Source organism: Cryptomeria japonica, chromosome 6 (assembly GCF_030272615.1).
Source record: "Cryptomeria japonica chromosome 6, Sugi_1.0, whole genome shotgun sequence".
NCBI lineage: Eukaryota > Viridiplantae > Streptophyta > Pinopsida > Cupressales > Cupressaceae > Cryptomeria > Cryptomeria japonica.
The window spans coordinates 3,842,341-3,914,429 of NC_081410.1; the positions used below are offsets into that span (position 1 = coordinate 3,842,341).

General features: G+C 36.5%; 1 protein-coding gene across 4 annotated transcripts; it reads right to left on the minus strand.

Moving 5' to 3' along the window:
• Positions 1 to 16,872: 16,872 nt before the first annotated feature.
• On the minus strand, positions 16,873 to 56,686 carry LOC131077553 (peroxisomal membrane protein 13). 4 transcript variants are annotated; one of them, XM_058015071.2, is made up of 6 exons: positions 56,416 to 56,683; positions 55,148 to 55,263; positions 54,384 to 54,629; positions 53,835 to 54,181; positions 17,951 to 18,043; positions 16,873 to 17,845 (listed from the first exon to the last, which is right to left on the minus strand). In XM_058015071.2, exons 3-6 carry the CDS (start codon positions 54,622 to 54,624, stop codon positions 17,633 to 17,635), a joined length of 894 nt encoding a protein of 297 aa, XP_057871054.2. In that variant the 5' UTR covers positions 54,625 to 54,629; positions 55,148 to 55,263; positions 56,416 to 56,683; the 3' UTR covers positions 16,873 to 17,632. The 4 variants fall into 4 exon arrangements, with proteins under 4 accessions (XP_057871054.2, XP_057871053.2, XP_057871052.2 ...); XM_058015070.2 differs by having other exon boundaries at positions 54,802 to 55,263; XM_058015069.2 differs by lacking the exon at positions 55,148 to 55,263 and having other exon boundaries at positions 56,416 to 56,682.
• Between the last annotated feature and the right edge of the window lie 15,403 nt (positions 56,687 to 72,089).

Consider the following 72,089-nt stretch of genomic DNA (forward strand, 5'->3'; position numbering starts at 1 on the left):
ACTTGCAGATAGAACTAGAGCAACTAGAAGGAATGTAAACTATTATGAAAATGATGATGTTTCTTTGTTGTCCATGGTTGAACCTAAGTGTTTTGAAGAAGCAACTAAAGATAAAATTTGGATAGCAGCCATGAAAAAATAGCTTGATCAAATACAGAAAAGTAAAACATGGGAGCTTGTGCCTAGACCCAAGGATAAGAACGTAATAGGCACAAAATGGGTTTATAGGAACAAGTTGAATGAAGAGGGCAAGGTGGTAAGAAACAAAGCAAGGCTTGTTTGTAAAGGGTATGCACAAGTAGAAGGTATTGATTTCGATGAAATCTTTGCTCCGGTTGCATGTCTTGAAGCAATTAGAATGTTTTTAACTTTTTTTTCTTTCAAAGGTTTTAAAATATTTCAAATAGATGTAAAATTTGCCTTTCTTAATGGAGCTTTGAATGAAGAAGTGTATATCAAACAACCTGATGGGTTTGTTTTGTCACAGAATCATGATTATGTGTGTAAGCTAAAAAAGGCACTTTATGGACTTAAACAAGCTCCATGAGCTTGGTATGACAAGTTGGAGAAGTATTCAAAACAACAAGGCTTCAAAAAAGGAATGGCGAACAACGACCTTTATGTGAAAGAAGAAGGTAAACAGATTTTGGTTGTTGTGGTTTATGTAGATGATCTGGTTTTTGGAAGTGATTGTGTAGATATGTGCAAGGTTTTTGCTCCTAATATGAAGAAGGAATTCGAACTTTCTATGCTGGGTGATCTATCTTTCTTTCTAGGTCTATAAATTCTACAATATGAAAAAGGTATCTTTCTTTCTCAAACCAAGTATATCAGAGAGATGTTCAAAAGGTTCAGAATGGAAGACTACAATCCTGTAAGTACACCTATGGTAACAGGATGTAAACTCGGCAAAGATTATGAGTCTCCTAATGTAAATTAGACTTATTATAAGTCTATGGTAGGCATCTTGTTATATGTCATAACTACTAGACCTAACATTATGTAGGCAGTGGGTTATGTTGCTAGATTTTATGCTACACCAAAGGATACTTATGTTCAAGCTATAAAAAGGATCTTCAAATATCTTAAGGGTACATTGGATTTTGGTTAATGGTATCTTAGATGTAAATATTTTACGCTCACAACTTTTACTAATGCAGATTGGGGAGGTTCAGTTGATGATAGGAAAAGCACAACTGGTGGTGCTTTCTTTCTTGGCACCTATCTTGCTTCTTGGTTAAGTACAAAACAGTTGCCTATTTCCTTGTCTAAAATTGAAGCGGAATACATTGTAGCAGTGCCATGTTGTACATAGGTTCTATGGATGAAACAAACACTACAAGATATTAAGGTAGAATACAATCATCCTATCATTATTTTCTGTGATAATATGAGTGTTATCAATATTTCCAAAAATCCAGTTATGCACTCTAGGACTAAGCGTATTCCTATTAAATATCATTTTTTAAGAGAGCAAGTTACTAATTAGTAGATCAAGTTGGAATGTGTGTCTTATAAAGAACAAATTTCAAATGTGTTTACTAAGCCACAACCAAATGAGCTTTTTGAGTTTTTGTGGTAGAAGCTAGGAGTGATTTCACTTCCTCATTAATTTGCAGATTGGTCTCAGGGGGAGTGCTTATTGCTACATTTAATGCCCCAATTCAGGTCTTTCGATTTCAGCTATACAGACTTGATTCAATCATTGATGTCAAAGGGGGAGTAGTGAGACAAGGGGAGTTTCTTACTTCTTGGTTTAGATTGATTATGTTTGTTTCAGAATTTTTGGGTTGACATCAATGTCAAAAAGGGGGAGATTGTTGAATTAATTTTGTCCTTGATGTCTAGGTTATTTGAGTGTCAGCATTTGAGCAGGTTGCTTGTGTGTCGTTTTCAGCAGTACCACATCTTCAACTACAACTAGCTTGAAGGAGTTATGTGGACTTGCTACGTGTTTTAACTTCTCCCGTCTCATGCTAGATTTGTTTTTATTCACCACATCATAGGATAGACACTTCTATTGGAGTCATTTTTAAAATGTTTTGTTGTGCGTTTTTTTTAAACGTGTATGCTTGGAATGTTTTTCTTATGGCAGTGGTAGCATCTTTGTTCAGTGGGAGATTTTAATTTAACTATATTGTTTCATTCTAATTCGCATAGGAGGTATTTGTTGGATGGATGTGTGTAGGTTTCCGAGTGACCATGATGGATGAAGTGTCATTTTTTTTAAATATCGTAGAACTACAGAGCCATTTTCTTTGCAATAAGGTTGTTTCTTTTATCTCTGTGTGCAATGGTTTCAAGATTATACGGGTGGCATGAATCATTTTTTTAATTATATTTAATGAATCCTCTTTTTTGTCTCTATCAAGAAGCTACCAAAAAAACGACTATCTTTTAGTAAGAAAAAAACAAATCATTGAAGATTTATTTCTGAGGTTGGTGCCTCTATAAACTGAAGTTGTTGCTTCATCATTTTGAGAGTTGGTGCTCACTTTTTGTAACTTGGGTTGGTGCCCATGAATTATTATTGAAAGCTTTTGAGTTGTGGTTTTTTACCCAAAAGGCTTTTCCACATGATATCCTGAGTTCATGTGATTATGTGTATTCCCTGTTGTATGTTTTAGTAACTTCAAGTTTAAATTTGTTAAAATATTGATTAACCCCCCACCCTCCCTCTCAATATTTTTGTGTTCTTTTTTAGGGTGTGCATAGAGATATGCACAGTTGACACCCCCAATGCCTGATCTTTGAAAGGGGCATTTGGGGTTGGGGCTACTTGGCCCCCAAATTGAAACAAGCAACGCCCAACCTTGATCCTCAAAATCCCAAAAAGGGTAGGAGGAGACAAGGAAAAGGAAAGGGGTTCAAAAAAGGAAGAAAGAAAGGGAAGAAAACAAGGAAAAGGCAAGGCACAAAAGAAAAGAAGGTTGTCCTCAGTTTCTCAAGTGAGAAAATGGGGCTTGTGTTGTAAAGACGTGATAGTTCTACCAAGTGTCTATTTGCATTTGGGTCCTTCATTTTGGCTATCTTTTATTCAATCCAATCTAGTTGTTCATTGAGGTCAAAGAAGAAAATGATGGTTTAACTGAGGCAAGCCCCCAACATTTTTCATGTCTCTCTATGTGTAGCTTAAGAAGTTGTGTAATCTTAAAGCACATATTCTGGGAAATTTCTAGTGGATTAAATCAAGAGGACAATGTACACAGGTTGTAGTATGTTTGTGCTAATGACTAAGACCAAGAGTATCTCCAGTTGGTGTCAGGTTTCTCTCTATTTTTTCATTTCAATTTTCAAAATTTTACATTTTATCTCCCTAAAACTTAATTAACTTTTCTTTTTAAGTCTAGTGTTTATAAAAGCTTAGTTACAAATTCATCATAATAACATACAATTTACTATGTTACTTTTTAGTTATTTTCAATGCAATTTAATAATTAAATCTATGTTACTAGAGGTATTATAGGGCTATTTTATCTTGGTGGACATATTTCCTTAAGGATAGCCATTCCTCTCTCCTCTAGAAATGTGTCATCTTAGAAAATCTATCAAACACCACAAATATTGACTCATGTCCTCTTTGGGTCCTTGTTAAGCCAAAAGCAAAATCCATGTTGATATCTTCCCATGGTCTCTATGGTATAGGTAGTGGCTAATATAACCCAGTTGTTAGCAATAAAATGGGGGACCATAGATCGAATTACTAAACCCCAAGCATTTCTTATGTGGTGTGCTTATACTCAAGACTCAGTCGTGCAAGAGGAGTAAAGAGTTAGTTTGGACTATACATTAATTAGTCAACAAAATGAAATACATAGGAAAGTGATTCCATAAACCCATGTGCAATAGGTGTAACTTTAGATATATATAAATTATTTTTTTCATTCATGTACATATGTTTTCCATCTATCTTCCTACTATCTATGTTCCCCTGTGCATTCTTCCTTGTATCTCCTTATTATTGTAGACGTATAAATCTGACCATCTAGTTAAATAAATATTTAATATTTATTTAATTCTTCAAAACCACATTCCTCTATTAATTAAATTATATTTAATTAATTTCCCCACTTTCATCTATTTGGTTAAATAAACTATTCAATTTATTTAATTAAATTCATATAGCCAATTTCTAGCTTTTAATTAAATAAATCACTTTATTTAATTAAATCCCCTTCCCCTTTTAATAAAATTCTCATTTAATTAAAAATCCCTTTCCAATTTAAATAAATCAAAATTTTATTTAAATTAGGCAAGTTATCATCCACTTTTTGGAATAAATCACTTTATTTCAAAATTAAAATCCAAAATTATCTCCCACTTGCATTCTCCTAACAAATCCACTTGCATGATTAATCCTCTTCCAAATTTTTCTAGATTCTTCTAATCATCCTAATTAGCCTAATTCATCTCTTAAACATTTGCACATTCCTTAAGAGAAGTCACCTCTCAAAAATGCCTCAAAGTCTTTGAAATGCATTGAAAGCTTTGTGTCCTCAATAAGTTAACCTTCAAATTCTTCCTAGCCATTAATGGTTAATCCAACGTCAACTCATGGTTAGAGACTTTCTCTCTAACTTAACCCTCGTCTAACCCATGGGTCTCGTCAAGCACTCATTGCTTTGAACCTAGTTATCCTATTAACCCTTACACAAGAGTTTACCCTTTGGGTAAAACCTTTATCCACTAATTAACCCTAACCTAACCCTAACCACGCCCTCCTAGGGTGACCCTCATGTCTTCTCAGGTATTTAATGCCTCTTACATCTCCTCTCAAGCCACCTCTTGTTGACAATTGTCCCCATTGCATGGTGAAAATTGTAAACATGGATTGAGTAACTTTCAATCCTAGCCCTTCTTAAGATTATTGAATCTTAACCATCCATTTCCCTATTTTCTCTATAAATAGGACTCAATTTATTCAATCTCATTATCCAAGTCTTTTATGCATCTATACTATAGTCTAATTGTATCAAGCATTTTAGCCTCTCTTTGAAAATAGCATTTTAATCATTTAGGAGCATTTTTGATATAGCATTTTAATCATGAATCATGTTAGACTAGCTAATTAGTTTCATTATCATATTATCGTCTTTATCATAGCTTAAAATCATATCTTAGCAAGCATGGTTAGATCTAGAATGCATTGCATATAGATCATTATCATTTTATCACCCATTCTTGGAGTTGTCATTCCTAAGTCATTTGCTCAATGATCTAAGAGCAACCATTGACTTGAGGGATCCTGTGAGATAGAGAACAATGAGACACATCTTGGGAAGTTAACTTGTTTATATTAGTTTAAACTTAGTTAATCTTTGTACTCAAAAGTTTCATTGGTATGTTAGCTTTTGATCTCAATTTTAGTATTTTGATCACACTAAATCTTGCATACAATTACATGTAAATTGTTCTTATATCTCTATTCTCAAACCATACTTCATCTACTCTATTACATTGTATCTTTGTCTATACAAATATCTAGCCGGTGGGGCATGTCCCTTATATATAATTCCTAGTATTGATGATGTCTCTTTAATTAAAATCTTTGCAACCTCCTTGTGATGGTTTGTGGTATGATCTACATTATTGTCTTGGCTTTGCCTTTTCCTTGCCAACATCATCCCCACACTCAAAGTGTTGTCTTTTCCTCAAGACAACTCTATTTCTATTGCGATGAGAGAATAGCCTTGTAGATCTCCCTGAGATTAGCAAATGTGTTATCCCATTATGTCTCAACTTGCTACAATAGTTGGTTTTAGGCATTGATCTGCATTAAGAGGTACTCAACTTTTCAAAAGCGTGATGGGGACTTGAATCTACCATGACCTTTTGTGCATTTTTGAGGAGATTAGTCATGTGGGCCAATTGCAAGATAACCACTTCCTTCATTTGTTGAAACTTGTGCCTTGTTTGTTCTTGTCAATCCTACAATTGTTGAATTGTGCATGCAGGACTTCCATTTGTACTTAGGTTTATCCATCCATATCCCATAAAGAATCATATGAAGTGGATACTTGAAAGATATGCAACTCTGTCTGGTCCATTTGAGTATTAATCGATGTTGTAATAATGGAATACCGTAGACAAAATTGATATAAAGCATTCATGTAACCTTTTGTACTCTTCAATGTGTTTATATGAGTTTCCAAAGTGGAGTAGGTAGTGACACATTGTTCTGCATGTTGTAGCCTTCTATAGTATCATCTCTTGTAGGATCTCATCCACAAATGTCTTGACTTGTACCATAAGGGTTTGGGAGGAATGCCCTTGCAAATGAGGGTATTTGCTATGTAGGTCTTTCATCGTATCTTATAATTGCTCCAAACTATCTACATGTTGCTTAAAAATATCCTCCATTGTTTTTCAATGTAATAGGTTGCCTAATCGAAACTTTTGAATTTGAGAGATTTTGTTGATTTCAACATGCAAATCTACTAGTGGTCATTGGATTAACTATGCAGAAGCTAATGGTTGGATATGTTTTTGTCTAGCTAAGAAGTCTTTGATGGATTGCATTGGTGAGGTGGTAGACATCAAGGTGTATTAGAAGTGTGTAGAGGAGAGGGGATCCTATGTTCTATGGGCTTTGATTTGGAAAAAGTTACCTTTTTCATATTTTGTTTCTTCCTCATGTAGTTCCTTGTAGGCATAGGTGATAGCCTTCGTAATTTCAACTTGAATTTACTTGGTAATCTCTAGCTTCCCAAGCATCATTTAACCAATCTTTGCTTGGGTTGCAACTCACTTGTTTTTATTTTTGTTAGCTTTTCTTTCTTAGCTAGTGTGGTGGAAGGAACTATTTTTTCGATGGTTGTCTCTTACATCTTCTCCTCTTCTTGTGCAGCTTGCTCTCTTCCAATAGATAGATGAGACAAAAGTCTATCCATCAGGTCTTCTAACATGGTGTTATATGCGACTATATATCTTACTAATAATCATTTAGCAATTACCTTATTGGGTGTTACCATATAATCACAATTTTTAAAGGTCTTCTCTGGAACCTCCTTCTGGAAGAGTCCATTGTAGTGTTGATGTTCATTCACCATTGGCTATATTTTTTTCTTTGTTGGCAGTTCCTCTTGTGTGCTCTCTTCTTTCGTAGGAGAGACTTCTCTTCCCGCCTTTCTTTCTCTTTTTTCTTCTTCTCCACACTCATTTGCAAAATGACCTCTAAGGCCTCTTTCACTAATAGTTATCTTTGTGATGTAATGGGTAATTTTGTTTTAGCTTATTTGGAGCTTCCTTTCAAATTGTGTAGATACTACAAGTGATGTGCCTAGATGTAATCTTCCAAACTTTTTAATAGTGGTAGTGCTTTTCTCCTAGGATTTCTTCTTAGGAATTCCCCATTTCTCCTTGATTTTTTCCCTATTTTTGTCCATGTGTTTCATAAACTTTTTCTTGGCTACATTGTCCATGAAATCTCAAAAGGTTGTAAACCGTTATGCTTGTAGATCCTTGGGGAGGTTAAGTAGTGTTGCCACATATGAATATATCATGACAATTGTAACCTCATACAATAGTTTAGGGATCTAAGAGGTTCGAGGTTCGATTTCCTCCATTAATATGAAGTCTTTGTTGACTAGAGAGATAATGTTATACATGTACTTCGAAACCATGTCATACGATATCCATTCTCTATTTTGCAACTTTTGTTGAAGGGATTTGAAGAATCCCCAATTTGTGGTAGTGTAAGAAGTGGCATCTTAGAAGTGCTTGGTATGCTCCTAAATTTGTGCTACTATCAGTCGACTCATATCCCAGATCTTCCATTTACTCGTCGATAACTCATTCATAAAATAAAATGCTATGAAAATAATTAGATTGCCATACCAAAACTGGTAATGTGATTTTTTGGTGCATTGACACATTCTCCAACAACTCTTGCTACATAACCTCACATAAATGATCTAGTAGTTTGCACACTTTTGCTTGCTGAACCACTTGATTTGCCTCTACTTTCATCTTTTTTACTATCTAAAATTGGTTGTATTTAAAAATATCTATAGATAATTATTGATGTCACAAGGACATATGTTCTTCTATGTCAACCCTTAAAACACTTAGGTGAATGATTGAAGATAATAGATCATAGTTCTACAAATGCTCTGAAATGAATGTGTAGAATTATATTCATTTAGTGCACCAAACTGAATTTTTCTTCCTTGAAATGTGAATGACATTCGAAAGAGATGCTTGGATGTAAGATGATAATAAATGAATGTAATTGTATACCTTTTAAATACAAGGTCATAACAATAAATAGTGCAAAACATTTGTTAAGTCAATCCTTGGAAAGAAAAGGATGGATGAAATTTAAATTTGATTTTTGAAATTTGAGGGGTCAAATCCATATCTATAGGGGCAACCCCACATTTCATAAAAATAAACCAAGACATAGAGACAATCAAAACATAGTGCATAAGGATAGTTGGATAGAGCATGAAGAAATATAAGGGAATATGAGTGTATGGAGATAACGTTAGGAGAAGGAATCTAACTTTCTATAATTACATCATTTAACACTACGGAAAACTTATGCCAACAATATGTAAACCTATTAAAATATCTAAAGATAAATACAAAATTAAATGAAAAATGACATGAATACACTAATTTCACCATTACAATTATATAAAACATAACAAATAATTTTGGCCTATTAATAGGGCTTTTTAGGTTCATTCAGTTGACTCCCTTCATAAGTCTATCATGTGGCCTAAACTAGAAGGATGGGTAAAGATAAACTTTGATGGGGTGTCTAAAGCGAACCCTGGGCCTTCAAGTGCAGGATATATTGCACAGGATTGGTCAGGAAATATCATTTCTTTTGGAGCAAAGAGATTGATGTATGGGACAAATAGTGAAGTCAAGGCTCAAGCAGCTTTGTAGGCAATAAATATGGCCAGAAAATTGTCGATCTCAAAGCTTTATTGGTGCAATCAACGGTTAGGAAGGACCTCAAAGAGATCAATCCGGACTAGGCAGCAAGAGTAAACACAACAGAAACAAGAAACTATGATGGAGGCAATGCAAAACTGAATGAATTAGATCATGAAAACTGGTTACAGATAACCGGTAACATCTAGGTTACAAGATCCAGCTCACTGGCCTGCTACAAACATGCCTAATTACAGGATAGGTCACTCCCGGACCTCCAAACCTAAGATCTATCTACTATGTTCAATCTAGTTTCTTCTTATCGACTTCTAATGCTCAATTACAATGATTTATATGATCCAAGAAGATCTGGTCGGCCCAAAAGGGATCAAATGCCGAAGAATAAGACCAAACGTGTAAAACCAATAGGTCGGCCTCTGCCAAAGGGATTCCTCCAGAAAATCCAAAAGATAAAGTGCGGATCAAAGGGAAGGTCAAACACAGGCCAAAGAACATCAAAATCAACGCACAAGGCTCTGTAAGCTACGAAAGTATCTAGTAGATTCACCAATGCAAATAGATCCAAATGGTTTTGGGGCTAGAAAATTGTCTCAGAATCCGAAATTGATAACTTGCCAGAGAATGATCCAAATGTTCCGCGATTTAGAAATAAGGAATGTGATCATGTCCTCAAGCAAAATCCAACTCCACAAGATCCGGTGAGCCAATGCAAGAAAATGCAGAATGAAATGCTGAAACTACCAAAACAGAAAAGAAATGTTTTTGGTTGATGCAAGATTGCCAAGAACCGGAGATGCTCCTGCATCATTTATTTAGAGGGAGACTCATTAATTATTATTAATGCTATAGCCAAAGGTGAAGTTATTGCATGAAAATTAAACCAATATATCAAATTAATTAGAAATGCTTTAAATTTTTCTCTGAATTTAAAATTACTCATAGTTTAAGAGATAGCAATGATGTGGTGGACACCCTATCCAAGTGGGTGACAGCATTTAAGGATGATCAAACCGTAGAGATTTGGGAAGATTATTGCATCATTAATTTTGAGGAGTGGTGGCTTACGGATGCAGTTGAATGTGGAAATAATGACAAGGATTAAGGAGCATTAACTCATAGCTATTCGAATTTCATGGGAAGTTGTTAGAAAAGTAGAGAATGCATTTTAATCCTTTCCTTGAGAGTTGTTGATCATAGTGTTGAACAAAGGTGGTGGTTAGCGCTTGTTGTAATTCAGCGATGTGGTGGTATTCGAAAAGTGCAAGACAATGGAGGCAAACTTTACTCACAAGGAAACAATAGCTTGCCTTTCTTGGCAAAATTTCATTGGAAAGTCCAAGCAAAATCTTCAAATTTGAGGACCCCATGTTTATGAAAATTATTGATATGCTGTTGGATGAAGAGTATATGAAATCAGAATAGCGTTATCGCACCAACATTGATATTACTTCGTTCTTTTTAGCTTGGTGTCTGGAACTAGGTGAGGAGGACGAGGTGCATCAGGTAATGAAGGAATGTGTAAAGGATGAATGGACTTATGGAATGGGCACTTTCATAGTGATGGCAAAGCTTGGAGAGGGATTGGTTACCAGTCATGGAGATTGGTTGCATGTTGTTGATTTTACACCATCATTGAGGCCTTTTCTTCTTTGGAGTGCATCAAGTGATAAAGAGGAGCACAAAGAAGAAGCCCAAGTGGGTTAAAATTTTCTCGTAGAGTACATTAATGACAGGGATCGCGAAGTGAAGGAGAAAGGACCAAATGTGGAGAATTGACTAAAGAAATGCCTCAATTTTTTGCAAGACAACTATTGGGTGCACAAGCCACCACAGTCCTAAGAGAAAATTTAACCAGTATGTCGTGTGTTTATGCTGTGAAGGATTTTTGGTTATGGCTTTAAGAATTCTAATCTATTTTTTTGTAAATGTGTATGTAATGGACATGGTTTGTAGTAGTAAATGTATATCATATGGTGGTAGTAAGATACTATAATTTTGATATTTAGCAGACATTCAAATATCGTAGTTTGATGGTTAGTACGTGGTTTCAAATTAGGGTTGAACTGGACTGTTTCATCAATGGGATGGGATTTTCTTTCTCACATTTTGTAAAATTTATGCATGTAAATATAATACATACTAATATTCATTGATTAAAAAAAAAATCATTTTAAAAAATCATTTTTACAAAAAGATCATTTATATCAATAGAACCCCATACCGTGACCAGGTATAACTAATCACTTAAGTCAAAAAATAATCTATGAACAAAAGAAAAAGGAATATCCTAAATATAATTCAGAGATTTAAGATAAATTATAATATTATTGTCCTTTCCAAATTGTAAATAATGGCCATTTTACAGATTTTTTATGAAGATATATTGCATAGTTTTGTTCATGGTTTCAAAACTTTAAGCTGGGAGATATTCAAAAGACCAAATTTTGACTCGGATTGCAAAAATTTTGCAAAACTTGGCAATTTAATATATATATATATTTGAAATTTTCCCATAATTTGAGAAAAACTCGATAATTTATAAAAATACTTATATTCAAAACAAGGTGAAAGTCAACAAAAAACTTAGCATCCACAAGTTTCTCCTGCGGATCTACCGAGTGCTCATGATGCAAATTTCTATTGAATTCACTAGAACTTGCCATCAAATAAATGTTGGATAATGACAACAAATGGAAGTTGGAAATAATGGAAATCGGATATTTCTAATTTCTTCTCACCTCAAAAAAATCACTTTTTGAGAAAGTTCCTATTTTCTTTTAAGGAGTTGAGCAGGTTATTTCAATGTTTGGTGGTGATTGCATTTAGAAGATTTTTTGTATATTTCTGCATTGCCTATGAAGGCGAAATTGTAATTGTTGTTCTTGTATTTGCAAATTTAGATTGTAAGAGAGCAACAGTTATGAAGTTTGTAAATGTTTTCTCCTAAGCAATAAGAATACCTATATCTTGTCCTGTGAATGTTTCCTTGACATTTTGTTAAGCTTTTACCACCTAAATTTGTGTCTTGTGTGTTATTTTGTTATTCCATTTATTTTCTTTGTTATTTCTTTGCATCTAATTTGTGCTACAATATTTAATTTTCTGAATTTTTGGATTCGCTTCCATAACAAGTGATATCATAACAATTATTTTTGCAGTGGCTGCATTAGAATTTGGCTTTGATTTTCCTAGCATCAAATGGCCAAGTTTTCAAATGCTAGGTTCAAGGTGGAGAAATTTAATGGTAAAAATATTTCTGAACTATGGAAGCTCAAGACATGTGATTTATTAGTGCATCGAGGATTGCACAAGGCATTAGTAGGAAAGTCAAAGAAACCTACAGATATGTTTGATGAGGACTGGGAAGATCTGGATATGAGAGCTCTAACCACAATTTGGTTGTGTTTGGCAGATGAGGTTCTTTTTAATATTGTTGGAGAGGAAACAACAAAAGGTTTATGGAGCAGAGTGGAGAGTCTTTACATGACAAAATCCTTGACAAACCGAATCTACTTGAACAGGCAACTGTATAGTCTATGAATGAAGGTACAAAAAATTTTGATCATTTAAATGTTTTCAATACTCTAATTTGTCAATTGGGTTCATCAATGTAAAAGTTGAAGATGAAGACAAGGCAACCACACTGTTACATTCTTTGCCTAAATCTTCAAATCACTTAGTCATTTATATTAGCTTTAGCACAACTAACACCCTTGAATTTGATTATGTTGTGGGAGCTCTATTGTCTGAAGAGATGCGAAGGAAGTCTAATGCAGAAACCTCCATAAAGAAAGCAATGGTGGCTAGAAGTCGATCCACAAAAAAGGGGAGAATTTAAGAGGGACACCCAAATCCAAGTTAAAAGGCAAAAAGGGTATGTGGAAATGTTGGTATTACAATAAACAGGGGCATCTCAAGAAAGATTGTTAGAAGAAGAAAGACGATAATGATGCATCCAAAAAGGAAGAAAAATCTATTGAGAAAGGTTCATGTATGGTTGGTGAAGTGTAATCTGTTTGTAGTATGTTACAACATCAAGATGAATGGTTACTAGATTATGATGCTTCTAATCACATGTGTCCATATAGAAGTTGGTTTCTACTTGCCAACCTATTGATGTTGGTGTTATTCTTATGGGAAATAATGCTTCTTGTAAGACTGTTGGAATTGGGAGCTTAGAATCAAGATGTTTGATGGTATTGATAATAGAGGTAAGACATGTACCAAAACTGAAGAAGAATTTAATTTTCTTAGGTGTTTTGGATCCTAATATTTATAAATTCTCTTCTGAAGGTGGAGCACTTTAAGTGTCCAAGGGCATTTTAGCGGTTATGAAAGCTACAAAAGCTGGAAATCTTTATAGGCTAGAAGGGAGTATTGAGGTAAATAAGGCAATGGTGGTATCTAAGGAAGGTGGTGAATCTACTTGTTTATGGCATCAACAATTGGGTCATATGAACTAGAAAGGGTTAAAGGTACTAATGAACCATAGATTACTTTAAAATTTAAAATCATTAAATTTGAATTTTTGCAAACATTGTGTCTTTGGGAAGCAATGTAGGTAGAAGTTTAAATCAAGCAGTCATACAAGTAAAGGTGTTATAGACTACATCCATTCAGATGGTTGGGGTTCCCCTATAGTTTCTTTTGGAGGAGCATCATATTTTGCAACATTTCAAGATGACTACTCTAGAAAGGTATAGGTTTATTTTATTAAAAGTATAGCTGATGTGTTTGGTGCATTCAAGCAATTTATAGTTTTGGTTGAAAAGAGAATTGGCAAATCGCTCAAGTGTTTAAGAATAGATAATGGAAGTGGGTTCACATCTTTGGAGTTTGAAAATTGTTGCAAGGAAGCTAGGATCGTAAGACATAAAACCACAATTTACACTCCTTAGCAAAATGGTGTTGCTAAATGCATGAACAAGTCTCTTCTAGGGAGAGTAAGGAGCATGCTCAGTAATTTCAAAGTGTAGCAAGTGTTGTGGGCAAAAGCGATTAATACAATATGCTCTCTGGTAAATTGGTCACCATCAGTTGCAATAGATTGTAAGATTCCTGAAGAGGTGTGGACAAGTCATTCATGTGATTATTCAAATTTGAAAATTTTTGGTTGTTATGCTTATGCTCTTGTTTCTAAGGATCGGCATTCTAAATTAGACCCCAAATCCAAGAAATACTCATTTATCGGCTATGGTGATGGAGTTAAGGGATATAGGTTGTGGGATCCCACTACCCACAAAGTCATTATTAGCAAAGATGTAGTATTTGATGAATCTTCTCTAACGAAATCAGACATTGTAAAAATTAATTTGGAACAGAAACAAGTACCACAATATCAACAAGTTCAATTGGAAACTCATCCATCTACAAAAAAGATGGAGCACTAAAAACCTTCTAAAGATGAAGGTGCAGATTTAGAAAAACATATAGAAAAGTGTGGAAACACCACAACCATCTCTAAGGAGATCTACACAAGTCAGAAATTCTCCTAAAAGGTATGATGATTTTGTTTCATTTGATGCTTTGATTTCTAACGATGGGGAACCAAGTTGTCATCAGTAAGAAGTGAATGGCACTAAATATGCGGAATGGAAAATAGCAATGAAAGAAGAAATGGATGCCTTGGAGAAGAATAAGACATGGGACTTGGTAAAACTTCCAAAGAGTATGAAAGTTGTTGGTTGCAAGTGGGTCTACAAACTGAAGAAGGGTTTTCATAATAAAATTGTAAGGTACAAGGAAAGGCCAGTAGCAAAAGGATATTCTCAAATAAAAGCCATTGATTTTCGTGAGGTTTTTCCACTAGTTGTTAAACTTCTTTTTATTTGAGTTGTATTAGTATTAGTTGCATTACTTGACCTTGATTTAGAGCAACTATGTTTTTTTAACGTAAAGATTTGGATGGGAAGATATATATGGAACAACCATAAGGGTTTGTTCAAGATTGCAACAGAAAATGTTTGCAAACTCAAGAAGTCATTGTATGGCCTAAAGCAATAACCTAGACAATAGTACAAGAAGTTTGATTCCTTCATGGTGAGCCAACACTTTATAAGAAGTATGATTTATTCATTGTCTTTGTGTTATATGTTGATGATATGCTTGTAACAAGTAAAAGATTGGTTGAAATCAATAAGTTACAGGCTCGGTTGGCTAGGGCATTGATATGAAGGATCTAAGAGCAACAAAACAAATTTTAGGAGAAACAGGGAACATGGTAAGCTTTGGTTAGCACAACAGAAATATGTGGAGAAGACCCTCATAAGACTCAGTATGCAAAATGTGAAACTTGTAAATATCCTTCGGACTTCTCATTTTAAGCTTTCTTCAAGTTTATGTCATAGTACTAAGGAAGAAAAGGCTTATATGTCTCATGTACCGTGTGCTAATGCGGTAGGAAGTTTAAAGTATATGATGATATGTACAAGACCAGATATTTCACGTGTAGTTGGTGTTGTCAATAGGTACATGACAAATCCAGGTAAAGAGCATTGGGCAGCAGTGAAATGGGTGCTTCGATATCTCAAAGGCACAAGTGATTATTGTATCACCTATAATGATTGCAATGGTTCAGTGTGTGGTTATGTTTATTCAGAATTTGCAAGTGATTTGGATAAAAGAAGATTTACATCAAATTATTTCTTTACTCAAGAAATAGTTGCTTTATCCTCAACTGAGGCAAAGTATATAGCTATCTCACATGCATGTAAAGAGGCAATTTGGTTGAAGGATTTTTTGGGTGAACTTGGAAAAATGCAAAAGAAAATGATTGTATTCTGTGATAGTCAAAGTGATATTCATTTGGTTAAAAATCCAACTTATCACGATAGAACCAAACATATTGAAATTAAATACCATTTTGTCAGACAAATTATTGATGGAAGTAGAGTAATCCTTGGGAAAGTAAATACACCTAAAAATTGTGCAAACATGTTTACTAAACTAGTATTGGTAGAGACGCTGAAGTGGATTGTGGCTTCTCTTGGCTTGCAAAAGGGGTGATGAGTGGTTTTGAACAAGTATCAGGTAAATTGTTGTCAAGGTGGAAATTGTTGGATATTGACAACAATTGAAAACTGAAAATAATAGAAAACAGGAATTTCTAATTTCTTCTCACCTTCAAAATTTGTGATAAAGTTCTTACTTTCTTTTAAGGAGTTGAATGGGTTATTTCTATGTTTGGTGGCAATTGCATTTAGAAGATTTTTTGTATATTTTTATGTTGACTGTGAAGATAAAATTGTAATTGTTATTGTATTTGCAAATTCGGAATGTAAGAGAACAGCAAATGTGAAGTTTGTAAATGTTTTGTATTTGCAAATTCGGAATGTAAGAGAACGGCACATGTAAAATTTCTAAATGTTTTCTTATAAACAATAAGAATACCACTATCTTGCCTCGTGAATGTTTCCTTGACATTTTGTCAAAGTTTTACCACTTAAATTTTGTGTTCGTGTTATTTTGTTAATCCATTTATTTTCTCCATTATTTCTTTGCATCTAATTTGTGCTAAAATATTTAATTTTTTAAACACTTATGATTGTAAGATCGCTACCTCCTCCACAGGATTCTTCTTCGCTGGCACAACTTTAACGATAATTCATCTTTCTGATTTGTGCATCGAGTTTTACTCAAAGTACCCAATATATCCGTAGCATTTTTCCATGCATTCTTGTTTTTATCTGGCGCCATTTTTTATTTATTTTTTTAAACCCTCGCAACTATTAGACTCCACCACTTGCCCCTCGGCTGTCATTGTAGGTTATGCCTGGCTATTATTAGTCCTACCATAGATGTTGGTTTTATTCCCTCAAAATGTCCTTATTACATATACACATGGCACCGAACCAGTGAAACTTATTAGCCAATCATCACTCAGACAGCTTTATCCTATCTGTCTACAACTAAACTTGCTATAATTCAGTAAAATGTTCCACATCGATGTTTTGCAAAAGCATTAGCAAGTCTGATAAAATTGCCATAGATTTATTCATTCAAAATGCCACAAGTATTTAATACATCGGCACTGGACCTTGTGATCCAGACCTGGAATAAAAGTCTTGCACTTAAAAAAACGAAGAGGTATGAACAGCATCAATTCCTTGTTACAAAGGGATCGCTGTTAGGACACAGCTCAAACGCCAGCCAAATTTACCATAATTCGGTGAACTGTTTCGCCTCAATGCTTTGCAAAAGCATTTGCAAGTGTGATGAAATTGCTGTAAATATTAAAACTCTTTAGAAGACCATAAGACTTACTTTTATTGACTCGAAATGTCATAATTATACATACACATATGGCAGTCAACCTTCTAAGCCAAACAAGGAGCTTGAACTTGAAGGAAACGGTCAGATATACATAGAGCATTAATTCCTTATTACAAAGGGGTCAAATATTCAAACACAAACCTCGACACTCGGCCAAATTTCTCCAACCTGTCTACAACTAAAGTTGGTATTATTCCGTTACTAATACTTATCACTCGTCATAAACAGATATCATGGCAGACCGCTTCTAGCTGCCTCGATACGTGGAAATAAAGAACTCTTGGTCACCCCATCAGCCCTCTGATTTCTCCACTGCCTTTAAACTGCAAGCTCTTGCACCGCTGCAGTTTGCATTCAATATATATTCAAGCAGGAAAGCCACTTCATATTGGTTGCTATATATACTAAACAGAGGGAAAATACTTCATCAGATAAAGGTAGTATATCCTGCTAGTGATTATTGTGGCCTGCCACCTTCATCTTCCCAAACATTTTCAAAGGCACCGGTTGCTCCTTTAGGTTCTTCAATGTAGTAGTTTTCAGGTGTCTCTTGACCAGCAATTGCTCTTGATCCAGGCCTGGGCATGGCGCTTGATTTTGTCCGAATTCCAAGCAACCTCAGCACAAACCGAGCAATTTCTCCATATAATAGACCCGACCGATCGAACAGCTGCAAGATGTGGCAGCATACGAAGAAACAGTAGTCAGGCTCATTTCTATAAATGACAATATGATTAAATTTTTGAAATATGCATAGATGTATGTCCAAAATTACCTGGAGAAGAGCAGTTATGAAAAAATGAAATGCCTGAGTGTTTTCATCAATAAGGTTAGCAATTCGTCCAAAGATATTGACAACACCATGCAACTGTATTTTAAAACATGTAGCACAAGTTAGGCCTCTCAAACCATGTTAAAAAAAAGGTAAATTTTTGGTGCATAAATGTCTCCTTTCTGGACCTCTCCCTATTTTGCCCTAAATTTGCAAAATCAGATGAAACAAAGAATATAATATAGTTAGCGAAACATTTCTCAACTTAGGAATAAGATGAACTAATTCTGTTTTGGAAACCTACAATCAGTTAGGAAGCATTCCAGACACAGTTCATGGGATAAATCTATCATTAGAGCAGGGAAATCATTATGCAGCAAGTCTGATTTGTATGCGAGTCTCGGTCATAAAAGATATGGAAGGAGGATGCATGATAAGGTGCCTTAAGACAGCCGTTTTCTCCCTTCATGCAATCCCCTTCTATTCTTTCCATGGCATCAGCAGCATCAATGTAGGAGTTAGAAAGGAAATTGCAATAGGGTGCCCTTAGCCGTTCTCTCCCTTTCACAGTGTAATAGGATGCCCAAATAGCTGTTCTCTCCCTATCCACTGTAGCAAGGTGCCCTATAACTGTTCTCCCTAATTGCAGATTTCTTCCTCCCTTGCCCTACATGATGGCTCCTTGTAATCATATCATTAAATGCATAGATGTTTAGATCAGATAATTAAATGTGCATACAATTGATACATTACACATCAAATATTCATATTTACATATATAGGTAGGTGTATGGATAAATATTGTATTCATTTCTGCCTACCACAGTAATTTTATTATACCAATCGGTCTGCTGTGACTTGGAGGAATTCTGCTGATGCGGGAGAGTCAGATCTGCTTCCTGCTGTGTTTAAAGATATGTTTTCTGTCTTAGTCGATGTTGAGATGTTTGATTGCTATCTTTTTGAAGTTGTAATTTTCAATTGATTGATGATCGATCTGAATGCACATTATTTAATCTGCTTATATCTTGTGTTCTTTGAGGCTGCTTTCCTGATGATGATTGTTATTATTCTCTTCTTTTCCCTCCTCTGATCCTCTCTTCGTATATCTTCTTTTATGGTTGGGAGAGACGTGTCTTTTGAATGGGCATCTCCTCAAAGGGAGGTGTCTCATGTTTGGACCCCAATCCCTGCCCTTGCTTAACTAATCAATTTCTTAATGACCCGACCTTAACAGCTTCGATCTATCCTTAATGTTACTAACTAACCGCTGTTATGCAGGATTGAATTAAATACACATCATATTTTTTTCTTCCCTTGGTTGTATTCAGATACCTACAACTTATGAAATTGCGAAGTCTTGCTTTGCAAGGCAATTTCATGCACAGATTCATTGGGATGTCTGATCGGGAGGCATGACAGTCTGCCCTTCTTGAGATTGCTTGTCCTCAAGCAATGATCATGAATAGAGTTATCAAGATGGTTCCCAAACTGTGGCTTCTCACCATTTCCCTTCTGCTGCACTACTCTAATATTGTATCAAGTCAATAAGTTTTCTCTTATCTTAGCTGTTTTCTTTGAACGCATGCTATTCTAGAGTCTTTCATCTCCTAGTGACTACTCGTTGAATGCCATACACTTGAATTCCAAAAGAAGTTAGTATGCATGTCCATATCTATGCTCAAATCCAAGAAGCAATTCTTCTTCTTAAACCTAAGGTTGACTTTTAGATCTGAACTCATTAGACTAATATTTCAGTTCAGACACTCGGGTGTTTTTATGTATCTGACTTTTTATGTTCACTCATTTCTCAAATGTGTCATTTATGCACATTGTGACCTTTGCCATTGTTACTATTGATGAGTCCAGGTTATCATATGTTATTCACCTGTACCTTCACAAGGATGTCACTGTATTTGATAATACCAGGAGATGTTTTTATCTCTGTTAATCATGAGTAAAATCATACGACAACAAGCATACATGAGGAAGGTGTAGTTGTTACACCCACATGGGATAAACATGCTGAGAATACATGAAGCATATGCAAAACACAAGGCATACATTAGAGAGGCGCATACACACATGGAGTAAATATGCTGGAAACATGTCAAATATAAATACATGTAAGACGTGAAACAAAGATACATTAAGGCACGAGTCATACACATACATACACGCGAGTCACAAAGTATAAACACACGAGATACGAAGCCTATGTAAGGCCTGAACGATATGAAGCATGTGTAATACACATAGGTACACGAGAGGTATGAAGTCATGTAAATACACATAAGGTATGAAGCATACACTTAGGGCATGAAATGTACTTGAATACACATAAGGCATGTATCATACACATGAATAAATACACATAAGGCAAGGATGAATACACATAGAGCGTAAAGCATGAATACACATAATGTAAGGCATGAATCATACACATATGTAAAGCACAAAGTATACATAGGAAACACATAAGGCAGACATCATACATATGGAGTCATGTGAATACACATAGCGCATAAAGCATACACATGAGTTCACTTAAGTTATGAGGCATACACATGAATACACGCAACGCATGAAATATACACATGAATTCACTTAAGTCATGGGGCATACACGTGAATACATGCAGCACATAAAGCATGAAGCATACACATGAATGCATGTGGATACATGCAGCACATAAGGCATGTCACGAGGCATACACGTGAATACATGGAGCATATGAAGTATACACATGAATTAACTTAAGTCATGAGGCATACATGGGAATACACGTAGCATATACACACAAATTCACTAAGTCATGAGGCATACACATAAATACACTTAAGGCATGAGGCACACATGTATAAAGTAGGAAGTATACACATGAATGCACTTAAGGCATGTAGCACCTAAAGCATGAAACATGAAGTGGCATGAAGCAATGTACATAGATATACACGCAAGGCATGAACCATAAATACATGTAACGCATGAAGCAATACACAAGGCATAAAGCATCCACATAAGGCATGAAGTATAAATACACATCGGGCATGAAGTCATATAAATACACGGCAGGCATCACGAATACATTTGAAAGGCACACACATGTTAGCCTATTTAATTTAACTCCACTTAAGAGCAGTTAACCCTACTTGGATAGCAATTAAGTACGTTTGTCCCGCAGGCTGGCAGGAACAGTGCTCTGATACCATTTGTAATGTCCCCTTTCTGGACCTCTCTCTATTTTAACCTAAATTCGCAACATCAGATGAAACAAAGCAGATAATATAGTTGGAGGAACATTTCTCAACTTAGGAATAAGATGAACTAATTCTGTTTTGGAAACCTGCAATCAGTTAGGTAGCATTGTACAATGTAGACACAGTTCATGAGATAAATTTATTAGTAGAGCAAGGAAATCATTATGCAGCATGTTTGATTTGTATGTGAGTCTCAGTCATAAAAGATATGGAAGGAGGCACGGTAGGGTGCCTTAAGACAGTCGTTTTCTCCCTTCATGCATTCCCCCTCCATTCTTCCATGGCTGGAGAATCTTGCATTCATCAACAATCCATCAATGTAAGAGTTGGAAAGCAAATTGCAGGGTGCCCTTAGCCATTCTCTCCCTTTCACAGTGTAATAGGGTGCCCTAATAGCTATTCTCTCCCTATTTGCCACTGTAGCAAGGTGCCCTATAGCTGCTCTCCCTAATTGCAGATTTCTTCCTTCCTTACCCTACATGATGATTCATTGTAATCATGTCATTAAATGCACAGATGCTTAGATCAGATAATTAAATGTGCATACAATTATGCATCAAATATTCACATTTACAAATATAGGTTTACGGATAAATATTGAATTCATTTCTGCCTACCACAGTAATTTTATTATACCAATAAATTTGCGCTGACTCGGAGGAATTCTGCTGATGCGGGAGAGAAAGATATGCTTCCTGATATGTTTGAAATTATGTTTTTTGTCTTAGTCAATGTTGAGATGTTTGATCACTATCTTTCTAAAGTTGTAATTTTCAATTGATTGATGATCGATTTGAATGTATAGTATTTGATCAGCTTATATCTTGTGTTCTTCGAGGCTGCTTTCCTGACGATGATTGTTATTATTCTCTATTTTTCCCTCCTCCGGTCCTCTCTTCTTATATCTTCTTTTATGGCTAGGAGAGACGTGTCTTTTAAATAGGCATCTCCTTGAAGAGTGGCATCTCATGTTTGGACCTCAATCCATGCCCTTGGTTAACTTATCAATGTCTTAATGACCCAACCTTAACAACTTCGATCTATCCTTAATATTATTAACTAACCGCTGTTATGCAGTATTGTTATGATAAGATATTAACTAGTGATGCAATGAGACTCTTCCTCTCAAACCACACACATGCAAATCACTTAAATGACTTACTTAAAATGATGAGATTTGCTATTTTTTATTTCTCCTTCTCCTTATGCACACTCTCATTCTGATGATGGATCACAGAGTGATCCAAAACGTTATTTGATGCAAAACATTTCTCACACAATCAATCTCAACATAATGGATTGTGGAAATCTAATGTTATTACTTAAAATGGTAAAGGGTACTCCACTATAACAAATCAACTCAAAACAACCAACATTTTAAATAGGAAACATGCAAGACATGATTCTTGCTTTCAATCAATCTTTCTAAAAAGTAAACTACAATGTTGTTCTGAAATTTACAAAGCTTTCAGCTTTAAAGGCAAGATACCATAATCTCAAATCTGATTACAAATCAACAAATTGATATAAAATCAATGCATATGCAAGAGTGAAATACAAGGAAATCATCAAACAACTCTGAAAGTAATCCTTCAACCATTGAGCCTCAATCTACTCCTCAAACTCTGATCTTCAACCTACAAACTGAAAAACTGAGATCTCCAACTCAACTCCTCAATATATATACTCATGGGGGCTCAAAATACCATCATAAAACATTACCATACCTCAAAAACAAGGTTCCAAAAAACCATGGTAAAAATCTATACAACCCTAGCTTGTAAACATCGTAAAATACAATAAATGAATCACATGGCCTCTACATGTCCACCAGTTTCTTATCCAATTAGGTGGGTGTCAAAAAGATGCTCTATAACTCCTCCAAACCCCAAAAATAGCACACACAAAGACATGCAAACTTGGGTTCCCCAATTTGGGAAGCATGCAAGTGACGTGTCAATATGCGTAGGCATGCAAGACAACGTCACTTACTTCCAAAATGGATGCCTAATTTTGGTATTCTTCTAAGATTCTCTGTCAACTGCTGCTAACAAGTGTCCACGATTTGCTTCCACCTTCCAAAGTGGCTGCATTGATCAATGATTACTTCATTATGCCTTGTAACCTCCACCAACATGTGTCAAACTCCCTTATAAGATGCTACCTTAAGGACTTGGCCAACTATTTATTAAAAATTTGGGCCCCAAAAACCAGTGTTCCACGGGGACGCGTCCCCCCCCTTTTTGGGCGTGTCCCCCCGTCAGAAACGTCTCGAGGACGGGGGGACAGGGACGCGACATCCCTCGCCGTCCCGCCACCGCCACCCAAGCGCCACCAGGACGCGGAGACGTGGAGACGTCTCCTAGGAGACGTCTAGGCGTCTCCCCGTCTCTCGAGAGACGCCCAGACGTCTCTCGAGGGACGAGGAGATGCCCAGGCGTCTCCCGCGTTCCCACGTCAAAGCTAACCAAAAAAAAGCAGTTTTTAAAAAATATGTGACTTTTGGGGGGGATAACCCTAATTGGACGTGGGCCAATAGAAAAATAACACTTGACGCCTTCAGAAAATAATAAAAGTATTTTTGGCCTCGCAGGGCGCTGCCCCTCGAACCCGCCCTGTATCGCGATAGGGAGCACGAAGGGGCGTTGCCCCCAAACCCCCGTTGAAAAATATAGGGGGAAACCGCGTCGATAGAAGTAGAGAAAATTTAACCTCCAAGTCTGATTAGGCTCCATATAACAACACAATTAGCATTGAAGAAATCTTGGTATTTAGATTTAGTATTTCAAATTTCCTATAGTCTCATTTGAAATGTAATTCTTATGCTGTAATACTATCATACATCTTTTCAAAACTAGTTTTTCAAGTACTATATGTATATGTATAACTATATCAGCACCACCACCCCACCACCCGCTCGCCACCCCCCCCGCCACCGTCCCCCCGCCGTCCCCAAACTTAGGCCATTGGTCCCCCCGTCCCGGAAACGCGTCCCCGCATCCCCCCGTCCCCAATGCCCGTGGAACACTACCAAAAACATTAAATTTATTTATCAGAACATTATTCCAAAAATAGCATAAAAATTAAACAAAATATTTTCTTTGGTTGATGCAAGATTGCTCTTATACCATAGGATGCTCCTGCATCAACTAGTTAACCATCAAATCACATACTTATCAAAACTTGATCATTTTCTGCAATTATCCCGTCCAATTTATAAAACAAATCAAGAAAAAGAACATTGTATGGTCCAAAGGTATGGCACGTCAAGGACATTTCCAACTTGATTAGTTAAAGATCGCTGTCAAAGGAAAAAGTGAAATTGAAGTGTCCTGCCCCAATGTGCAACCAAATTTCTTTACTTTGTCAAACACTTGGAGTACACTTGAATATGAAGGGTTCTGAGTATTATCATCTATTTGATTTGTTTAATGCTTTCATAACATTTTTTTGCTTCATATAATTCATCTTGACTTTCATACAATCAAGGAGACATTATGACAAACAATTCGCAATCATACTAAATGACTGAATATTTAAAATTTAAACTTTATGGACTGTTGTACACAACTCAGAATATCAGAATGATGCACATATAATGCTCTGACCTTAGTGAACAGCAGAAATAAAGAACTCAGAAATTGTAACAGCTGAAATAATGAATTTCAGTATAAATACCTTCTTGTTATATAGGGATTGTGATGCACTGATCTAACCATTCAGATTACAACAGCAAATAGACTTCATCAACAGTCCTTCATTTAGCATTAAGCTTCGAATTACAATAACCCACAAAGAATGGTGTCCGAATATTTGCCTATAGACTTCATAAATTTGTCTATCAAACCTTGGCGGTTGTTCAACTCTTTCAACCAGCAAATAAGCCACCCTTCAATCAATCTTTAAATGCCTGATAAACCTAGTAAAGCTGTCAAACCTTGGGAATCTGAATCCAAATAAGCGCAAGTATAATCTTTGGATGAGATTATCAACCGAGTACCCTTTGATGATGTCTCACACCTGCACGCATTGTTCCTCTTGAGAGTTTTCATTCTCAAAAGTCTGGATTTTCAGTGGCAAAACCTTGCTCTCCAAAAAGCCTCAACAATTTGCAAATGATCAATAAAAAAGATTTAATACTTATTTATAGGCACACCAAAAAGCAACGCCTCATTTGACTTTTTTTAAATCATTAAATGTTAGTTGATTTTGTTGCTTTGTGCTATTCCCAAAGTTGGCGTCCCATTCGGCATAATAATTAAATACTTTATGACGTTAATATATTAAATGGACACCTGACCCCTTGTATCCCCTTTAATCATAAAGATATTTAATTCAATTAATTATATTAAAGTTGTTAGCATATTTAATCTTTACTTGGCTTAGGTTTATTTGTATTTAGTATAGGATATTCCTTTGGAATTCCTACATGTAATTTGTCCTCTTGTACATGTGTGAGGACAAGTCATTTCTTTTATTTTCCTTTATTAAGGAATCTTAGATTTCCTCCTTAAAAGGATGTGGACACATGGCACACACATTTTATGAATGGTGGCATTCAAAGATTTGGGAGTTACCTCTCCTCGTCTCTATTTAAGAGATGTCTCCTCTCTCATTTCTTCTTAATGACAATATTGTAAAGAGCTTCTTACTCCCTCTCTCTCTTTTATTTTAAGCATTGCCTCATTCATAATAACACAAGGGGTTTTTCTTTGTTTTTCCCCTTTCAAAAGTTCTTGTGCCTCCTCCTTCACATTTGGGTGATTGCTCCAAGGTTTCTGCATTTCTCTTGGTAACATTTACTTCATCGATAAACTTACTTGGATTTTATTTTTCTTTCCTTGCTCTTGTATTTCCTTTCAAAAGTCAATGCTAGATTAGACTTTAATTAATTAAATAAAATCATTAAACTCCATTAGAAGCCAAATATCAAACCAACGACTAGTCCTACCAACTTTCCGGATATAATCGTGGTGCCCTCTGACCATCCCGATGCCTAACATAAATAGTAGGTATGGACTCAAACGTCCAAGTGACTTATTAAAAATAGTGTGTATAAACAAAGCCTGAAAGACCTTTGGAAGGCAACCCACAAAAAAAACCGATGCACTAAGATGAAGAGAACTAAAATAGACACCCAAACGATCAAATCAATGATCTAGGACTCTACGAGTTTGGCCCCAAAGTCGGGTCGGCTCTACAAAGTCCAAGGGGCTCTGGACTTGGACTGGACTAAGTCTGGCCAAGTCTGCTCAGACTTGCCTAGTTTGTCAAACTTGGCAGACTCGTCAAGTCCCGAGGGTAAGACTTTGCCACGCAGAAACACATAAAAAGCAACTAAATTAAGAACTTAAGTGTTTTCACTTGACCAAAAAGTCATTATATTTGCTTCCCTACCCTAAAAGCTCATTTTTATTGTTTGCAAACACGAGGAGGAGAGAAAAAGAGGCATTTGAGCAAAAATATTGAGGCATTGAAGAGCAGACCAGCAGATCAATTGAAGAGGAGATAGTGATTGTTGATTGTTTGTGCAAGTTAGTAGCTTGCATTCACACATTTAAAGGAGTTGAAAAAGGATTTGGAGGAGGCCTCTACAAATTTGAAGGTGCATTTCTTCAATTTTGGAGCAAATTTGAATAGGTAAGTTATATTTTTTTGTTGCTTTTTTATTTTTTTACTTTCATATTTCCATTTTATTGTACATTTGTTTTGGTTTTGTTTTATTTTATGTTGATGGAAAAAATAAAAAATGCTACTTTTGTTTTTTCTTTATTTTATTTATTTTTAACTTAATTAGAGTGTGTAGATGTGTTGACGTGTATTTTGTACACCATCATACACAGAATAAAATACCAATAGGCATCTTATCCTCTCTTGAGAAAATAGTCTCTAACTGCTGAAGATTCGCATAAAGGATCAGTTAGGTAGACTCCAAGGTTCTTTTAGTAGGGTCTCTACGTGTGGACAAGCTTCCAGCGGTATGATGTGATTTGTTGTTTCCTCCAAGGGGCCTTACGTATTCCGAAAGCTAAAGATTTGCTAAACTAAGAAACTTTTCAAAAATAACAAAAGAGTAGGGTTTGAAAGAGGTCTAATCTAGTCTAACCCTATGAATGACTTAGTATGGACAAGACTTGGCGAGATTCAACCAACTTCAATTTTGCCATAAGATAACAACTCAATTGAAATTAGTGCGATCTTCTAAGGTAATAAAATGATATTCAATGCATCAAAGATCACGGACAGTACCACGAAGGTACATATCCAAGATACAATAATGATTGAAGATTAAGGGGTTCAAGGTATTCTCCAGTCGACCACGCAAGGCGTTCCTACAATCAGCAAGAAGCTAGTGGTTTGGATTACGAATCCTACCAAAAATCAAGTCTCACACTATGTCCTTCAAATTAACAAGCTACTTTGATTGAGCATGATTCAAGTAAATTGAACAACCATGAAGATAACCAAGAGAGTTGCAACAAAACACCATGACTTCAATATTTTATTGATTTCCAAATCATCATGTACAACAATTGCTTGAATTTCTCTCTTCAAACTCAATCTTGCTACAAAATAAAATTGCTTCTAACTCTAATCTCTCTTCTCTATTACATCAACTATTGACTATTACACTATTAACTATTACCAAATGAAATGAAAAATGGGGGTATAAATAGCATCCCCAATTACAATGAAAGGTCCAGATTGAAAGTAGATCAACGGTCAAGATCATGACACCTAAACCCTAATTAGGGTTTGTTACAAATGGCCTCCTTTTTACTGAACAATATTAAATACATAGCCAAATATTAAATTTGGCACAAAAACCTAGGAGACATAAACCAATGACAAATAAGATGCCATGTCATCTATAACAACCTTTCATCTAGAACCTTATTCCCTTTCCAATGTTCCTTTTTGGCATATGCAATGAATCTTGTCACGATTCCTTCAATTTCTGCAATTGGAATCTTGGGAAGATTCTTCATACTCTCTTCCAAGTGGATGACCTGATCGAATGCATCTAGGAGAGCTGCGTCCCATGAAGCTTCAAGTTCCTTCGTTCTTTCAATCAGGAGCATGGTAGCAAACATTTGATCATATTGCTCATCTGTAACATTTGCGTCCTTGCAAAAGATGACCTTGATTCTATCCTCTAGCTCCTGCATATCCACATCTGTCTCGACCTCGATCCTTCTGCCAAGAATGGTACGAAGTACCTCAAATACTCTGTCTTGGATCGGATTGATCACCTCTTCAACTTGGCCACATCTAACACTAATGTCTTCAAAGAAAACACTCTTCATATGGAGTAAGGTTGACCAATGAAACAAACTGTGAGATTCTCCCTCCAAGATCTTCTCCTGCGCTAAAATCTTCCTTGAAGTATGTCTTATTACTTTCAAGACAGGAATGATAACGTCCTTGGTATGGGCAAATGCAGCTACTGTTATCATCAAATTGTGGATTATCTCAAGAACTTGGATAGCTTGATGAATAATCTTCATCATCCTTGTTACAAACTCTATGGCCACTGTATGAGATCTATCCATCCAATTACTTGTACGTTGGACCATGTTCCTGAATCTCTCTGCCTCACTGATTGATTGAAGTGGAAGTGCTTGCATTGGTGATCTAGCTGGATCCTGACGTCCCAAAGGTTCATTGATGTGACTAAAATACGTCCTCCATGCACCGACCTCTCTCTCAAGCTTTCTATTCTTCTCCATTTCTTCTCTAAGCTTGTCTTTCAATGCCTCAAATGAGTCGGTAGCATCATCTAAAGTCTGCTCTGCTATGGATGGTCCTAACTCAAAAGTCTGTATATCATATTCCTCTGCTAGGATCTCACCTTCATATTTGTCTACTGTCGGTGTAGCTATCTGCAGTTTTCTGGATCCAGTTTCATCTCGAATCATCTTGGACATCTTGGTAGCCTTCTTCTTCTCTGTTACTTCGTGTGAGCGTCCAACAAGGCTCTCTAAATCAATTGCATTGTCCTCGTCCTCTACTACGATCACCTTGGTTAATCTTTCCTTCAACCAATCTGGGATAATCGATCTTGTTTCTTGAACTTGAATCTCTTTGTGCACTATTTCTTCTTGTCTGGGAGGAGATGTCATTTCATTGTCTTCTTTATCTTCATCTAACTCATAGTCCTGGAGAGATCCATCTGGTGACCCTTGCTGTGCCTGTCCTCCTTCCTGCCTGTCGTTCTGTACCATAGACTCCATGGATTCTTCCACTTGAATTGTTCTCTTCTCTGGTCTAGAAGATGTACCGGATGAACGATCTCTGTTAGCCTCTTGTTTCTTCTTGGAAGATTCTCTCTTTCCAGGTCTCTCTTTCCTCTTCGAACCTCTTGGATGGAGATTGCCCTCGCTGGCACATCAAAGGTCTCCTTCACCTGAATTTCTAGGATTAGGATTGCCTTCACTCACACTAGCTCCACCTTCAGCTGGTTTCTCTTCCAAAGTGAAAGTCATAGCTATGCCTTGTTCTCTCAACTTCTGATGCTGAATGTCAACCCATCTGCGAGTACAAGACAAGACCGGTGCCATCAAAGTATCTAAATCCACGACCTCGGGCTCATTCCAATCTAACCTTATTGTTTTGCTTTCTCGATCATAGGAAGACTGGATATGCCTGCCACTGTCCTGAGCTTGGTCGGCCACTCTGTAAATCCTGCATCTCCTGATGAAATCCAAAGGTAATCTAGAATGCATTTTCCGTTCCACTTCAAGATCATCTAAGAGATTCATCATAAAATCTTCAATCTGATACTCATGTCTAAACTTCCTGCCAACTGTCTCCTCTAAATGTCCATGTGGATCAAAGCTTTCTCTCAGAGCAAAAGATGAAAAAGAATACAAGGCTAACTCCTTCTCTGCGTCATCTATGGCTAAAGCATTAGGACATACCTCAACTGAATTACCCAAAATGATAGGTACTGGAACTCCATTCTGATGTCTGTGTCTGAATGCCTTCACATATGCTGCCAACTGTCTTGTTACTTCAAGTAACACAATTCTGTCTGTCGGATATCTCGGCAACATGTATGGAGATAAAGGACATCCATGCACTCTAATATAAGTGAACTTCGGAAACTGAATGAACCAAGCACCGTACCTCTTTATGAATTCTTGTGCATCCTGAGATAATCTGTTGTGAATTCCACCTTGCAACGTCCTTGTGATGTTCATCGTGAAAGTATCATTAACCAACTTATAGTTGCTCCCTGGCGGATGATGCAAGTAGGCATAGGAATCACAAGCTCTGACTTCACTGGGTCCTCTTCCAATCACTCCTCTGTGAGGTAGTCCTGCGTACTCAACACTCCTAATCAAGGCATAAATGACATATGAACTCATGTGGAAGGACTTAGTAGCCTTGAGTCTCCTCAACTGTACGTCCAAGCAATGGCTAATCATCCTAGCCCAATGTATCGTACCCTTTCCCTGAACGATCACCTGGATGAAGTAAAACATCCACTTCTCAAAATAGAAGGCATGAGGGGCTCCTGTAACTCGGTTGAGCATGGTAATCAAATCTCTATACTCCTCTTGGAAATCAATCCTGTGCGGTGTGTTCGGGACCTTGCTCAGACGGGGACGGCTCTTAAGTAGCCAGTTCTTATTGATAATGCTTAGACAAGCATCTGGATCATCTTCGTACATTGATCTGGCTCCTTCTGTGCTCTTGTATATCATGTCCCTGTGCTCTGGAAGATGGAAAGCTTCACTTATAGCTTCCTCTGAAAGGTACGCCAAAATGTTTCCCTCTTTGGACACGATCGTTCTGGACTGTGGATCATAATGACGAGCACACTCGATCATCAACTCATGGCACTGAACAGCTGGAGGAAAGCCGGCCGCCTTAATGATGCCACTCTATTATTCTCCGGGCGACAGGCGATGGCTTGCCAATATAAGGGATCTCTCGAAACTTCTTCGTGCTAAAGTTGCCTAAGTTTGTATCTCCAATGTGGCTCCACTTCGACACAATCTTGGTCTCCACTTCTTCAGTCTTCTGATCTTCTTTCATGAGAGCTGAACGACTGGTGGATGCTCCCGCCTTCGGGGTTGCCATACCTACACAACATTTCATAATGAGAAGCTAGATTTTGCAATAAATAACATAGATTAGAGAATAAATTTTAGGAAACTTCATGATAAGTCTTTGAGTTATCATTTCCTAAAATAAAACAATTGAGCTAGGAATTCAAAATTTCAAAAAGCAAAATTCAAAATTTAAAATATGACGATCAACAAATAAAACAATAAAACCAAATCGCCATACCTCAAATCGAGAGCTAACTCTAGAATGCAAAAAGAACAAAATCGCCTAGGCAAAAAGATCGAAAATAGCCTTCAATGTAATCGCCTTAGCAAAATAGCAATTCGCCACCTTTTGAGTTGCCTTTGACGTGATCTTCAAAATTCGTTCAAATGGATCTTCAAGTTCGCACAAATAAATCTCCAAGTCTCGCACCACCTTTGGATGATGTTAGCATCACCTTGGAATGAAATTCGCACTTCTCCAAACACAATTCGCACTTTCTTCCTCCAATCGCATGTGTGAGATGATAAATAATATTGTGAAAATGAAGATTTCACCTCTCCCTTTATAGCGCTCGCCTCACCATTCACCCCCAAGGCCGACTTGGTAAAAATAAGGCAATTTTAAACGATTTTTTAATAAAATAACAAGGCCGACCTTTAAAATACCAAGCGCTCCAATCGATTTTTTTATTAATTAATTAATTATTAAATGCCTTTTATTTTTAATTAATAAATTCGATTTTTTTAAAGGCAAAATAATTAATAAATATTAAGCGCAATATTTAAATGCTAATTTAATTGAGTTTTTTGAATTTATCAAACTTTAGCATTTAAAATGAATTCAAAGATGTTTATTTAGCGCCAAAATTTTGAAAATGGTAGATACGTACCTCATCGCCCTGGTCCCTTGGAGAGGGACAGGAGCGATCCACTATTTTGGTCATGATTCTTGCGTTTTTGTCGTCCAAAGTCTTCATCTCCGCGTTCAAATCAACCACTTTGTCGGGTCCTTCAAGTTTGATTGTCTTGCTTGTGTGAACAAATGCCTTTATAACCATTATCGCCCTGGTCCCTTGGAGAGGGACAGGAGCGATCTTCATGTTTTCACGTCGATCTTGCATCTTCGAACTCCAATTTTCATCATAAGGCAAATAATAACATCGCTTGTTCATTCCATGCTCGTCCCACTTGCTTTTCACAAGACATTTTGATGTTTAAAGGATCATCGCCCTTGTCCCTTGGAGAGGGACAGGAGCGATCCTTGTCTTTTCTCCATTTTAAGCTCAAATTGGTAATATTTAATGTCCATTTCCCTTTGCATCGCCTTCCAAATGATGTCTAAAACCATGTGCGACTTTATCTTAACGTGATCTTCAAAGGATATCATGTGTTTTGGCAAATATCGCCCTGGTCCCTTGGAGAGGGACAGGAGCGATCTCCATGTCCTGGCTCAAATTTGTAAACATTTGATCTTCGTTCTTCGTTCATTGTCTTCCAAAGGACGTCCTTTACTTCGCCAACCCTTGCATTGTCTTGATTTTGAAGGAGCATGAGTGTTTTTGCAAAAATCGCTTTGGTCCTTGTCCAAAGGACAGGAGCGATATAGGCTCTATAGCTCATTTGATAACATTTTGACGTTCGAAACCTTTGTAAATCATCTTCGAATGACACCTTATACATTGTGTGATCCCGAAAGACCTTGACTTGGCATGAACTTGAAGGAAAATGAATGATTCCATATAAATCGCCCTGGTCCCTTGGAGAGGGACAGGAGCGATATAGCTTCTGTATTCAATTTGACGATCATTTTACGTTTGAAGTTTTTGTATATCTCCTTCAAAAGACGCCTTAAACCTTTTACAACCTTGTGAAGTCTTGACCTTACGTGATTTTTGCATGAATTAGCCAATATAGTAAACATCGCTCTGGTCCCTTCCCAAGGGACAGGAGCGAACTTCAACATTTTGAGCTCGTCTTTGCCTTGTTTAACTTGCAATTGTCTTCAACGCATGAAATAAAGTCCTTTGATCCTCCTTGATTGCTTGATGCTTGACAAACTTTCAAAATTTATGCCTTTATGCAAATTTCGCTCTGGTCCCTTGGAGAGGGACAGGAGCGAACTAGGGGTCTTAGTGTAAATCCATTCAATTTAGCAACTTTGGATACTTCGATCTTCATTGGGACACTTCGAAACGCCTTTACCACCCTTCATCTTGACTTGGAACAGTTCTGAACTTGAGGAAAAGGCAACATACTCACTGTATCGCCCTGGTCCCTTCCTGAGGGACAGGAGCGATTCTAGCTCTGTAGGCCTCATTTCATTTCGTCATCTTCAAAACTTATATTCAACGGATTCGTAATGTACCCTTCTATTCATCCATGCCTTGAGATCGGTTATAACTTGGCAAGAAAATCATTTATAACAAAAATCGCTCTGGTCCCTTCCTGAGGGACAGGAGCGAACTTAAACATTTTGGTCCTTTGTTGGCATTTGGCAATCTTCAATTTATCTTCAATGAGTTCATTTCACCTCCTTCCTTGCCTTCAAACATAAACTTGACTTGATCTTCGCCTGAATCTCGCCCTATGAAGAATATCGCTCTGGTCCCTTGGAGAGGGACCGGAGCTATAATGTACTTCGCCCTGGTCCCTTGGAGAGGGACAGGAGCGATTTTGGCATTTTGGACCATTCTCCTCCATGTTTGCTCTTAAAGTTATATTCATTTGATAAAACATATCTCCTTGGACCTCTTCAAATCGTCAAATCATTAAAATCCTGCAAGGACAGAGCAAAATTTGATTTGTAGCTCCGGTCCTTCACTGAGGGACAGGAGCGATTTTTGTTCCTACAGGCCAAAATAATATGATTTTATACATTTTATCACTTCACAAGGCGAAAACAAATCATTTTCAATGTCCGAGATCAAAAATCAAAGAACTCAAAATTTGGTCAAAATTGGTCAATTGGACAAAAATTCACGTTTCACCTTCAACACTTAGACAAATTTAAGCTCTGCACTCAAAATTCCAATTGAAATAGACCATTCTGGCGAATTCATTGCATTCAAAATTTGCATCCTTCGAAAGGAAGCTCAAAAGCTCTCAAAATTGACTGGATTCTGGCCTAAAAAGATGGCAATTAAAACCCTAAGGCTTGACCCTAAATCCAGACAATTGACTGACTAACAAAATCCTAAAAGCGAAACGAAAAGCAAGCGAAAAACGAGCAAAAAGAGGGGGTCCCCATTTGCAATGGGGCGATGTGTGAAATGGTCACAACAAGATGCTGATTTTTTTCATTTATAATATATTGCAGAATAATGTCTCAACCTACCAATAGGTGGTAGTGGTGCCCCAAAGGCAGACCCAGTAAGAAAGGATAAGGCTTGGGAATATATAGTGGGGGAGGTATTAACCGGCTGAAATATCACATTGCAAAAATACAATAGCATGATGTCAAACCATGCAAAAGAGCACCCCCTAAGGCTATACGTGAAGTGCAAGCTCAATTAGAGGAATTTGAAGAGAAAAAAGAATTAAAAAAGAAGCAAATGGAAGAAATGGCAAACATTGGTGGAGGGGCTTCTTCAAATCCTCAACCTCCATTTCCTGCATCTGGAAGTAGTGGTAGTGCAAGTGTGAGCATTGGGCCTCAAATTTGTAAAAATAAATCCACATTAGATTCACTTTTTGTTCCATGCATGACTCCGAATGCCCAACCATCACTTGAGAGCATGGGTTGGAATAAGGAGAAGCATGACATTGCGAAAAATGCAAATGGAGATTTTTTTGTTCTACAACACCATTTCATTTCATGCAACAAGGTATTCATTATTATTTTGATTTCTATGTCTTGATTTTTTTGCTTTTGAGAAATTAAGAGTATGCCACATTGATTATTTTAATTTTTTAAGTTACAAGTAAAACTTAATAGTTAATAGTAAATACTTATTTTGTTTATTTAATTTGTTTTAAGTCTCCTTATTGGCAAATTATGGTAGATGCCATTACTGTTTGTGGTTTGAGTTCAAAGCCCCTAATGATGAGGAGATAGAAGGTCCTACTTTGAGTCAAAAGGTGGCTGATGTCAAAGCCACAATTGTCGAGCAACGTGAGGTATGGAGGAGGAAGGGTTGCACCATCATGACTGATGGTTGGACCAACAGAAGAAATAGAACACTGCTGAATTTTCTTGTCTCCTCATCAAGTAATTGTACTTTGTATTTTGTAAAGTACATTGATTTAGTGATTAATTTTTTAAAATTTTACTTTACTAAATCGTTTTGTTTTTTTAATTTCTCAGGTAGCATATAGTGTTTTTGAAGTCAATTGATGCTTCAAGAAAAATGAAAAATGTTGACTATCTCTGTGGGGTGTTGGAGGAGGTGGGTGAAGAGAATGTGGTATATGTTAAGTTTAGTTAAAAATCTGTGATCAAGAAGATAGGAGAGATGGAGATATAACTTGAAAGTTGTATTTGATCTTCTGCAGTGTGAATTGAAGGATGCAACGAACTTATTGATTTTGGTGTGTTCATCCTCCTCAATGTATGCATGTTACATAAGTGGATGAGGGGTTACCTAGTGAAGAGATATGTCTTCCCACGTGGGAAGACACATCTCTTCCCTACGTACCACTCACCACAGCACGTTAACAAGCATTAGGATCATTTACTTGCCCGATCGGGAGGAGCACGATTTATTAAGAATCGCTTAATCACAACCCGATAACATGTAACGATGTAACCGGGAGCGCAATTTATTAAGAATCGCTTAATCACAACCCGATAACATGTAACGGTGTAACCGGTGGTAAATGCAATAATTTAATTTTGATTTATTCATTATTTATTAACGTATATACTAATAGTTAATCTATTATTATATATGTTAACATGTAATCAAATTAATGCATCGGAATCATGAAATAGCACGACCGATGTTACAAGAATTTAACACTCCCTCTTAACTAGGGAGGACACATTTCATGTTAGAGAAAACATCACAATTCATCCATTGATTGTGAAGAGAAGAGATATCACACCATAGTGATATTCAGAGATACGGTTCGACAATGAATATCAAGTCTCATGATACTCACCATAACTCATAGTTATCAAGTAAGGTATGTGCACTGGCATCAAGTCACATGATGCCTACCATACTGATAATGATTTCATGGCATGTCCATGAATATTATGTTCATAATATTATTCACCATGAAGATCTCTATCATAATTATGGTTTACTTAATGATATCAACCAACTAATATCTACCATAATGTCTCAGAGATATATATACTATCATGACATGTCCACAGATATCAAGTCACATGATATCCATCAAGATAGATAAATTGATAATTGTAAAGTCACCACCTTACAATATCAATTTGAAACAAATGTTCATTATTGAAAAGTCGTCACCCTTCAATAATGTTCACAGGGGGCCCATGAAGTCATGGAGTCACACGCATGACAAATAAAAGAGTTTACACATTAAACATCTAAAATATATTAGTATACCAGAATAAATGAGACTCTATCTCAAAATTAAATAATATTTTCCATCATACCAAGTTTATCTCTAAAGTGTTCAATCTTGATCCTGGAGAGAGGCTTGTTAAGAATGTCTGCAATCTGATTACCTGTACTAATATAATTCAGTCGGATCACATTCCTTTCCACCATATCTCGGACATAGTGATAAGGAATCTCAATGTGTTTAGACCTGTCATGAAATACTGGATTCATTGATAGCTTGATGCAACTCTGATTGTCACAATAGATGACAGTAGGATTTAAGGGCTGACCAAACAGTCCTACAAGCAATTTCTGGAGCCATACTGCTTCTCTTGCTCCCATGGAGGCTGCAATGTACTCAGCTTTTGTAGAACTCTGAGCAACTGAAGATTGTTTTCTACATATCCATGAAATCGTTCCTGATCCTAGACTGAAGCAACATCCTAATGTGCTTTTCCTGTCAACTACGCTTCCAGCCCAGTCAGAATCAGTGAATCCATGTAGGTCAAGGTCTACATGTTTACATTTCAGACCAAAAACAATAGTTCCTCGAAGATATCTCAGAATATGCTTCGCAACAACAAGATGTATTTCCCTAGGTTCACATATGAACTGACTTAGTGCATTAACAGCATAACATATATCAGGTCTTGTGTTTACCAAATACATCAGAGATCCAATAATCTGTTTGTAGAGGGTAGGATCTGCAAACTTTGATTCTGCAGCTGCTTCCTTTAGCTTGTGCAGATTTGTCTCCATAGGTGTGGTCATGGATCTACAATCCATCATTCCAAATCTCTTCAGTATATCAATGGTGTATTTTCCTTGATTAAGGATTATACCATCTGCCTGTTGCCAAACTTCCAATCCAAGGAAGTAGTGAAGAATTCCTAAATCTTTCATATCAAACTCAGAGGCTAATTCTTTCTTACATCGAGAAATAAAATTATTCTCTCCTATGATTAGTAGATCATCAAAATAAAGAATAAGGATTAATAATTCACCATTGATTACCTTGTAGTAGAGATTTGGATCTGCTTCATTCTTGGAAAACCCTAATTCCAAGAGATAGTGATCAATTATTTCATACCATGCTTTGGGGGCTTGTTTCAGTCCCTATAGAGCTTTCTTTAATCTGCAGACATGTGATTCAGCCTTATGAATCACAAAACCTTCAGGTTGCTCCAAATAAACTTCTTCTTAAATCTTACCATTCAAAAAAGCAATCTTAACATCCATTTGATGGACTTTCCATCCTTTAGAAGCTGCAATAGCCAAAACTGCTCGGACAGAAGTGTATCTGGCAACAGGAGCAAATGTCTCTTCATAGTCAATACCTTCTTTCTATGAGAAACCTCTGGCAACAAACCTTGCTTTGTGCTTCTCAATGCTGCCATCTGATGCATGTTTGATTTTAAAGAGCCATTTAGAACATACCACAGATTTGCCTTTAGGCCTAGGCACAATATCCCAGACATCATTTTTTAGAATTGACTGATACTCTTCTGACATATCATCTTTCCAAACTTGATGCTTGAGAGCATCTCCAACACAGGAAGGTTTTGCATCAATGATCTCACTCATCAAGGCAGTATAGCTGGAAAATAGGTTAGGTTTCTTACTTTCTCTGAAGGTCCCCTTTGGAGCAGCATAATTTTCGGCTTCTTGAAGCATCTTTTTAGCCCAACATGGTCTCTTCCTAGTTTCGGGATAATGTTCTTCTAAAGGTAAGTCTTGAACTTCATGCTCAACGTTTTCAGGGGTCTCCCTCTGAATCTCAGGGGTGGAATCCTCATCCATGCTTGTAGGAGGATCTTGGTGTTCTAATTCATTAGAGCTTTTGGACCTCCTGAATGCTATGTCTTCTTCGAAGATGACATCTTTGTTTAGTTCAATTTGCCTTTGGCCAAGTATGTATACTCTGTAAGCCTTAGAGGTTTCACTATACCCAACAAATACTCCTTTCTTTCCAGAAGGTTCTAACTTTGATATCTTTTCTTTGGGGACATGAATATAGACTGGACACCCAAAGATCCGAAGATGACTTATGTCAGGTTTGTTACCAGTAAAGGCTTCTTCAGGGGTTTTATTATCAAGAAGAGAATGAGGACATCTATTTTGAATGTACACAGCTGTCCTAGATGCATCAACCCAAAATGAGGTTTCTATATTTTGGTCAATCAACATAGCCCTAGTAGCTTCTACTATAGTCCTATTATTTCTTTCAGCTACCCCATTTTGTTGTGGATTATAAGGTACAGTTAACTCCCTCTTAATCCCAGCATTTATACAATAATTTTTAAACATATCAGAAGTGTATTCCCCCCATTGTTTGTTCTTAAGGTTATGATTTTCTTACCTGTCATGTTTTCTGCAAGAGCTTTGAATTCCTTAAATTTAGAAAGGATTTCTTCAGACTCTCTGTACTTCAGAAAGTATATCCAGGTCTTCCTAGAATAATCATCTACAAATATTACATAATATAAAAATCCTCCTAAGGAGGGTATAGACATGGGTCCACATAAATCAGAATGAACTAATTCTAATACATTTTTGGATTTACTGTTGCTAGAATTGAAAGACGCTTTAGTATTCTTTCCCAAGGCACACCCCTTGCAGGCTCCTTTAGAATTTTAACTTAGCTTGGGTAAGCCAATCACCATCTTCTTTATCTTAGAGGTAGGGCATGGAAATGAAGGTGCCCTAATCTTTTGTGCCAAAGTTCATTCAAATCTGGAGTCTCATGAATCAAGGCTAGAGGTGGAGTGGTGCAAAGTCTGTAGAGGCCCCCTTGTCTTACTCCAATGGTGTGGGCTTTCTTGATGGTGGAGTTCTTTGGCCAAGCAAGTACCTTTCCTTCCATAAAGGTTAATCTGTAACCCTTATCTTCAAGTGCAGAAACTGAGACAAGGTTTCTCTTTATACCAAGTACAAATAGAACTCCAGTCAGCTGTAGGGATATGCCTGACTTTAGGTTGATATTGCAGGGTCCTATTCCCATAACTGGATAATTTGAGTCATCACCAATTGTCACTTCTTCATTTGAATTTTCCACAAGTGTATCTAGGTGCTCACGAAATCCAATGATGCGTCGAGATGCTCCGCTGTCAATCACCCATGTGTTGGAACTGGAGGTGACTTGACTAGAGAGGGTTGAGTAGAAGACTAGTTTCTCGAAATCACTCCCTTTCTTAATTTCTACCATTGAAGCCTGTTGCTTGATCCTGTCTGGGCACTTCATTGCATAGTGCCCATATTGGTCACATCTGAAACATTGTACTTCAGAAATGTCTCTCTTCTTCTTTGAAGACCTCTTTCCATTTGAGTCGTTGTCCCTCGTTCTCTTAAAGTTCTTCTTCTTTCCTTTCTTGTGGGAATTAGAGTTTAGAACTTAAATGTCTTCATTACCATTGTTTTGTTTTATTCCTCTTGAATGCAATCGGTTTTCAATCTATCAAACTTAGGAAATTTAGAACGAGCAGTGATTCCCTGAATGAACGATTCCCATGAGGTAGGAAGTCCATTTAGGGCCATCATAGCAAGTTCTTTGTTGTCTACTAGATGTCCAATAGTGGATAGTTGATCCCTAAGCTCAGTGATCCTCAAGAAATAGGATGTAATTGTTTCTCCTTTATTCATCTTTATATGGTGTAGTTGATTCTTTAAGGTGAGAGCCCTGCTAGTGTTGTTGATTTCATAAATGTCAGCTAGGGCTTTGAACATCTGAAAAGCCATCTCATATTTAGAAATAACTGGCACAATGTGGTCTCTCACTGAATCCACAATTATCTTAAGAGCCTTCTCACTATCCTTGCTCCACTGAATTTTCTCTGTATCATCAGAGGGTTCAAGAACTTCACTTTTGACATGGGAGTCAATTTTATTTTCTTTCGCAACAAGCATGATCCTGAATTTCCAAGATACAAAATTTGATCCTCCACCTAATCGATCTTCAAACCTAACTCCGATTGCCATTAGAATTATAGGAATGTGATCTACTAAGGGTCGAGTGAAAGTCTATGAGATCGTTACAAAATTTTAATATGATCTTCCTTAACTTTGCTCTGATACCATGTTAGGTTTAGTTAAAATTTTGTGATCAAGAAGATAGGAGAGATGGAGATATAACCTGAAAGTTGTATTTGATCTTCTACAATGTGAATTGAAGGATGCAACACACTTGTTGATTTCAATGTGTTCATCCTCCTCAATGTATGCATGTTATATAAGTGGATGAGGGGTTACGTAGTGAAGAGATATGTCTTCCCACGTGGGAAGACACATCTCTTCCCTACGTACCACTCACCACAACACGTTAACAAGCATTAGGATCATTTACTTGCCCGATCAGGAGGAGCGCGATTTGATAAGAATCGCTTAATCATAACCTGATAACATGTAACAATGTAACCGGTGGTAAATGCAATAATTTAATTTTGATTTATTCATTATTTGTTAACGTATATACTAATAGTTAATCTATTATTATATATGTTAACATGTAATCAAATTAATGCATCGGAATCATGAAATAGCACGACCAATGTTACAAGAATTTAACAATATAGATAGTGACAGATAATACAGCAAATTATGTTTTTGCAGGTAAACTTCTTATGGAGAGGCACCCCACCTTGTTTTGGACCCCTTGTGCTACTCATTGCCTTGACCTCATATTAAAGGATCTTGGCAAAAATTCCCTGGATTAAATCATGTGAAGAGAACGCAAGAAATATTTGTAAATACATATATAATCATACCTAGATCCTCAACCTTATGAGGAATTCCACAAATAAGAAAGAGTTGGCTCATCCAAGAATTACCTGATTTGCAACAAATTTTATCACGTTGCAATCCTTGCTTAAGTCCAAGGTCAATTTAAAACACATGTTTGTAAGTGAGGAGCAGACCACATCATCATATGCAAAGACCACTGAAGGATTGAGACAGTTGATCGGGTTTTTGATGAGCATAGCTTTTGACAACCGGCCAAGGAAATTGTGCAATTAATTTTCCATTATATTTTTGTTCTCATTTCCTTATTTTTGTTCACACGTGTTTATGTAGAACTTAAAACTTAAAGCTTAATGTTTCAACTTTCACAATAAGGACAATTCATAGAGCCTCTTGTTGTTCTCCTACGAGTTGCTAATGGAGAGAAGCCTGCAATGGGCTACATTTATGAAGGCATGGATAGGGCCAAAGAGGCCATTAGAGCTATTTATTCAAGGAATTAGGCTACGTATAGTCCCATATGGGAGGTCATTGATTGACGATGGCACAATCTGCTTCACAGGTCTATACATGCAGCTACCTACTTCCTTGAGCCGGCGTTCCAATTTTGCCCAAATTTCAAGGCCAATGACAAGGTTTGGAGTGGGCTCTACGAAGTTGTAGAGCGAATGTCCCCTAATTCATCAATTGGAGTACACATAGTCTGTTAGATAGAGATGTTTAGGAATGCACAATGAGACTTCTTTTCACGAGACATGCAAGCAAAACCGAACATAAATGATATCAGGTAAAAATCTATTCAAGGCATAGTTTAAGATTTAAATCTTAAACTTTTCTATCTATGATTCTATTACCATTATCATAAACTCAAAGTTATTGAATAAAAATGATTTTTATTTTTTCTCGTTTCAGATACATGGTGGGAGATGTTTGGTAATAAGGTGCTAAATCTACATAGGATTGCAGTTCGTATCTTGAGCCAGCCATGTACTACTTCAAGATGTGAGCACAATTGGAGCAAGTGCAAGCATATTCACTCCAAAAAGCACAACAAGTTGGTAGTGCAAAGGTTGAATGATCTTGTGTATGTTCATTACAACCTTCACCTCTGTCACAAACAAATCTACATAGGATTGCAATTTGTATCTTGAGCTAGCCATGTAGTGCTTCAGGATGTGAGCACAATTGGAGCAAGTTTGAGCATATTCACTCCAAAAAGCGCAACAGGTTAGCAATGCAAAGGTTGAATGATCTTGTGTATGTTCATTATAACCTTCACCTCTGTCACAGACAAATCTTGGGCACTGACACGTATCCTATCACTTTAGAGGAGGTTGATCCACAGGCAGAGTGGAAAATTGAGGTTGATGATCTTGTCTTCAACGATGAAGAATTGGAATGGATTGATTAGGTGGATCGAGAGGCAGAGGTAGTAGCGATGGCGGAGAAGGCTAGAGCACGAGGAGACCCATTGGAGGACTTCGAGGATGATGTGGATGTCACTGAGCCTGAGCCTGAGACACAAGCAGATATCATGGCTGCAAAACTTACCAGGACCTATCTTAGGCACACATGTAGGAGGGTTATGAGGTCGAATGGTCACTGATATTGGCTCCTCTGCGCCTTAAACTTCTAGGCTCTAGTTTTTATTTTGATATATGTTTTGAACTTTTGATGCCATGAATTTCATATTCCATGAATTTTGTAGACATTTGACACTATTTATATTTCTCATGTGTTATTTAAATTAACTTATTTCCTTCAGCTCAAACCTAAAATTTGCATTTATACTTATGTGATCATTGTAAACTTGTGTATGTGTTCAAGGTATCTTCTATTTGATTAGATTATTGTATCTTTAAGGTTCATTTATTAAAGGATAAATGAAACAAGTTTTAAATCCTTAAAAAAAAATGAATTTCTTGGGCTTTTCAATTTGTTGAGTCTTGGTCGTGTTCTTTCCAAGTCTGGGTGCCAAGTCTGAGTTCGAGTCAAAAATCAGCTTGCCGAGTTCGAGTCGAAAATCAGCTTGCCGAGTTCGAGTCAAAAATCAGCTTGCCGAGTTCGAGTCAAAAATCAGCTTGTCGAGTTCGAGTCGAAAATCAGCTTGCCGAGTTCGAGTCGAAAATCAGCTTGCCAAGTCTGAGCCGAGTCTAAATCTTGTAAAACTAGATCAAATGAATGACCCTAAATCACCCTCAAAGAGCCCCCTAATCACCACATTAGCCTACAAGTACCATTGATAATAGGCTAACCTCTGAAAAAGTCGATGCTTAGGAAGGCGCAAAAATGAGGACATTACAATCCACCCTTCCCAAAGATTGCTTACCCTCGAGCAATTTGCACATGCATACCAAACCAAATGCTATCTACACTTGTATGCCAGTCTGAATACCATGATCCCATATGAATCTCAATAATATGGTTCCACCAATTTGCTGCACCACTCTGATATAATTGTCATCAATCTACAACAACCTGAGAAGCACTCCATCCATCACATGAATCCCTGAATCCCAAGATTAGGACTCATCATATATCCCTAGAGTGACCAAATAGGTGACCTAGAATAACTCAACCAAAGGGAGTATCCTCATGCTGCTCAAATCTCCCTATATCATACCTCCCATAGAGTACTCCACCTGGATCCCACGAACAAAATGGCCATCCACCTTCCTCGATAACTAAAAAATCCAATTGCTCCACACTGGCTACAAGCGAAATGTCAAACTGCCACAACACTGCCTCCCTATCATGTATCCCAAAAAAGAGACCATCCCGAACAAGCAAACAGGAAGGCCTAAAGGATTTGGTTCCTTCCTCCACACAAGGAAGCACCTCATACCAGTCATCCACGCCACTTTTATGTGTCATTCAAAACATCAAGTCATCAATGGGTGGGTAAATGAAAAAGAATACGCATATCTCATGATGTAATCACAATGAACTGCATTAATAGACTCCAATGGAAGTCCTCTATCAATACTAGGATTTCATACCTCACTGCATGAGTTAGGAATCTCACCATGTAGACCATGGAGCAAAAAGATTGCATCATCATACACAGTATGCCTACCAAACCCAACTGAATCACACTCATCCTGCTCTACCCTTTTGTTATCTCCATGTGTAATCTCAGTGACAATGGAGCTACTACTACCACCACATATTTCATCACTCCAAGCATCATTAACTCCATTAAATTGTTCAACCTTTACAGGCCTTGAAGTAGCTTTTGGTGCCTCTTTCCTTCCAAATATTCTATATAAGCCTTGCAAACATTATGGCATGGTCTCTACCTGAAAGCAAATGCAAGCAATCTAATTTAATCACTTCAAGTGCCCGTCTAAGTGTTTGCAAACTTGATGCTAAGACTTCATCCCTACACTTGTTTTGTCCCTCATCAAAGCGAACTATCCAAAAGAAGTATTTAATGGATCTATCTACGATATCAAAACAAGCTAAAGCTTGTGCAACTTCTTCCTACGCTGAGTACTCACCCTTGAGCTGCTCCAAGAGGTGTAACCTCTTGAAAATCAAATGTCTTCCCTATCAAATCCTTTTCCTCATGGTTGCAAGTTGCAATTTCCTATAAATATTTCTCCTCCACTTTCAAGAGTTCAAACTCTTTATGTGCTTCCCCATCATTATTGCCAATGAGATATGAAGTTTCCTCCTCCATGGCTGATTACTAAGGCAACTATTGCATTGCTGCAATTAGAATCTTCACGTAAGCATGTCTCCTTCATCCCTAAGACCTTACCATGGGGTTCCTCAAATTCATCATCTATGTTCGAATGGGATTGTTGTTTGTTAGAAGAGGCTACCATAGGAGACTTAGTTCCTGCAAAAGATGATGAAGAATGTGCCAAACTCAATTCCAAGCAAAGCTCATCAGCCTGAATTTCTGATTCTTGAAAAGATGATGAAGAATGTGCCAAACTCAATTCCAAGCAAAGCTCATCAACCTGAATTTATGATTGTTGAAGGGCCATTTGGGTAGTCTTGAAGGTGTCTTTAATGTTTAAGAGCACAAAGGTAAGATTTTCTACTTCTTTCTTCCTCAATGCCTCTAAATAAATCTCTGCAGGATCTAGGAGATGATCTTGATCTGAAAGAAGATGTAGATAATCTGATTTCATTGTCTTCATTGCTTCCTTGATCGACTATAAATGTGAAAATTCCTCTCTGGGTCCCCCCTTGTCTCCTCTCTAGTTGGACCTCCCAAAGGTGCTTTTCAACCATCACATGGGTGTCATCAAAGTGTGAGAGCTGCAACAATTTATCTTCGGTGACTTTCAATTGACTCACCTAATTATGTGAGTCAATGGGTATTTGAACAAAATCAGATTTATACGATGAAATGGTTGATTGTCCTTGAAGAACTTGACTTTCTTCTATGCCACCTTCTCTACACATGCTAATTTGGAACTAGGACAGTGTTCATCCCAAATACAAAATCATCATCATCATTTTGTGTCAAAGCACACATAGACTCTATTGTTTCCTTGTACTCATCATATTCAAATATCACACTTGATGATGACATGCATTCCTCGTGAAAAAAGGATGAGGCAACATTAGAAGCACACAACATCATCCATGGAAACCTTCATTTCGTTGATTTTGTCAAGCATGACCTCCAAGTTTCCTACCTAGAAACTTGTGCAATCATTACCTGCTGCAACATCTTTCCCATGACTGAAAATTGCACTTTCAAGTGAAGATTACTCATTGGATGTGGCTGCAATAGAGGACTGATTTTCTAATTTGGCAACCTCTGTGAGGACATCTTCAATCTTCATGTACTCTTCATCTATAGCTTCAGTAGGTGACTCTCCTACATCCTTGTCCTTATAGGACTGAAGTGAACTTGTGGTTCTATTTTCTTTAAAGCTTAGAGTCCAATATCCCATGCATGTTGACTGATTTTTATCTTCTCCAAGATCACCTATAAGCCGCAAGTCACAAACAAGTGCTTCTTCTTCCTTCACTAACCCTTCTTCAGGGGTAACTTCTGATTTTTCTTTCATTATTCTTCTGATGTACTTCACCATGCCCATTTTACCAGGTCTCAAGGTTACACTTAAGAAATCAAAGGAAACTTGTTTTTCAAACCCCTCAGGCATGCTTTAGTACTCTTCAAAGAGTTGGATAGCTTCCTGTTCATAACTCCTCTTGATCTAATCTTCACCTTGCTAAAACCCATTGTCATAACTTTGAATTTTTTACTGAATCACCCAACAAGATGGCAAGAACTTGGGCTCTGATACCACTGGAGTGTCCCACCCCAATGTGCAACCAAATTCATTTATTTTGTCAAACACTTGGAGTACACTTGAATATGAATGGTTCTGAATATTATTATCTATTTGATTTGTTTAATGTTTTAATAACATTTTAATTTTTTTCCCTTCATATAATTCATCTTGACTTCCATACAATCAAGGAGACATTATGACAAACAGCTTGCAATCATACCATATGACTGAACATTTGAAGTCTAAACTTTACGTACTGCTATATGCAACTCAGAAAATCAAAATGATGCACATATAATGCTCTAACCTTAGTGAGCAGCAGAAATAAAGAACTCAAAAATTATAACAACTGAAATAATGAATTTCAGTGTAAATACCTTCTTGTTATACAGGTATTGTGATGCACCGATCTGACCATTCAGATTACAACAACAAATAGACTTCATCAACAATCCTTCATTTAGCATACAATTCCAAATTACAATAACACACCAAGAATGGCATCCCAATATTTGCCTATAGACTTTATAAATTTGCTTGTCAAACCCTAGGGATTGTTCAACTCTTCCAACCTGCAAATAAGCCACCCCGATCTGCCTTCCATCAATCTCTGAATGCCTGAAAAACCCTATAAAGCTGTTAAACCTTGGAAATCTGAATTTAAATAAGTGCAAGTATAATCTCTGGATGAGATTATCAACTAAGTACTCTCGGATGATGTCTCACACCTGCAAGCATTGTTCCTCTTGAGAGTTTTCGTTCTCAATAATCTGGATTTTCAGCAGCAAACCCTTACTCTCCAAAAAGCCTCAACAATTTGCAAATGATCAATAATAATGAAAAAGCACAAAGTGTGCTTTTTTATATTCACACCAAAAAGCAACGCCTTATTTCACTTTTTTAAAATCATTAAATATTAAATGATTTTGTTGCTTTATAATATTCCCAAAGTTGGCGTCCCATTTGGCATAATAATTAAATACTTTATGGCACTAATATATTAAATGCACATTGACCCTTTATATCCCCTTCAATCATAAAGATATTTAATTTAATAAGTTATATTAAAGTCAATGTTAGATTAGACTTAATTAATTAAATAAAATCATTAAACTCCATTAGATACCAAATATCAAACCAACAACTGATCCTGCCAACTTTTTGGATATAACCATGGTGCCCTCTAACCATCCCGATGACTTACCATAAATAGTATGATCCCAAATGTTCAAGTGACTTACTAAAAATAGTAAGTGCATATAAACGGAGCTTGAAAGACCTCTGGAAGGCAAACCACAAAAAAACTGATGCACTGAGATGAAGAGTACTCAAATAGACACCGAAAGGATCACCCAAATAACCCTGAATCACCCTCAAAGGGCCCCCTAATCACTACATTAGCCTATAGGCACCATTGATAATTGCCTAACCTTTGAAAATAACTAATGCTTAGGAAGGCGCAAAATGGAGGCATTACAAAAACCGATCAACCCAAGGCATAAGGTCACTTCACGCATAATCACTATCCAAGGAAATACCAAATATCAACCAAAGAACATGTAGTTGTCTTCTATATTATCGCTGTCCAAGGAAGGAGTATCACAATCTGCAATTAGTTAATAACTAATGACATTAAAATTACAAGGAAAAGACACGATTATGCACTTGTTGCAAAGGATTGTGGATGTTGAAACTTGAGACACAACTTCTCACATCATGTCTCATCGTGGCATATTTAAGAATGATCATAAGCTCCTCCCATAGCATGGAATGTTATGCTTACATATATTTCTTTAGAGTTTCAGTGCTCACACGAGCCAATAGATCACTGAGTGAGAGGAGGGTGATTTTCCATCCGATTGCCAGGTAGAGGATGCATGCACAAAGAGGAATTATAGCAGAGACGGCGTCAAAAGCTTGCATAAACACAAAAAGCCTTAACAGGAAGAGCAACATATTGTAATTCAGATCGGATTCATAACCAATTCAATCGCATGATCATAAGGATAGTCAGGGGCACCGATCTTACCAACTAAGATCTGAACCAATATTCTTGTAACAGCAATACAATCAGAATTCCAATAATCTTAGCACATTTGCAAATCCTTGCATATTGAATTTTATATCAGTTAAAAACGTTCTATCATTGCATTTCAAATTCATACTAATCTCATGAATTAAGCCTTTTTTTATTAGAGCATTACATAACAATAATTCCATTATATATTAAGGCCCTAAGCATCGTAAGAGTAATTGTCTCATTAGATTGTGAAAGTAGAGGAAATCTTACAAGGGACATTACATTTGCTAATAGAGAAACCATTTGGACATACAAATGAACATCTAAGGAATTCCTTTAAGATGGTAAGATATTCTGAATCAGATGACTAGTTGCATGTTCCCACCCAGATTGGACTCCAGAACAAGAAGGAAAATTGGTCCGAAAAGCAAAATGGAAGTCACGGAATAGTTCTCTACCAATATTATTGCCAAACATACAGGGAACGTATTTATGCAGGAGAATCCAACACCGTTTGAAACAGCTTCCTATTTTAGAACAGGCGATTACGATTGGCACAATTCCTTTCACTAAAATCGGCAGTTTCATTAAATTTCTTTAGTGTAATTTGAAGTGGTGGAGTGGAGCGATTAGTAATAGAAGGGTTCCACTTTAGACACTAGACTTTTTTTCTTTTATCTAAATTTTTTATTTTTATCAATTAATTTTTTATTATTTTATATTTATTACTCTGAATATGATAAAAAATAAAAATTCATGAGACCAGCAACTTTCATAAATTCTGAAACTTAAACCTTTAAACTCTAAACTGCACTACAAAATTCATGAACCATCGGCTTTTAAATAATTTAAAAATCCTATATTAAAATCTCAACAATACCCACAAAAAAATTTTAGAAAGCCTCCTCCGCAGACCCCAGCCTTAGAGAGCGGCTCCTTTATTTCAGCATATACTTGCTTTCTTTTCTCCAGTCCTGCGACATGGCGTTTCTTATCTCTTTCTTGCAAAAAATTAATGATTCTTGTAATAGCTACGGAAGATGGAGGCGTTTTGAGGAGGAGTAAGAAAGGAAGATTTCTGGAGTTTTGCATCTTTGGAGAAGTCACGTTAGTGAAATTAGATATCAGAATTCTGTAGTTAGTCTATAAGGTTGTTCTACTTCTATAGTAGTGTGGTAAAATAACTTAAAGGCTGCACCTGTGCAGACCTAGAACATTATGTCTTGAATTGCCAATGTTTTTTTTTTTTTCGATCCTGTTAGCTTATATGTTTTCAGGGTGTTGAGGATAATTCGAGTTGTTCAGATTGTTATATTTTTATAGAAAAAAAAAATACATTAAATTGCTGTTTATCCTTTTTATCTCGTGTCAAACTTTTCTGTTATGTCATATTACGCTGCTTGGATTGTCAGACCTCCCTTGAATCTGCGATCCTCGTCTGTATCAATTGGTATCAAACCAAGGTCTGTCTTTGGATTGAGAGTTTGAGAAGAGCTCTGCCAGTGTTGAGAAAAACATTAAATACAAATGAATTTCAGGTGGGGAGCTGGTAAACAATGTGGGAGAGCGAAAAGCATCCAGAACTGCAAATTTAGCTCAAGGAATTAGGGAGATCCTAGCAAAACTGGCTACAATATAGACAGCTCAAAGAAGAAGAGTTCACCTTGACGATGTGAGTAATGAAAAAAGAGAAGTGACTCCAGAAGCTCAAACCAGATTTCTTAAAATCATTGTAAAGATTGGAGGTATGTCCAATTGGATACACCTTATCATAATGGTAGTCTGAATGGTGAAGAACTCATAGGCTGGGGTTCTATGGGGCTTCAGGATCTGGGGTTCTATGGGGCTTCAGGATCTATTTTCATGGAGCAGGGTCTCATTAAGCAAAAAAAAAATGCTACAGAATTAATTGAAATCATTTACTAAAGAATAGCAGCTTCTACTTTTTAAAATTGCAGATTTGAGTGGTGGAAAAAGTGGGGGGCTAGAAATTGCTCCACCAATTTAGGCTTTTTTCTACCACTTGTCAACCATTTGGAGTGTTCTAATTTTTGCCAATTATTTTTTTTATTATTTTATTATTTATTTTATTGAATTGGATATGTTAAATAATAAAACTATTGAGACCGCCAGCTTTCATAAATTTTGGATCTAAAACTTTTAAGCTTAAACTGCATTGAAAAATTCATGAGACCACCAACTTTCAAATAATCCTATAAAATCTCAACAGCATCCACTGAAATTTTTTAAGAAGCCAACTCCATGGGACCCAGTCATAGATTGGATTACAGAGATGAAACGATACTTCGATTATCAATCTACAAAAGAATCCAAGAAGGTCAAATTTGCTTGCACAAGGTTAAAAATCCATTCACCTTGAAGATGTGCGTAATGAAAAAAGAGAAGTGACTCAACAAGCTCAAACCAGATTTCTTAAAATCATTGTAAAGATTGAAGGTATGTCCAATTGGATACACCTTATTATAATGGTAGTCTGAATGGTGAAGAACTCATAGGCTGGGGTTCTATGGGGCTTCAGGATCTATTTTCATGGAGCAGGGTTTCATTAAGCGAAAAAAAACTGCTACAGAATTAATTGAAATCATTTGCTAAAGAATAGCAGCTCCTACATTTTAGAAATGCAGATTTGTGTGGTGGAAAAGGTGGGGGGCTAGAAATTGCTCCACCAATTTAGGCTTTTTTCTACCACTTGTCAACCATTTGGAGTGTTCTAATTTTTGTCAATTATTTTCTTTATTATTTTATTATTTATTTTATTGAATTGGATATGTTAAATAATAAAACTAATGAGACCACCAGCTTCCATAAATTTTGGATCTTAAACTTTTAAGCTTAAACTGCATTAAAAAATCCATAAGACCAACAACTTTCAAATAATCCTAAAAACTCTCAACAGCATCCACTGAAATTTTTCAGGAAGCCACCTCCATGGGACCCAGTCATAGATTGGATTACAGAGATGGAACGATACTTTGATTATCATTCTACAAAGGAATCCAAGAAGGTCAAATTTGCTTGCACAAGGTTAAAAATCCATGCACCTTTATGGCGGGATTATATACAAACTAAGAAACAAAGAAAAAGGAAAGAACAAATTAAAAGTTATAATAAAATGGTGACAAAACTAAAGACCAAATTCTTCACATTATCACTTGAGTTTATTCAAAAAGGTTACAAAACTTGAAACAAAGGGAAGTAAGATGTAAAGGAATATACTAAGGAGTTTGTAGACTCCTTATAGGGGTTGGATATGTAGAAGATGACCAGAAAAGGTAGCAAGGAAGGTAAATGGACTGCATTAAAATTTCCGAGATGAAATAGTTTGTTGAACTTTAGAAGCATAGAGGAAGCCTATTAAAGTGTTTTAAGGACAAAAGAGAAGTTATCCAAAAGGTAACAAAATAATTCAACCGTCTATTATTGGAAAAGAACAAACAAATAGTAGCAAGGAACAACAAGCATGTGAAGAAGAAATTGGTACTACACAAAATAATGATTTCAATTAAAATACAAAAGGTAGAGGAAGAGGTTTTCATAGGCTCGTGCTACCAATGTGGAAAAGTTGGACATAAGTCATTTGAATGTCTTCAAATATAACAAGACAATAGTAAAAAGTGTATGGCTAAAAATCATGTTGCACAAGTAGATGCAGAAGGTATTGTATCACCTCAGCATACAGAGACACCAAAACGAGGGGAATTGCTAATGCTCAAGAGAGTGTTAATAAAACTAGAAAAGGATCACTCTGAGCAAAGAAGTTTATTCAGGACTACGTGCAAATCAAGTGGAAAGTGTTGCAAGGTAATTGTGGACAGCATTACTAGAGATAATTTGATGTCACAAGAAATAATGAAGTTGATATTGAAGAGGGCAAAGCATCCCAACCCTACAAAGTTTCTTGATTACAAAGAGATCATCAACTCTTGGTGAGTGAACAATGTTTGGTTAGTTTTCAAATTGGAAATTAGAAAGATTAAGTTATGTATGATAAAATCTCTATGGATGCTTGTCATATTCTTTTGGGTAAACACTGGCAGTTTAAGAGGCTACTTAGAATAGAATAAAAAATACATATACTATTATGAAGGATGGAAATAAATTTAGTTTAAAGTTGAAATAGACAGCAGTCCTATTGTATGTTTGAGCATTAAAAACAGTTGTTGAAAGCAGAAAAAACAGTTGAGAGTGATCCACATCAAACAGGTAATGGCAAAGAGAGAAGTATTACAGAAAGCAAGCATAAAACTTTCAAAAGAATGCTCAAGAGAGGACACTAAATATGCTGATTTCAAATTGAAGATTTAATATTTGCCCATATATAAAAGGAAGGATTTATGAAGGGATGCATGATGTGTTAAAGTGGAAAATACTAGGACCATGTCAAGTCTTGAAAGAATTTGTAACAGGAATTTATGAAATAGAGCTTCGAGAAGGAGTAAATATTTCACCAAAGTTTGAAGTTAAAGATTTCTATCTTTATTATGGAGGAGAAACAAGTGCAGAAGTAAATGAGTGTTCAGAATCTCAGATGTAAAGATGATAAAAAGGAAAACAGATAAAGGATGTGAAATGAAATAGAAAACTCAAAAAGATGAAGAGATTCTCTAAATCAAAGACAAAGATGGGATTTTCGGTCTCAAGATTCTCAAATGTCTATGGAACATTGCTTCCTTCCCGACAAATCAGATACATGAGCATCCAACACCGTTTGAAGCAGCTCCCTACTTTAGAAGAGACGGTTACGATTTAATATATGTACATGTGTGTTTATGATTGTAAGTGCTTGTATAGCATCTGGATAGACCACTGTGTTTGGACAAGTCATATACTCAATCAAGAATGAGAGCTAGCTAAATGATTGCAAAAGAAAAGTCAATAGATTGTAAAAGCTAACTCATCCATTAAATTCATTTGGAGAACAGCTACAATTTTCTTGTCTAGAGACTTAACTCATTATACAGAAATAGAAGGTAGAGCTCAAGGTAAATAAAAGAAAAAGTAGTCTCACCGCCCGCAGCATAGACTGCCAAAAGCTTGGCGGCGAAGGAGGTCCACCAAATGGATTATTTGGATCTTGAATCCCATTGTCATAAGGACCTCCTGATCCAAAGCCGTATCCACCCATTGGGCCTCCCATACCATTATTGAGCATCCCACCATATCCATTCGGGCTACCATATCCACGGTACATATTGTTGCCATAAAGACCACCGCTGTATGATCCTCCCATTGTACTTCCATATCCTCCCAATCCGCCATACATACTGTTTGATCCATACATACCAGAACCATATCCTGAATTGTAAGGTGTCATAGCACCATAGCTAGAATTATTATTCGTCATGGAACCAAACCCTGCATTTGGTAAACAAACTCAGCAAACGAAGTGTATTGTGCAACCTGTGTGTTTCACAAAATAAACAGTTATGGAATATTGCTAGCTTGAAAGGACGACGAATGCTATATTACAAACATGTTCAACATTAACTAGGTCAACCGAATTCAGCGGCATTGATTAAGTGTTAGTTGAATAGGAACTAATGCAACCTAAATATACCTGCATAGTTACTTCCATAGCCAACACCGCGGTTCTGTTCCCAGGGTCTTTGTGGCATAGGCCTACCAATTGTGCTTCTATTAGCAACAGGCAGTCTTCTTTCAGCATCTAAATTCTTCTCTCCAATATTTGCAACTCCAGCTGACTCTACAACTGTGCTTGTAGGACCGGTCGAAGAAGGTCTGAATGGAGAAGGACCAGATGAGCTTTCAACATTCTCCCAAGGCTTTCGTGGAGGCATATTACCTGTTTCAGCAGCACAAGAATCAAATAATATAATGGCTAACCTCCAGGAGTAGATATCTTACAGTATCCATAGTGCTCTTTATTTTATTAACACCAAATAAAAGAACCTTTTACAAAATTGAAAAATTCTCTTTGGGTGATTTTTGTTAATATTTCAAAATCTAATTCTTACGAGATTTCAACTTGGATTGTAACTCTGATAATCACACCCACAATCCAATTGCCCTTCGAACATGGATTTTTCTTCTTTTGAAAATATGCCTTTTTCTTAAAAATCGCGACAGCTTCTTTGAAATTGGGTAAGACTCTATGATGACTCCCTGTTTCAATAATCTCTTTATCTATTTATAGGAATTGACTGCTCGAACTCATACCTTAGATCTATCCTTTCTATCTATACTCTGGATTTCAAACAAATTATCCCAAGGCATCGGTGAATTCTCAAAATGATCCAGTAAGGATTTGGAAAAGAATATTCAACAGAAAAGTTATCGTTAAGTTGTAGGCTTGAAATTCACCCTGGGAATCAACAGAGAGAAACTGCCGGCTCCATCATGGGGTGGTTTCAAAACCACTGGTTCCTCTTTAGGGGTAGCTACGAAACCACCAGTATACTGAAGGGGGCAGTCTCCTCCTGACAGCAAAACAAGAATATGGAACAATCAGAACAAAAATGTCTCTTCACATTTTAGACAAGAAGACCTTCCAGTGTACGTTTAGGATCTTCCAGTGCACATAAAAAGACGTGGATTGGGAAAACAATATCATTGCAGGTTTGTGAGAGAGATGTAATAATTAAATTAGGGAGATCTTGGATGTAAGAAGGACCAGCAAATTGAAGTTGATAGTTAGCATAGAAACAACATTTTGGTTGTTATTTATTTTTAGTTGTTATTGATCTGATAAATTTGGTAGACGAACAATTATCTAATTTGCTACTAATAAAAATAATAGGATTCTCAACTTCACTCTTTAATGACTGATCATAAACAACACATGAAATATTCTAATAAGTATTAACATTTAGATAATAATTTAGAAATTGTGACCACTTAGAATTTCATCTTAGATATCATTTTAGAGATTTCAATTTAGATTTCCACAATTAGAATCCAATGCCTTAATCATTTGATCGCTAATTTCTCATCTTCATAATTATTCACAAAATATGATCCAGAACATTAATAAACAATTAAACATACAATTCTTTAAAAAAAATTGTATAATTATAAATACTAAAAATAAAGGCCCTATTCAAATCACCAGAAGTAAACAAATATGAAAGTCATCGGTAAGATTGACTGAAAGATACCTTCCATCATTTTAATTGAGAATTTAAAGCAGAATAATCATAATAGTGTTCCCAGTTCAAATCCCAAAAGAGAGGAGGCAACTGAGAGCAGCAAAACCCAAAAAAGCAAACATATTTGAAACCCCACGTCACATCAAAGTTCTAATACGCAGCCTTTTCATGAATTTAAAAAAGTTAATATAAACCCTACAGCGCAAATTATTATTGTAAAATTTTGATGCTTTCGATATGTACACCAGAAAATCTCAAATCCTCTAATACGCAACATTTCAGTGGATAAAAATATTAATGTAAACCATAAAATCCCCTCCACCGGAAAATAACTAATAAAACAAATTTTAATCCTTTCGAGCTGCGGACAACGTAAAAATCTTACATAGTTCTTACCCCAAGCTAGTTTTCGAACCAAAATAGAAAGAAACATTTATTTTCTGCGGTAATTAAATTTAAAGATAGAACCTGGGCCACCATTACCTGCCATTCCGCCCCAGATAATCGCAGATCATAAGTCTTCAAGAAAACTCCTCTGTGATTTAGTTTTGTTAATTGCGAAGATTCGAGCCTCTGACCTCCGGTCTATTATGTACAGAGAGTTCTCGTTTCGAAATCCCCTCCCCAAAATCTTCAGGAGAAAATTTACAGTGCATAGACAAATATATGAAAAAGAGAGATTTTTTTATTATTATCAACAAATAATAATGGCGAGAGACGTACGGTGGTAGCAATGCTTGAACGGGGGTTTGCAATGGGTTGGAGTAATATTAGATTATTTCATATTTTTTGTGGGAGGTACTTAATTATATTACAATTTAGGTTTATGTATCTTATTTTTTTGTGGGATTTGAATTTGTGATCTTTTTTTGAACTCGGAATGGATATGCTCAAGAAAATTTCGTCAGTTTTTTTGGTAAAAATTTGTGTATTACATGAGATCAATTGGTAGATTATTTAGAAAATAATGTTGCTTGATACCTTCAAATCCACTTTTCATCCATTTACAAGGATTCAATCATAAAGTTCCATTACCATTAAGCTCCTTATAAATGCAATAGGATGAGAGGGAGAGAGATAGTTACAGCAATTGAAAGAGAGAAAGATAAAGAAGGAAAGAGCAAGAGAGAAGGGTAAAGAGATAAAGATAGAGATCGAGAATGAAGATGGAGAAAAGGAGAGAGATGTGGAGAGGTAAAGCGAGAGAGCATATAGAATTAGATAGATGTAAAAACTTGAAAAAATAATTAGAAAAAGAGAGAAGAAGAGATAGAAAGATAAAGATAGAGATAGGAAGTGATATATATATATATATATATATATATATATATATATATAGAGAGAGAGAGAGAGGTGTAGATACCTAAAATCGTCTATTAGTTGAATACTTTTATTTATTCAATTATAAATTATTATTATTTATTTAATTATTTTATTTTAATATTTTTTATTATGTAAATAAATATTTTTATTTGTTTAATTATAAATATTTATCAATTATGTAATTATTTTATCTTTGTGTCTTTTATTAATTAAATAAATATTAGTTAATTAACTATAAATTAATTAAGTGTTAATTGAATAAATACTTTTTCTTTTTAATTATTTTATCATGTTTTCTATTAATTAAAAAATATATTTTTTATTTAATTAATTAATTATTTAAGTTTCTTCTATTTTTAATTAAATAATTATTATTATTTATATAATTAATTCACCAAACCTCTTCTTTCTAATTTAAATAGATATGTATTATGTCTTCTATTAATTAAAATATATATTTTTATTTATTTAATTAATTCATTAAGTCTCTTCTATTTTTAATTGAATAAATATTATTATTTATATAATTAATTCACCGAACCTCTTCTTTCTAATTTAAATAAATATCTATTATTTATATAATCTTTTCGCCTCTCTCTTAAATTAAATAAATATTTAATTTATTCAATTTATCTAATCTTTCCTCTATTAATTGATCAAATATTTATTATTTATATAATCTTTTCACCTCTCTCCTAAATTAAATAAATATTTAATTTATTCAATTTATCTAATCTTTCCTATATTAATTGAATAAATATTTTGTATTTATTAATATATCTAGTCTTTCCTTTATTAATTGAATGATTACTTTTATTTAATTAATTAATTTATTTACTTTTTTCTTTTTATCCACGTGACTATGTCTCCCTAAATTACCTACTCTTATACCTTCATTTCAATTTAACCTCTTAATCTTATTTACTCTTACCTACCACTCTTCTACCTCTTAATCTCCTTCCTTCATCTTTGCCTACCCTCAAATCCTATTCATTCTATTTCCCTCCTCTTAATCTAAACCCTTTATTCTCTTTGAGATTTCTATAAGAGAATATTCTTCCTTCTATTTTGGGGGATCAAGCAATCATTGTAGCACCTATATTCTGTCAAAATCATTCTAGCATACTTCATCACAAGTATACATCATCGTCACTACATTTGTTCTTTCTCGAACTCTTATGCAAGTGCAACACAAATTGAGAGTAACAATATCAAATACAAGATCATGGAGGATAGAAGAATAATGGTGACAAGCTTATTGGACTTGTGAAGGTATATTGGTTTATTTCATTAGTATTGCATGTTTGATAGATTCTTCATTGATGTGTTTTTGAATTAATTTGTAGATATAGGGTTAGTGGTTGGATCTCATTAGGATTTACAAATAGATTCAAAATTCAGCCTAAATATTTTGGCATACCCAATGGGACCCTTATCCATTGTTTCTAACATTTTTGCTTGAGTTTTAGTTATTTTCATATTTGTAGGGAGATAGAGATATAAGGAGATATAGAGAGAGGGGGAGAGGTAGAGAGATGAAGAAATAGACATGTAAAGAGAACTAGAGATAGACAAATAGATATGAAGATAGGCGAAGAGATAGACATATATTGGAAGAGAAGGAGGGGGAGATAAAGATGTACAAGAAGAGAAAGGGAGCGATAGGTAGCAACAAAGAGATGGATAGGGGGATAGAGATGGAATGTGAGAGGGAGAGATACGGAGAAATAAAGAGGAGAGAATATAGAGAAATAGAGAGAGATAAGGAGATAGAGGTAGAAAAAGATATGGATAGAAAGAGATAGAGAGAGGAGAGAGATCAATAGATATAGAGAGGAAGTGGGAGTGATATAGATAAAGAAAAATATAGATAGACAAAGAGTGATATGGAGAGAGATGGGGAGAGATATGTATAGAAAGATATAGAGAGAGGAGCAAGAGGGGGATAAAGAGAAATAGAGATATAGAGATATAGTACAAGAGAGATGGAATGAATGAGAAAGAGAGATGGAACGAATAAGAGAGAGGGGCAAAGATAATGATGCATTGATAGTAAGGGGGGGATAGAGATAAAAGGGGCAAGAGAGAGAGAAAGAAGGTGACAAAGACAAGTAGTAGAGAAAGGTTTAGAGAGAGGGAGAGAAATAAAGAGAGGGAAATATATAGAGATGGAGATCCGGGAAGGGATAAACAAGGAGAGTGTGTGTGTATGAGTTAGTGAGAGAGGAGAAGTGGAGAGATATAAAAAGGGGGAATGACAGGAAGAGAGGGAGAGATGGGGATAAAAAGAGGGAGAGAGAAGGATAAATAGGGATAGAAAGAAGTATATATAGGAATGGAAAGGAGAGACAGAGTAGATATAACTTGTAAAATGTAGAGGGGGTGAGAGAGATGGAGAGATGGAAGGAAATGGAAAGAGGGAGACAAGGAGATAGGGAGATACAGAGATAAAGATAAAGATATAGGAAGTGATGTATAGACAGGGAGTAGGAAAGATTAAGGGAAACAAGTGCATATTAGAGAAATAGAGATAGAGATCAAGATCAAGATAGAGACAAAGAAATAGGGAGCATTTGTTTGTTTGAGTGATATATACATAAATTTAACTAATGCAACCTAAATAAATAAATTTATTAAAAAAATTATAGATTCCTGCCCATATACATAAATTTAAAATTTAAAAGAAAGGCCCGCCCAAAATTTATTAAAAAAATTTAATGTTTTTTTTCAAATATATTAATTTATCCAATATTAATATTATTTTTGATCATTTAGAATGAATATATATATATAATTTAACCTTAAATAAATAACTCAAAAAAAAATTTAATTATTTAATTTTTAATCTTAACTAACAGAAGTAAATATTTTTTTTTAAAACCTTAAAATAATAAATAATTGGTTAATGAAGAAAGGAGGGTTTTCACAATTGTGAATCTAAGTAGTATGTACATTTGAATAGACCCTCTTTTTTTTTAGAAGAAAATTGTTGATTTATAAATTTAAAAGAAAGAAGTTATACACATGTATTTGTTAAGGCATACTCATATTCATACTTTTTTTCCATTCAAAAATCTGAAAATATAGAGGAGATACTCTTTTTTTTTAGATATGATTTAATGAATCTACTATATTGTTTAACCCATCTTCTATTAGAATAAACAAAATAACTATATCTTTTATAAATACTTCAATCCTCTAATTTTTTCCCAAAGAAATTATAACATGCATGCAAAATAAAAATCCATCCCCGATTTTCTTTTTCTTCAAACAAATCATGCAAGTGAATATGGAAGAGGGGAACCTGATTCTACACGTCGAATGAAGACTTTGTTGATGATTCACCCTCTGTTTTTGCTATCCTTCCTCAATCCTTTCTTTGTATCTTGGTGAAGATCTTCTCCAAATCCTCAAAGTAAAGAAAATCCTGCAATATTCCTACAAAAATCTTCCTACAACTAACATAAATTTCGAACTAATTTATTAACAATTCAAAGACCTATTTAATTACATAGAAACAAAAATGAACTTCCCCTTTTTCAAAAATCTAGAACTCAATATATAGAAAAGAGAGTCATTTTTCCACTACAAAAGAAATTAATTGATTTCCATATTCTTTTCATGCAAAATGATTAATTGTCATAGTGGGGGTTACATGCAAAAATTTGAATTGAGATTCTCTTCTAGAACCTTCTAATTTCCTCCTACAGCATGTGTTAAATTAACATATTGAGAAAATAAGTAATTTCAAAATTAATTTCATGCAAGACATATTCCTTATAACTTGTCATAGTGGCGGTTACATTTGACCATGCATTTAAAATCTGAATTTGAATTCTTTTCTAGATTCTTCTTATTTCTCCTACATTATGTGCTCAATTAGAATATTGAATAAATAAATAGTTTCCAAATAAATTTATGACCTCGCGTGAGTGCCGCCACTTATTAATTCTTTTCATTTTAAAAAATTTCATCCTTATTCAATTTATAATTTCTAACAAACTTTGCTCACAAAATTAATAGTAGTAATAATAATGATGATGATGATGGTGGTAATAATAATAATAATAATAAGAAGAAGAAGAAGAAGAAGAAGAAGAAGAAACAAGTCTTATCTAGGTCTAAAAAGAGTGTTATGATAGGTGAAACTTAAATGCTTGACTCCTCAATCACAAGTGTGTGCTCAATTGCCTTGAATATGCTTGATTGAATGCTCAATTGCAATACTTAATGTTGATCAGAGTTTAAAATGAGACATGGAGTTGTATTCATATGCAACTTGTGCCCTTTCAAATTTATTTTTTGGGGAAGGGTGATATTGAGTGCAATTTCTCGCTACTTGAAAAGTCAACCATTATAATTAAAAATTTGGGGCTAAATTGCTTTGACAAGGGTATTGAGTGCACTATTCCCAACAATTTGAGCTAGAACAAAGGTCGTGATTAGGGGATTGTGTTGAGCATTGAATTTAAATCAATGGAATCTCATGGTTTCATTAGAAGCTACAAAAGTTTTCTTAAAAAAATGGAATCAAGCATGCCCTTAAGAATTTCGATAGAACCCTTGGCATTTTCATCAACATCAGAATCCTAAAAATTGTCGCTCAAACCAAGGCCATCAGATATACATACTAATCCTTCACCGAAATGCCTAGTCTGACCGAAATGACTCTATCGAAGAAGCCTACCACTATCCTATCGATAAAATGATTTATCGAACAAATCTTGGCCGCGATGGGCTTCCAAAAGGATTCACCAAAAATATTAGTTCCATCGACCTAAAGCACGTCGAGGAAATCAAGAGTGGTCCCTCCGATGAAATAAAGAGCTTCGATGAAACTATAGTATCGATGAGACATGTGAACAGCTCGCTGAGGGAAGAAGTTTGGCTGAAAGAATAAAATCGAAGGAACCCACAGATATCTTATCGACGAAGTTATTTCGAGGAAAAGGAGCATATTGAAGAGGCACAAAGGATGTTGACCGAAGATAGCTTTCTCACCGAAGGATAAAAGATCGATGAAACATGAGAAATTTCCATCGATGACTTGTTATCGACCGAACATAAAAGGTCAAAGAAGAATATTTTTCTTTTACCGAAAGAGAAAATATCATCGACGCTAGTACAAAGGCCGGATAATGATGGAATTCTAACATCAATAAAATGACAAAGGGACTTAGCGATAAAAGCATTTTCATCAAAAAGGAAGATTTTGATGACTTGATAAAACATTATATCGACATAAACACTTATAGCGAGGCTTCGATGAAATAAAGATATCGATGAGACCAAGAGAAGTATCAGCGATGATGTCAATTTCACCGAAATAAAGAATGACGTCAGGGAGACATAAGATAAAGACATCGAGACACATGATTTCATCGAAGTACAACACAGGTGTAAGGTTGAATAAGCATCAGTGAAAAATTCAAAGCACTGCTAGACAAATGATTACCCGTTGCCGCAAAGATCAAAACAAATCTCAGTGAAGTCATGTCACCATAAATTCAAACGAATATTTGTGTGATTGTTGCTTAACTGGAATTATTAACTGGTAAATTCAGCATAACTGCTCAATGAATTGATGAAGTAGGAGACGTTGTTGACGGTGCCTAAGAGAATTCATAGAGAGCGATCCAGAGCCAAACAATTCAAAATTGGATTCGCAAGAAGAGCCCTTCAAATTCAAGGACTGTAAAAGCTCTAAAAGAACACGAGAGAATTAAAGTTGAGATTGCAAGATGTGTTGAAGTACAATGCGGCCATGACTGCAAAAGAAAGAGTTCAAGGGGACCAATACCTGATGGAGCATGACAAATACACGGACACACTGAATAAATATCTCCAAACATTGGATGAAGACTGTGTTGCAACAATACTGGTTGTCTACAAGGACGGTGAACTGGCTCCATTGGAACAATGGCAAAAGGAATTTGCACAGATTAAGGAGAAAGTTGTGGCCCAATTTAACTAGGATGAAGATGTAGCCCCACATGTCAACCTGACAGTGTTTGATCTTTTTTTTCATTGGAGACATATATGAAAAGAAAGAGTGTGGTCGTTAGATGCTATAAGAGTGACAGTTATATTAATCATCTTGGCATGCTTAATCTCTTTATCTTTCACATTGTTAAGCAATTGTAACTAGGTTGTTAATGATGAAGAGACATATATTCTCATAGAATAGGTGTTGCTCACTTATTTATATGAGCAAATTTTGTAAAACGGAGACATTATTAGAATAGAAGATACCAGACACATACTATAGCCTGGGGCATACTATTGTATCATTTTGAAGCTTTAATAGAATCAGTCATTTTTCTTTGCATATGTGTTGTAGATTATCTCATTCTCAGTAGGCAGTTGTTTGTGATATTATCTAAAGGAGATAAGGTTATTCGTATTCTTACAGCGAAGTTTATGTTTTTATGTTATAAATTTGGATTAAAAAGATCTACTCGTGGATTGTAATTGTTCCTTGCAGTTCTTCCTTGAATGGTCCCTTAAGGTTAGGGTTAAATTCATTCAGGCAGTTTATGATATAAACATTTAGCAGATCTCATAAGAAACAGTAACTGATAGATTTACCAGAGGGGGTAGGTTTCAAAACTGTCTCACAAATCATACATTAAGTCCTAGAGAAATATAAGACTTTGTATCCCAAATAACAGGAAAGACACTGGTCATTCACAAATTACAACCTATACCATATTAATTACCTTTGCATTAAAACCATAGGATAAGTAAGTAGGATTCGTAGAACCAATTAGCAATAGCATACATAGATATAAATTTCAAGTACAAAGATCGAATAACTTCCACAACAATGATCTTGAACTCATCTAAAAGCCACATATCCTAGGAACCTATGCCATTCTAAGGTAGGGAAGAATTTAGATCAAAATACTCAATCTGCTATACAAAGCATTAGTCATAGAAAGCCACTAGTGAATAGGTATACCCGCATAGGTCTTGCAGAGCCTAAAGTGAGGGAGTTAGTAACCATTTATAGGTTCACTCTATAAGTTGGCCAAGTCAATTGGAGGGTTTGATCATAGGAGTTGGCATTTCCTTAGAACCTATCCAATCTGTTGATTTGAGATCCAACAAATTGTACCAATTTTTATAAATGGTCTTGAAATTGAGCACAATTAGACATAAACTAGGTACATTGGGCACAACCACCAAAATGGGTCCAAAGTGAGTGTGAAATCGTAAAGGGACACAATTTACTACACCACTCTTAGATGTCATGCCCATTGACAATTTAAACATTGATTTTTGTTGAGTGGAGAATTGAGAACATTTAACATCATTTAGATGGTTCTTCAGCAACAAGTAATATAGAATTAGATCTAAGGAGTTAACATCTATTAATGGAGTTGATGTTGACCTTTTGTAGGCAAGTTTTTCATGTAACACATTTTCGTAATTGTGTCACTCTTATGCTTTGCAATATTTTTTCTTTAAAAAACTGACTTTTTAAGCTCAAATTAATACAAGGCTATATAATGTGGATAATGAGAAGTTATTTTTTCAAATGTGAAATTATTCTATTATAGGTAGTGTAAATCAACTAAAGACTTCTATATTCAATTCATTCGATATACCAAAATTCTAAAGCTATTATTCCCTACCAATGATTATTAAACCTCTTTTAATCAAATTCAAACTCGCGCAATAATACAACTCATCATTTAGTATACTCTATCCCAACATATTTTGATTAATCTATCTAATGGATCAAAAAATTATATAGCTTTTATACTATTTAAGAAAAGGATTGAATCCTCACTTTGTAAAATTCACCACAATCAAACAATTGTTAATAAATACCAATTAAAATAATTACTTATTTGTTTCTTCAAAAACACATTAAATTCAATTATTGACATTTGTCATATTCATGACATGCAATGTATAACCTGAGCCACAATCTAAGTATAGAATCATTTAAACATGCCCAATCTAACCATACAATTATAGTCGTCCCCTAATTCATAAATCCATTTATTGCTCAACAATACCTTGAGGCTTCCCCTCCCACTCAATCCCAAGCCAAGAACAAAAATAATTCTAGAAAAAAAAATTGCCAATGTGAAAGAAGATTCTAATTAGCCTTAAATTTAACCTATACAATTATACTCAAAATTAACCTACAAATAACGCAAGGGAAAAAACCTCAAAAAGTTAACAATGGCCTAATCCATTCACTTCGTAAAAGCACAACTACTATATCTAAATTAAACCAATTTTTTGAAATCATTTCCTCAAATGCATGAGAATTACATAGTTGCTACGATAATTTACTAATATTTAAATGATGAATTTACTTTGTCAAATTCAACAAAATAAACAAATACAATACCTATTTAAAATTTTTAATATTGATTATTCGATTGAATTCATCAATGGAGTATTAAAACCATGCAAGGTTTCAACCTTATTATGGAACCAACACTCCATTGTGATGGTCGTGACCCATCGTGGACATAGTGCTACAACTGCTTTTATTTCCCTTTGCATACTTAAACGCCACTTAGTAGGAGTAGGGGAAGAGCACTAGTAGCCGTCATAGCTAACTTCGCGCATCCACGGATCCTAAACGGTACATTGGATTTTGATTATTTATTTTTAGTTGTCTTTGTATGCGACTTAGCTGCTTATAGCTATTGATATGGCTTCTCGGTAGTAATGATGCACATTGTGGAATCAGTTATGCGCACAAAGGTCAAAAAGTACACATTTCAAAGTGTCGCCTGATACCTAAGTAAAGATGTTCCAGTAACCATCAACTCAAAATTGCTAGTACTTGTTGACAAATGTCCCAATAGTGGTGCACAAATGTTCCAATATTGGTGCACAAATGAGACAAATGTTCCAATTTAGTGGTGCACAAATGGGCCAATTAATTACAAAAAATGAACGGCTATTGGTACAAAACAAATTTATTAAAAGTGTTTTCACTATGACGGCTATTGGGGGGTCAACATGACAATAAGGTGACAGTTATTGGAACTATGTTATCTATTGGTGCTCTTCCCTTGATGGCCATTGTTCTTCACATAATTGTAGGATTTGAAAAATACAAATCCACAGAACCCAAAAGAAACCTGCATGCAAGAAACCTGTCACAGAGAAAGAGAGAGAACGAATACAAGGGTTTTGGCTCTGACAAAGAGAAAAGATGTATTGTCAGAGAAAAATGAATCAAGAATATGAATAATACAAGAGATCAATCCTTATAAAGGAGATCAACACCAAAAGGAAAACCTAACCCTAAGGTGTGAGCATTTAATAATTAAATATTAATTATTAAATGACTAATGTATGCATAAAGAGAAATCTTAAGAGGAGAGCAAAGTTAATTAATTACTTTACTCTAACACCCCCCCTTAAGATGAGCTACAATGCAGCTACAAACACTGCAGAAGAAAGCAAAGGAACTACAATGCAAAAGAGGGTCCCGGCAACAAGGCCTGATGAGGTACCCAAATACAAGAAAATCTCTATAAAGTGGAGTAAAGGAGAAAACCCAGTGGGAAAAAACTCCTCTCCAAAAAGAGATAAAGAATCATGCTGAAAAGAAAACATGAATGAAGGAAGGAAGGCCTCACTGAGACCCCCCAAGGACAACTTCCTTCACCCCAAGCATTGAGCGCAACTGAAGATAGCGCGGAGATGCCAAAGGTTTAGTGAAGATGTCTGCAACCTGCTCCTCTGTAGGAATATACTCCAAGATGAGAGAACCATCCTGAATCAACTGTCTGATGAAGTGCATGTGGATTTCAATGTGCTTTGTCCGCTGATGCTCCACTGGGTTGCGTGAAATGTGAATGGCACTCTGGTTGTCACACCAAAGAATAGTGGGACAATCTGGAGGAAACCCAAACTCTGTCATCGACTGCCGAAGCCATAAAACCTCCTGACTGGCTAACACTGCTGCTCGGTACTCAGCCTCTGTAGATGATAATGCAATAGCAGATTGCTTCTTGCAAGACCATGTGATAGGACCAGAACCAAGGCAAAAAACGAAGCCAGAAGTAGACTTCCGATCATTGACATCACCAGCCCAATCGGAGTCAGTGAAGCCAATGATGTGACGGGATCCTGAAGAGTAGTGAATGCCATAATGTGTGGTGCCCCGAATATATCTCAAAATACGTTTGGCTGCTTGCCAATGGCTCTCATGAGGATCATGGGAGAACCGAGAGACAAGGCCAACCACAAAGGAAAGATCAGGACGAGAATGTGTCAGGTACAACAGACTGCCAACCAACTGCCTGTATAAAGTGGGGTCTACTGAAGGAGTAGAGCAAGTGGAAGACAAAACAACACCTGACTGAAATGGAGTGGGGGCAGACTTGCAATCAAGCATGCCAAATCGCTGAAGCATATCAAGAGCATACTTCTCCTGAAAAATGGAAATCCCATCCGAAGACTGAATAACCTGTAGACCCAGAAAGAAGTGCAAGAGATCAAGATCGGTCATCTCAAACTGCTCCATCAAAGCTCTCTGAACACTCTGAATCATGGAGGATGAGCTACTTGTAATGATGAGATCATCTACATATAGCACTAGAATCAAAAGATCACCCTCCTGACGCTGAATATAGACTGTGTGATCGGAATGACAGCGTGTGAAGTGCGAGGAAAGCAAGAAGGAGTCCATCTTCTCATACCAAGCCCTGGGGGCTTGTTTGAGACCATATAATGAACGTCGAAGTCTGCAAACCAAAGAAGTGTCCTGCACAAAACCCTGAGGCTGCTCCATATAGATCTCCTCATGTAGGTCTCCATGCAAGAAGGCACTCTTCACATCCATCTGAAACACTGTCCATCCCTGTGAAGCTGCAAGTGAAAGTACCAGGCGTATAGAATTCATCTTGGCGACAGGAGCAAAGGTCTCAGAGTAGTCAATACCCTCTACCTGAGAAAACCCCTTCGCAACAAGACGGGCCTTATACTTATCAATAGAACCATCTGCAGCATACTTGGTACGATACACCCACTTGCACCGAACCAACTTTCTTCCCTTAGGAAGAGGACAAAGATCCCAAGTATGATTCTTCATCAAAGAAGAATACTCCTCATCCATGGCCCTATCCCACTCTAGGTGTCCTGTCGCCTCTGAAAACTTTTGAGGATCATCTGAAAGGGTATGACTCAAAAGACTAGAACCAGATGTCTGAGCACGAGTGCGATGAGTATCTGAAGGATCACTTGCCAAAGAACCTGCTGCATCAACAGTATCACGGGCCCACTTCGGCAAAGACGGAGCAACTGGTGGTGGTGGAGATGGTGGATCATGATCTACATCATCCTCAAGAGATAAGTAATCCTCAAGAGATGAAGAGGAAGGAGTAGGCAATGAGGGAGAAGCTGGTGATGGAGAATCCATCCGAGGATAGCACTCATCAAACTAGACATCCCGCCGAAACAAGACCTCTCTGGAATCAGGATCAAACAACCTGTATGCCTTAACATCCTCACAGTAGCCAACAAATATGAGTGGTCGGCTCTTCCTCTCCATGGCTATCCGCTGAGCATCAGGAATAAATGCCCAAGCCTCACTACCAAAAACTCGTAATGTAGAAACATCAGGCTTGACATGGGTCCAAGCCTTCTCAGGAGTTATATGTCATAATGCCTTATGGGGCATCCGGTTCTGAATATAATTGGCACAATTGACTGCCTCAGCCCAAAATGAAGAACTCATAGCTCGAGACTGTATCATGCAATTTGCCATCTCCCGTAAGGTTCTATTCTTTCTCTCAGCAACACCATTCTGTTGAGGGGTATAAGGAACTGTAAACTGATGCTGTAAACCATGCTCGGTGCAAAAATCTCTGAAAGCCTGATTTACATACTCCCCCCCATTATCTGTGCGTATCCTCCTGATAGAAAGTCCAGATTGCTTCTCCACAAATGTCTTAAACTTCCTGAAAGAGTCAAAGACATCAGACTTGTACTTAAGAAAGTACACCCATGTACGTCTGGAGAAGTCATCAATAAAAGTGAGTACATAACGGGCCCCTGAAAAAGAAGGAGTTGGAAAGGACATAAGATCACTGTGTACCAACTCTAGGGCTGCCCTAGAACGAGAGGCTCGACCCTTAGGAAAAGGATCTCGATGATGTTTGCCAAGGACACAACCACGACATACACCATCTGTACAAGAAATCTATGGAAGCCCAATCACAAGTGCCTGTGTACTCATCTGTTGTAGATATCTGTAATTGACATGACCAAAACGCTCATGCCAAAGCCTGCTCACTGAATCTGCATGTGCTATAAGAGAGGAACCAACAGTGTCTGAACTCTCAAAGCCATCAAAACTATATAAGTGAGATGCAGAATCCACACTCCCAGTAGCCACAACCAAGTCAGGATCATGAAGATCTCGAATAACCACATCATGTGGAGAGAACTCAACTGTCTTACCAGAGCCAGAGTGGCAAATCTGATAAACAGATAGAAGGTTTGTCGAAATGTCAGGAACCAAAAGCACATCCTGAAGACAACCACCATCCAATGAAACAGTACCAGAACCCTGAACGGAAAGTTGTGCTGAGTCACCAACTGCAATATGTCGAGTGCCTGTAGGAGCAAGAGCGGTGACCAAATCCTGTGTGTGTGTCATATGGTGAGAGGCACCAGAATCTAGAATCCAAGTGGACGCTGAGGACAATGCTCGTGCAGAAAGAGCATGACCTTTCCCTGTGGGCTGTGAAGGAGGCTGTGGTGCACTGATATTATGCTGCTGCATGGCTTCCTCCAAAGCCTCTAAACGTTTCCAACACCTGGAAACGGGATGTCCTTCCTTGCCACAAAAACTGCAAGGATCACCTGATTTCTTCTTAGTCTTGGAGGAAGACTCACCAGACTTTGAAGATTTGCCCTGTTTAGAATTGAATTGTGGTTTTGAATCAGACTTAGGTGGTGGCTTGGAGGGATTCTCACTAGCCTCTGAATCTTTCTTAGGCTTCGGTTTCTGCTTCTGTTTTCCTTTGGAGGACTGGGCTACCAATGCTTGGTTCTGTGAACCTGAAAGTGAATCCAACTGCTTAAGCTTAGCTTGCTCACGAGTCAGACGATCACAAAAGACCTCAAAAGAAGGCATGACATGTCGAGCACCCAAGGCATCCATGGTGGAATAGAAGGTCGAAGAGAAGATCTGAAATGGACCCCGAAGCTTGGAGAGAATCAGGAAAATGCACTCTGTATCAGTCTTAGTCTTACCACAACCCTGCAAGATAGATCTTTGCTGTTTGAACTTCATCAGAAAGTCCTCAATAGAAGGAAATGAATCAGGTACCAAGGAAGTTAACTCTGCCTCAAGCTGCAAAGCTCTAAACTCGTTGACAGTACCAAAAAGTCCCTCAAACTTGGTCCAAATGGCTCGAGGAGTGATACAACCCTCAAGATGAAACTGGAGACTGTCGGAAATGTGTAAAGCCATCAATCCCATACCCTGATCCATATTGTTCCTGTGCTGCATAATCTCAAAAGGACGTGTCAACTGAGGCTGAACCTCATCCAAACAGGACCATAACCCTTTTGACTGGAGAAGAGTCATCATGCGACCCTTCCAAGTGTGGTAATTATGCGGTGTGAGAGATTCAATAGGTCTGTCTGCCATCCTGTAAACTGTGCCTCAACTGCTCTGAATTTTTAATTATTATTAAGTGGTCTTTCAGAACTAGACAGAAGATGCAGAAGGGGGTTTGATTTTTTTTTTTGTATTGGTGTTTGTAAATTCCAGTTTTCTGATGTAAATAACAGAAAGCAAGAGAAAACACCCCCCCACAATGCAAAAAACTAATCCCCAGTACAAACTGAAAGCCAGAAAATGATAGAAAGCAATAACGGGTTGAGACAAAATTTGGAGCACCTGAAGATTTTTCTGATAAAATAGACTGTAGATCTGAAAAGAGCACAGAACCACCTTTCCGACGCCTATTCGCTTTCGAAAAACGGAGTCCGTATGCAAAAGATATGGCTCCTGGAGTGCAAAAAACATGTTCTGACTTCGACTGGCAAAAAACACTACAAAACGGAAAAATCAGAAAAAAAGTATCCATCTTTTAGATCGGGCTCGGAACCAGCTTTCCAACGCCTATTTTCATTCGAAAATCCGAGCTAAAATGCCCGAGTTATACCCGATTTAGTAAAACTGCTTCTAAAAGGCCCAAATAGGCCCTTTAAGCCCTCAAGGGCTTAAAAAAATTAAACCCCTGGTCCGCTGGGCGACCAGGGGCTAGCGCAGGTGGCTGGCGGCGCTGTGGCGGTGCAGGGGCAGCGGCGGTGTGTGGGCTGTGCGCGAGCGGGGCGCGGGTGGCGCGTGGGCGGCGCGCGGGCGGCCGTCGTTGCTGGGCGGGGCGAGGGCGGTTACCGCCGGCGGCGGTGGCCGGGCGGTGGCCGCCGGGCTGCGCACCTGCTGCATCGGCCGATAAATTGGCTGCGCCCTTTTTAAACCAAAAAACTACGTTTTTTAATTGTTTTTTGATTTTTTTGAATATTTCCGCCTCGGTTTTCATGCCCTAGGGCCGTACGGCCTTGGGGCCAAAAATTTTTTGCCCCCTGGTGCAATTGTGTCCAAATCGGACGAATTTTATATGGAAATAGGGGTTTTTGGGCGCTACGAGCTCAACGGTGAGGTCCGTTTGGGCTCAAAGTGCACCGAAAAAAAAATACCCCCTATTCCAAAATAAAAAACAGAATACAAACACAGATCTGATGCAACCAAAACCTGGATCTCAAAATCTTTCAAAAGTCTGAACAAGCTGCAGCAGATCTGTCTCTGATACCATGTAGGATTTGAAAAATACAAA

Bases quoted from the DNA above. Each gene is read 5' to 3' on its own strand.
- LOC131077553 (XM_058015069.2), bottom strand. The intron at 18,044-53,834 runs GTGAGACTACTT...TTTAAAATACAG, and splicing joins GGCAGTCTATGCTGCGGGCG to TTGCATGGTGTTGTCAATAT. The intron at 17,846-17,950 runs GTAATTTTGGAC...CACATCTTGCAG, and splicing joins TCATAACTGCTCTTCTCCAG to CTGTTCGATCGGTCGGGTCT.